Here is a 72,089-nt window from a genome sequence, read left to right as displayed (position 1 = left end):
CACAAAAACAAAGGCCATAAGAAAAAATCCAAAATCCATGTCAGCCTAATACCTTTATTAGGCCAACTCCATGTCACAGAATAGTGTGGAAACTTTCAAGTTCTTCAGAACTCTTCATCAGGCAAGAGGGTAAACAAAGCAAAAAAGGTTGGGTGTGGGGAGGGGAAAAGTTGCGCATGTTGAAGCCATGGGTCTGCATTTAATTATAGTCTTTAAAAAGAGTGTGGGAGGAGACTGTAGACATTCAAATTAGGCTCTACCATGTGCTGAGATGGTTAAGACTCTTCCAATGGCTGCTGGGATGAAGAAACAAACAATGGTTGATCCCCCTTTTTTTAAAATACAACCTGAAACCATCTCAGCATCCAGTAGAGCCAAATCTGAATGTCTGCAGCTTCCTCCCACACCCCATCTTGAGACTATAACTAAATGCAAGGTGCTTCCACATGAGTCTTTTATTGTGCAATCACATTGTCTCATTCATTGAATGTTATGGGGTTCTAGATGTTGTCTTCCATTTGTAGCCCTCCCATGTTTTCTTCCACCTTTTTTCTTACCAGAAAAAAACTGTTAAGGAAGAAAAGATGGAATAGTTGCACAATACTTTTTGACTCTTAGTGCTAGGAGCCCTCCATTGGGAAGCACCCGCAAACTCCATGGCTTGAACACCAGCCATTTTTTTCCATATCCTTCCCATCTTGCTTTGTTTACCATCTTCGCTGATTAAGAGTTCTGAAACCTTGCATACTATTTTGTGACCTTGAGTTGGTCACAAAAGGTATTGTCCTAATATGGACTTATGTATTCAAGGAAATAAGATCCTGGCTTGCTCTTACTAACCATAGTTTAAACAAACAACAGTTCCCTGAGTTTGGACATCACAGGAAACGAGGAAGAAGAGAGGAGCAGGTGATCCTGAGGCTTGCCATGGTTCATTCTCATCACAGGAAAATAAGGGCTGCTGCAATATCTGAACTCAGCCATAAAGAAGCAAGGAAACCCTAAGTTACATTCAGCAAATTATTTACACAGTGCTTAGGACCATGACCCCATCCCAAACATCTCCCCCACTCCACCCTAGCCCCAGTATCCAGCTTGAGGAAGAATACTTTGCAACATTTGAACTTGCATTTTTAACGTTATAAGCATTTTTAACACTAGTCAGTCCACATAAAAAGCATTGTCTCATCTGCTTTATGGGTCTAAGACTATAGTACAAGGTAAGTAGGTCTTGGAAAATATAATAGAAACATGGCTTTTCATAATAATTTTTGCAAGCACTGTTCTATAACGTTGAAGGGAAAATATATAAACAACTATTTAGACTTTATCACAATATTATCAATTTACAGGCATATCAGCTTGGATGAGAGAAGTAAGCCATTGTAATTAAAATATATTTTTGCTGACAGAAAAGGAAATAATTATGTCTTAAACTATAGCTAATATCAGATTTACTGCTCATTTAAAAAGATAACTAATCCATACATTTCTTCTTAAAAGAAAAGACCAACAACTAATGTTGGTCAAGGGACTCAAGGGAGTATATCTCAGTAGACAGCTGGAAAACTCACTGATTAATTAATAGATTCATTAATTAGACAGCTGTACTGTTAAAAGAGAATTTAATTGTATGGATTAATAACCCTTCTAATTAATCCTAAAGAAAATCATCAACCTTATAGCTGAGAAAATGCTGACTTCCTAAATGCCCATCTGTGTAATTAACATCATTATTTGGAAACATACTAGTTAACTAGAGACTGACTTACAACACCATACGCGAAATGGGAACACTGTTGCAGAAACCCTTTTAAAAGTGGTCATGACCTTTGTCTTCTGAACATGCAAAAACAGTCCCACTGCAACTGTGCAATGCTTCTATCTTTGTGCTTAATGATTTTCCAGAATTGCAGCAATATGGGAATCAGGCAGAGGGTGAGGGGAAACAAACAATGAAAATCTTTTGGAGATTATATATATATATATATACACACACACACACAGAGTCTGTGTGCAAACAGCATTAAGACATAAGATCTTACAATAACCTTTTCTAAGGATCTTTTCTACATAACTTTGAGAGCTCTGACTATATACATATACACACATGATATATCAATAAAGGGGTGAGTCGTTGTTGTTATTGTTATTATTATTACTAAAGCACTATCATAGAGATAGAAGATAGGTCCTTGTCCCCAACCAACGACGACAATATTCTAGTAAAGGTACAACACACAGTGGAACTTGATCAAATGAGCTTACCAAATCACCAAATGAGTTTACAAAAATACTGATATTTGTTTGTTTGTTTTTTAAAAAAATTAAGGGTTTAAAAAAATACAAATAGTACCAAACAAGATCCCATGTTCTATGTGAGCTTGATCCTTTGTAACGGAACACACATGGATACTCCCCCCAATTATTTAAAGTAGTTATTTTTCTTGAATGATCCTGTCATACCATCACTCTTTTCTAGTTTCTCACCCATTAATATTTGTTTGTGAAATATCCCTTACTTCTCCCACAGAACTAGAACTCTCTATGGTAGAACCAAAAGAATTATGGAAGAAGCAGCTATTTAGAAGGCTATGCAGGCATCTCTTTCTTCTGAAAGAGTGAACAGTTGTTTCCTCACTAGGGCCTAGATTACACTGGAGTGATGAATCTGTGTCTGAACTACATCTGCTCCAGACTGCCGGTGGGGCCTGCCTAAATTCACTGAATGAAAAATCCTGCATACTGAAAGTGATATGTCAGGGATAACCTTTCTAACAGGGCTGTGTACGGATCCCCTACTTCGCTTTGGATGCTGATTTGGACCTTCCGAATCAGCCCCACTTCACTTCGGACCAATCCGAATCCCATCAACTTCACTTTGGATTCGGATCCGAAGCGAGATTCAGATATCCGTATCATTCTGATATAACGCTTTCCTATTGACTTGCATTGGAAAACAGAAATGGCCATAACATTTTCAGTTTTCATGAAATTTGGAGACCTGTCAGCCCACATGGAGGGGATCCTACCTGCCAAATTTCAGACAGTTTGGCACAGATAAAATTTGATTTTTTCAACAAAAATTCTCAAAACCATAAGTTTTGAGAATTTTCACTAGTTGCACAGAAGTGCATGACATTTGGGGACCTGTCAGCTCCCATTGAGGCGATTTTGCCTGCCAAATTTCCGACAGTTTGGCCCAGTAGTTTTTGTGCTAGGCACAGGTAAAGTGTGTTGTTCTCAAAAACTCTAACCAAAGGTCAGAAGGGATAATCAGAGAAGTAAGGTGTTGAAGCGGTGATTAGGAAGTCACTATTCCTAATCTCTGCTGTAGGTTTCTTTGAAGTGCAAAATAACCCCTTTTCCCTAGTACTATTTTCCTGTTCACAGTCGATGACCTCAGGCTGTCTTTGGCTGAATGGAATACACACATTATGGCAGGGGGGGGGGGGAACGACACTGGCTGGTAGGCAGGCTGGCAGAGTTGTTTCCTATGTGCTTTTTTCAACACAAACTCTCAAAGCAAAGAACTATAACTTTTCTCTGGTTGCACAGAGGTGTATGAAATCTGGGCAACGGGAAGCCATTATGCCAACACCTTGAAGATGCCTCATATTGGGCTTGCTTTGCCACACAGTGTAGTATTATTTAAATAATAGGCATTATGTGTGTAGTGCTTTGCCGACTATATTTTGAAATGTGGACATGTGTAGTGCTTTGCTTGACCACACCAGAAGCACACACACACAGACACACAAGAGCAAAAGAAAAGTAAATACAGAACTACCTACAAGCAAAAAAAAAGGGGGGGGGGTTATTTTATTTTTTATCTTTTTAGGGAAAAGGAGTTCAGAAATGGGAAGGGAAGGAATACAGGAATTGAGAGGAGGGAGGGTGAAGCCAAGAACAAGGAAAGGAAAGGAATATACATATACATACATACATATATGGCTCTAGCCAGAAAACTACAAAGAAAGAGTTACTTGAGAACGGGTGGGGTGAGGAGAGCAAGCCAAAGAACAAGGCAAGGCAAGGCAAGTACTTTTTAAATATTTCTTGTTGTTGTTTTATAAAGAATCTAGAAAGAAAGACAGAAATAACTAGAATCATAGAATCATAGAATAGTAGGGTTGGAAGGGGCCTATAAGACCATCGACTCCAACCCCCTGCTCAATGCAGGAATCCAAGTCAAACCATCCCAGACAGATGGCTGTCCATTCTCATCTTGAATGCCTCCAGTGTGGGAGAGCCCACCACCTTCCTAGGTAATTGGTTCCATTGTTGTATTGCTCTAACAGTCAGGAACTGTTTCCTGATATTCAGCTGAAATCTGGCTTCCTGTAACTTGAGCCCATTATACCGTATCCTGAACTCTGGGATGATTGAGAAGAGATCCTGGCCTTCCTCTCTGTGACAACCTTGCAAGTACTTGAAGGGCGCTATCGTATCCCCCCTCATTTTCTCTTCTCAAAGTGTCAGGAGTGCCCTTGCTGCCTTCTGAAATCCTCAAGTAGCCAGAATCAACACACAGATGATAGGGCTCTTTTCCAAGGCTTTATTTCTATTTAACTTAATGACACTTACAGATGCTAATTGCATGAGCCTAATGAGGGAAACTTAAGAGAGCTGCCTACTTGGGGTTCTAGCCTTAGTGAATCAGTTGATCTCCATTTGGAGGGTAAAGGCGGAAAGCCTATGAACTTAAGGGCTATGAGGCGAAAGTCCACCCCTTTCCCATTGGGCATCGGGGCTGTAGATGTCGCACCAAGCTGTTGATGTCGCACCAAGCGGGCTGAGTGCCTCCTCTTGGTGCCCTCCATTTCCCACTTTTCCCTATGCCGGTGCCTAGCATCCCGAAGCTCCAGTTGTCCCTCCTCCTGCCTGCCAGGGTCGCTACCTCTCTCAGGAATGCAATCAGTGATCCAACCCTGACACAAGGCTAAACATGCCCAGTTCTTTCAGTCTCTCCTCATAGGGCTTTGTTTCCAGTCTCCTGATTATCTTCATTGCCCTCCTCTGAACCCTCTCCAGTTTGTCTGCATCCTTCTTAAAGTGTGGTGCCCAGAACTGGACACAGTACTCAAGAAGAGGCCTAACCAGTGCTGAGTAGAGGGGAAGTAGTACTTCATGTGATTTGGAAGCCATACTTCTATTACTGCAGCCCCAAATAGCACTTCCCTTTTTTGCAGCCACATCACATTGTTGGCTCATATTCAGTTTAAACCAACTAATAAGATGGTTGACTAATTCGGGGGCAGGGAGGGAGAACAAGCCAAGGAAAGGAGGAAACTAAACTACTCAAGTACTAAATGTTTTTGGTTTTTAAATGAATAATCTAGAAAAGAAAGCAAGGTACTAGTTGAATTGAGAAGGGCTGGGTGGGAAAGAAGCAGTGGGAGCTGCAGCACACCACACAGACACAGACACACACACCATAGATCTACCCAACTAACGTTAACAGTTCTGTCCAGTAAGCACCGCCTCTAAGAGCTCTCTCTTTCATAATGAACAAACGCAGGATTTTTTCTCCAATAAATACAGTATTCCCCACCCCTTCCTCCACCACTGTCTCCACCACTGTCACTGATTGGAGTCTGCGAGGTTATGTTCAGCCCTAATTTGGCAACTAGAGTTGCCATTTGCCAAAGCTCATTCCCTTCTGCTTCTCCTCCTCTCCCCCTCCTTGATCTTTCACAAGTTGATACATTTTGGAGACAGGCTGCCTGGGCTTCAGAAGGCATCAGAAGAGCTCCAAATCTCCAAGCTGGACTGAGGTGCTTCGGTGGTAATCCGCTTCGCTTTAGAGCACCTTGGTGCTGTTCTGATCTGCTTCAGATCTCACCGAGGCACCCCCGAAGTGCCCTGATTTGCCTCGGTATTCAGATTCAGCACCGAAGCGATGCACAGCACTACTTTCAACCAAGCCTTCTATCTGACATGCTTGTTTTCTATATGCTGGATTTTTGTGTATGTGGTATTCAGTGGTACAGTTCAGACACAAGATTATCATTTCAGTAAGAGCTAGCCCCAAGTGCTACACTATAAAAGCACACAGAAATACAATAAAACAATTAAGGGCCAAAACAGACATTACTTTAAATCCATATCAAGCAGCTACATCTTGTTTCATTTTTATTCTAGAATAGGTGCAGGGTTCCCTGTTCCACATTGGGACCCTAGTATGGAGGGGGGGGGGGCTTTTAAGATCTGGATCCAGTTCCCTACACCTACTCATGAGTAATTTTTTTTAAAAAAAAGACATAGTATCCAGATATGAATGTAAAGTATTGCCTGTTTTGGCCTTAAGAGTATTAGAACATCAAGCAAAAAGGAGGTCAGATAAACCCACGTATACACCCTAAGGTGTCTGATCCCCATACCCAGGTAATCATCCACAAATATATAAACACAATTGACTGTGTAATATAGGGATCAATGGCTTTAAACATGCCTATTTCTCTGCTAGATTGGAGCCAAGCTGCAAAAAATGTTTTATAAATCAAGTAAATGCAAGGATTAGTACATATATTACTTAATATTATCAGAAGAATGACCATCTCTGAGTGTAGCTGAACAATTCATAATTCTAAACCAATTTCTGATTCTTTCTGCCCTGTTGGTTTTCAGTAAACTTCAGCTATAACAATAATGCACTGGTGCAATGATGGCACAACAGGAGACCAGAGGGTTCATCACACAAGGCTGTTTATTTCGCAATCTACCCAGACTTCTGTTTCTGCATTCTAAGTGAGATAAAGATCAGGTCTTTACACAGGCAAGTTGTCTGCAGCCTCGGGGCAGAGACCAAGCGGTGAATCAGTGAGTCTCCTGAGAGATTCAAGTATCTCTCACTTGCTCTCTCGCTCTCTCCTTACTTTCCAAAGTGATTTTCAAGACACAAACTCTCTTGGCATTTAGAACTAGAGTAGTATCCAATACAACTGCTATGCTCCCCCTCTTTCTCTTCTGCTCATGTAACAGAAAGCTAGTGGTTCAAAAAGCAACCCCAGAAACAAGCAGAAACACTTATTTCCAGAGCAAAACAGGTCAGTGGAGCTTCCTTCTGCAAGCTCCGCTGAACTGCCCCATTCCAGAAACAAACAATTCTGCTTATTTTTGCTAGCTTTTTTAACCACTAGTTCCCTATTGCGCTAGTAGTGGGTTCCAGTGGTGCACAGCCAGACTTGGATACTGCCCCTAGTCGTATAATACTTTGGATCCCAGGCAAAACAAATAAAACTCCTGCAGGACTGGAAGCTCTAGTTTCACCTGGATCAGGTATAAAGGAATATGAACAACCAATCCTGTAGTCAACAATGACAATACTTTAGCAAAGGTACAACACACACTGGAGCTTGACCAAAGAAGAATGTAAGATTTACACTTCTTCTATGCTTACCATTTTAAAGGCAACATTCAGAGATAAGAAGAAATTATGGTTTAAATATAATTCACTGATATTCTTGAATGCAAGAAATAGGGATGGACGAATCAGTCTATCTCTGCTCTGTGTCAGCTTCACATGTATTCAATCATAAGTTTGTTCCATCCAATTTCCGTGTCAGTTTGTGTTGTTTTTTATTTAAAAACCACACAAAGATTTGCATTAGCTTTTGTACACAACTTTCCCTAACGTATGCATTTTTGCATGCAACATTCCCTAATACATGCATTTTTGTACACAATATATAAACTGAGAACCACATAGCAAAATTGAGAGAAATCCCAAAGACTATAATGAAGAGTATGCGAATAAACAACAAAAAAAATGTATACTTCAACAGCAAACTGTAGAAAGATGTTTGTTCATGACATCCCTACACGGCGAAAATAAATGAAATGTCATATATAAAATGTCATCATATGAGGAATGATCTTTGCTGACTTTGCCAATATTCTGAAATTGAAAATTTCAAATTTGGTTTAAGAAAATGGATGCAAGATTTATTTCAAGGATATCTCCCCCAATGTCTTATTATTGTGCTGTTAGGCAAAGACAAACACCTACTTAGAGTCTTGTGACTGCAGTCAATAAATGTATTTCATCACTACTCTTGCAATAACAAATATCCTTCCAGAAATGCCTGTGACAAGCATAAAAAGTATTAAGAGAAAATAGAATGATTTATTGCTTGCATTAGATTGACCACTGAATGAAACTCAGAACGATAGCCCAGCTGGGTAAACTGGTGAAGAATAAATCAATGATATAGCTCCTTTAAAAATAGATTCCCTTAACTCCTGACTTCGAATGCTTGACTCTCTGTTATATTCACACCACATTATCAATCATGTTTATTGCAGATGAGTTGGAGGCCCAAACTGGGTGCTTATTGTGCAAGGCCCTGTACAGAAACAAAACAAGAAATAGTTCTTTCTCCAAATAATTTATTTACAGTTTAACATATATACACAAGATGTATACCAATGAAAAGAGTTAGAAAATACAGGCAGCATGAACAGAGTGATGGCTCACCTAAGCTTCCAGGTATCAACCACTGCAGCGTTATGAGAGGCCAAGGTACATATTTCAAATATCTCCCTTAGGCAAAGGAACTCTTTAGATGTGTGTGGCAGCTCTTTGGTAAGTAAAAAGATATTACATCTATAGGTCTGAGACAGATGCACATGTATGGTTTTGAAGATTTTTAGTACGATTTCTTTGGACATTGAACATTTAGCTAAATTTAATGTAGGCCCATACAATACGACAAGGAAGAGAGAAGACAACAATGGGATACCTTATACCTAGAAGTTAAAAGGAAGAGATTTATTCCAATTTCAAATTGTATCTGTACACAAGTGATCAGATTTGGTTTTTAAATCCAAATCCTCAGATACAGGTATTATACATTCTAAAATGTTATCCAGAGGAACTGTGGCATCAACAGGTATGCTAGATTACAATGAAGGCCAGGTTGAGTAACATTGGGAATGGGCAAAAACACCAAAGAATTTCAGTCCCACCCATCCCAAATCACATTTAGTATGCACAGCTCTAATTTGAATGTACTAGCACATATCAATAAGTAGAGGATATAGGGTATGATACAATGGTGCCCTTCCGCTGGTGGCAAGCAGCACCAGTTCCTGGTGTGCACACGGCCCCTACCCACTGGTAGCGGCAATGTAGTGCTTATGGGGGCAAGCTGCCTAATGACCGGAAATGCAAGTTTCTGGAAGGTGTGACCTGCCCAGGGCTAGCTGCACATGCACTGGGAACAGAGCCCTTATTTTGCCCTTCCCTTCCAGAACTGACATAAGAACTTTGAAACTAAGTATTTATGCCTGAGCTTTGGCATTTTTCCTCCTCACTCCCAATCCTTCTGTGTTATGTCTTTTAGTTTGTAAGCCTGAAGGCAGGGTCTGTCTTATTAATCTATGTAAGCCGCTCTGGAAGTCGGTTTTGGCTGAAGATAAAAATGCTGTAAATAAATAAATAACAATCCAGCGAGATGTGTTTAACAGTGAGGGTAACACTACAAGGCATGCACATGGTTAGGATTCTCCCCTCAAAAGATACTAATGGGTAGGGACTCCAAGTCAGAACAACTTCCTTCCTTCTGTTCTTAAGTGACATATTTGATCACAATTAAAGTACAATTAAATTTCAAGTCAAGACATTTACTTTTAGTCTGGCCTTCTCACAACTCTTGCCACTGGTCAGGAAAACATAGAACTGGTTCTCTTGACACCCTAAGATAAGGTCTGCAATAGCTGTAGGGTGCCCAAGGTGATTAACAGAGCACCCTCTTCCTGCTTTGTAGATCCCCGGCAACCTAGTTTACAAAGGAGCTGGGAAATCTCAAGGTGGCAGTGAGATGACTAGAACACTAATGATGGAGAAGTCACATAGTGTCTGACCAAGCATGGCACAGAGTGCATTTGACTTGGTTATGGGCAGAGATGGCTTTGGTAACTCTGGTGGATGATCTATGCTTTGAGATCAACAGTAGAAATACCTCCCTGTTGGTTCTCTCAGTGGATTTCAATACTATGGATTTCAATACTGTACTATTCTTTTGAATTGTTTAGAACAGCCTTTCCAACCTAGTTCCCTCGAGAAGTGTTGGACTACAACTCCCATAATAAACAAGCTATGCTGGTTTTGGTTTATGGGAGTTGTAGTTCAAGACATCTGGAGGGCACTAGGTTGGGGGAGGCTGATTTAGAACATCTGGAGGTAGTTTCAGGGCTAGCTCTCCAGCATTTTGGCTTTTTTTGTCACATCACACACAGAGGGATGTCACTGGGAATGCCAGCGCAGCCTCTTCTGATGTAATATGTGGGGTTATACAGTGAATGGTATTGTCACTGATATTGTTTCACATCTATATGAAACTGCTGAGTAACATTATCAACTGTTTTGGGACTGGATATGTTGATGATACCCTGCTCTATACTTAATTGTTGAAAACACACAGGACAAGTTATCTATGTTTTGAATCAATATCTGAAAGCTGTGGTTGAATGGATGAGGATTAGCATATTAAGGCTGAATTCAGAGAAGTGAAGGTGATGTTGGTGGAAATATTTTGAGTCTTTGAGGTACCCATTTCTGGTGATGCAGAGTAGCTGTATCCCCATCTGATCAGGGATGCATTAGAACCCTAGAGATTCTCTTTGACCTGGCCTTGCGGTCTGAAAAGAGGGTATTGGCTGTTGCTAGGAGTGCTATTTATCAATGACATCTGTTCAGTAGGTTCAATTCCCTTCTACATAGAAAGTATCTTGTTATGATGACCCTTGGTCTTGTAATGTTCAGGCTTGCTTACTGCAATGCAGTCTACATAGGGCTGATCTTGAAAATTACTCTGAAACTGGTGCAGAACGCTGCTCTCTGTCTTTTGAGAGATGTTGGGAAATGTAAGCATATTCAACCAGTGCAATATCAACTGCACTGACTGGCTGTGCTCTTCTAGGTCCAAATCAAGGCACTTGTCTTTCCCTATCAAGTCCTTCATGACTATATACTTGAAATACTTTCTCTCTGTGTATCAGCCTTTGCCCTAGCTATGATTGTCATCTCTGCAAAACATAAAGATTTCAATAAGGAGTGTGTCTTTTATCTAGGGATGTATGATATTTTCATTTTTGCTTGCAAAATGTGACAGCATGCCCCATTCGAATCTCCAAACATGAGTGCAAGCATGTGTCTGCTGAAAATATTTGCAAATTGCCGAACACATACTTGTGTTTGTCTTGTTCCCAATTCCCAGTTTGATTCGTGGAAATTTCCTCAATAGACTGAACCAGCTCCACTTTAGTCTATCAAGGAAATTTGCACAAAATAGGAGATTTGTGCAAATTTTGGGAGATTTGCGCAAATTTGGGGGCTTTGTGCAAATTTCCCATTCGAAGACTCCTCAATTTGTGCAAGTTTCCCATTCATACAGAGCAAGCAGCAATTGCAAACCCGAATGAGAATTAGGCATGAGATGAGCAGTGAGACGATGTTCAGAAAATTCTGGCGATCTCAGATATCAAATATATCAAAAATTATCTGAACTATGCAGTAGTGTATAATGCTGATGTCATGAGAGCCAACAGTAAGTTGCCCATGAACTGAATGAGGCTTCTGTGTCAATACCACATGAATAGGACAGAAAAACCATTTTTAGCTGCTGATACATACATATATATATATATATATATACATACATACATACATATACATACAGTCTCAAGAAAAAAATAATTCTCACTGAAGATTGAATTCATTAAAGTTTGAGTAATTGTTCAGCTTTAGGAGATTACTGGTCTGTTGAACAAGATCTCAAGGCAATGCCAAGGGCTTTAAATGGCATATGAAAGAAGTTAATTATCATAATAAGGATGGATATGGGAGTACTGCTGCTCTTACTATTAGGTTAGTTGAGAACTGAATAGTTCTAAAAGTTTTATAATGGATATAATTTCAAAAGCTTGAATGTACAAGCAGCAAAACCTTCCACATTTTATAAGGTTAGAAAGACACTTTTTGTAATAAATAATTCTCTACTTTAGAAAATAGGTAGGCATGGTTCGTTCAAGAAACCAATCTGCTTTGTTCTCAAATTACAAACATAAAATGAATTCACAACATATCAGTATGAAGTAATCTCACAGAATCACTTTAAGTGAGTCTTTGGCTTAATCTCACAGAATCAGGAAATGTCTCACATTTAGATTAATGCAAGATTTCCAAGGTTCTGCCAACTGTGAAAGGAACTGGGAAGCATGCAAGGCCAAAGATTCTTATCTTATGATTCAGGTAGAAAAGTAACAGCTGAACAAGTCCTTAGTAAAGAGACTGGGCTTTACACCTAATGATTTTGAAAGCTAGTAATACAATGGTAACAAAATGTATTGGTCCAAAATTATATTTTTATTCAACACTCATGAAATTATGGAACAGCTATTTAACAGAAGAAATTTAAACTGGCTGAACACAGTTGACAAAAGATTTAGCCTGCTATATTTCTCTTCTTGCCAGAGTCCAGAGTCCACTTTTCTGAAAATCACAGTACGTTTACAAGCAATGGGATCTGTATGAGAAAACACGGAAGGAAAGGAAATTGAACGAGACCCAAGAGAAACCTCTTTGTGAGAACTGTTCTTCATGTTCCAAATCTGACTGTTTCTAGCAAATATGAAATTTCTCTTCTGAGAATATAGCTATATATAGTTATATATATGTAAAATGAATTTTAATCAAACTAGCAGCCATTTCATGTTTATAGTTGCTGTCAAAATTTTATTATTTTGACCAATAACTCCATCTATTGGCCTAAGGCAGGGGTGCAGAACTTCAGGTCTGCAGGCCAAATCTGGCCCACATGGGTTCCCATTCTGGCCTTCTGGGGTTCTCCATATGGCCATGCCCTTTCCTCTGGCTCCACCCTCTTTTTCCTGACTGCAGATTGTCTGGTGGTTCCCCGGCTTTTGTGTGGTTTTTCTCCCATTCTAACAGGATGATATGCCTCTCCTAAGGCTTAGTTACTGGCAGTAGGAGTTTTAAGTTAACATATGCTGCTACTTTGGCCCAGTTTTCTATGCCTTTGGTCCCACCCCATTTTTCCTTTAGCCCCACCCATCACTGGAATGCAGCTCCTGAGACCTTCTCAGAAATTGAATGTGTGTTTGGGCTGAAAGAGGTTCAACACCCCTTCCCTATGGGCTGGAACTGCTGCCAGCAGTGTTCCTGCTTGTGTTAGTACTGAAATTGAGTATTTGAAGGGTAGTGCAGAGGTGGCTTTGGATCTAAAGCCCTCCAATCTCCTCAAGGACTCTGAGCTCAGGCCCTCAATTATGGAATCTGGAGCTGGCATACTTAATTCCCCCCCCCCCGTAATTTTAGTAGGGGTTGTTTAAAAACAACAACCCAAAACATGCAGCCCACATGCTGGGAAAAACAGGTGTGTTCCCTCTCCATAACCTCATGCCCTGATGGTGTGGCCCAGCTTCAGCTCTGCAGTGAGCCTTATAGTTTATAACCAGAAGTTCATCAGAAGCAGTCCAGAAATGCTTGGGCCTATTCATCCTGTGGAATGTCAGAATAAGTGGGAGCCTATCTCTGTCAGTGTTCTCAGAGAAAAGAAGATAGGGGTTAAGTTACTCCCATCCAGCTGCTAGCTTTGGCCTTGACAGTGAAGGAAACTGGAAGCCTCTCTGTGAGAAACTAACAGAAGGGGGGTGGGGGCTCAGAAGTGTCACACAGGTTGAAGCATCACCCTGAAGGGCAGGGGCCTCATTGCTGGACTAAAATCCCTTGTCAGTTAGTAATTCAGGAGGAGAGCTATTACAGCCACACCTTTGTTTTTAAGCAGGTGATCAGGCTGGGAGATTTTGCTAGGAACATTCTCATCTTCACTCCCCAAAATCCTCTCTGTTTGAACTTAATACCATCTGAGCCTTTTGAGGCATTCTTCACATGGACTCTCCATCCAATTTGAACTCTTGTCTCTTTGAACTTTGTACTGTTAAGAACCTGCTATAAAAAGTTCTGCCATACTTTTCATAGACCTTGAATTCTTGTTTGCTCAGGATTTGGACCCATGTTTCATGGAGATACCAAAAAGGAAACTGTGGTTGTCAAAATATGTGCATGTGAGGGATTACTATGGACTTACTCTTGAACCTGTGTTGACTCTTGAATTTGATAGGCTTGTAGCGTGGAGGTTCCAATGAAGATTTCAAGGTTAGACTAAACTTCTGCATGTGTGGATTTGATTAGGTCTTTTTCTAGAACCCTTGTCTTGGATTGCCTGGGATGGATTATGTCAGGAATCCTCTGAGCCGCCTGTATTTGGAAACCCTTGTTTTGGATTACCAGGGACGAATTACGCCAGGAATCTCTCAAGCCCCTTGCCCTGTATTCTGAGCTGTAGAGACTGCAACAGTGAAACCGAGTTGTATGGCGCCTATAGATAATTACCATCAGCTATGTGATTTCTGAAGAGTGTGACCATTAAGCTTTTACCATGGGATTTGCTACAATAAAAAAAGTCTCACTGATTTGGGGTGTCCTGTGTCAGAATACCAGGCTGTGTGCTTGAAGGATCAGGCCTATGACACCTGGGCAGGATGAACTTGCATTGGTTTGGAGGTGGCAAAGAATCCTCCATTTTGCTTTTCCCACTACCCCTCTCAGGATTGCCCTGTAAGTCAGTGCTCTTGCTCTTAGGGAACTAAAGGGTAAATGCATTCCAAGGATACAATGCTGTTCTAAATTCTGCCTTCATAAGCACTAGCATACATTTTCTATAGAGCTCTCATTGCAGTTTGCTCTAAAACATTTGCTTGCCATCTCATTGGTATGTTCCTGAGATGAGGGATGTGTTCATCCTGCATCTCTAATCAATTGCATTTAGAATTCTGCAAGAGTCCCAACTTGAAATTTCCATGAAGCAAAAATCGAACAAAATATCTACATGCACCGCTACCCTCTGGAAGTCAGCTAATCCTTCACACAGACACAGCCTTTGGGATGTAAATGCCCTTCTTAAATAGCTGAAAAAGAAGTCTAAAAAGAAGAGCTGGCTGATTAAAAATACACTTTAAAAACAACACAGGAGGGAACAGCTACTGTTGCTTCTTTACAAGCAAATACTGTTGTTTATAAAGAAATTTGAATGAAACAGACATTCAACATTGTTACCAATTTAATAGGTAATACAAATGTAGAACTTCTCTGCCCCATAAGGATTGGGTTAAAATCATCATAATATAAAAAAGTACTCTGATCATTGAATGATGGATATAAAAACACACAAAAATCATTACAAAAGCTACACACTGCTAATGCTATTTATAATTTTGCTCCCATGTTCCCATAACCTTCAGAATTTATGGTAAAACTTTCATATTTTGTCTTTTGTACAGCTCTAACAATACAAGCCAAAAAGCATACCAACACTGTGGATATTTGATAACAGTTTTTTAAATATAGTATTACTTTTTAGCTGAAATTTGTATCAGAAAGTACACATTTTAGTTCCCTCCCACTGCACCTCTGGTTGAGAAGGAAAATGGGCTGGATGCCCAAAATCAAAGAGGCATGTCGGTGTGTCAAGTGCTGCCAACAGAGGTTGTGAAAGCATGCTGGCTGCAATCATATGATCAGTCTGGTAAAACAACCAAAGCATGTACCCTTTCTATTCACAGTTGGCATAGAACCATCCGATTGACAGCTTAGCTGCCTTAATTAATTGGAAAGCTGTATGCTTCCTGCCCCTCTAGAGACTAAGGATTGTCACAGAATACCCACTGCTTACCTTACCTTCAGCCCTATCAACACTTTCTTGTGAAGGAGTTTGTAGCTCAGTTAAAAAGGAGACAGGTCCACAGTCATTAGACAGTTTTTAGCCTAGTATCCCCAACTGTCCATCATTGTATCTTACTTTCAAATAAATATGTTTAAAGACCAGACTGTTAGTTATGCAATATGACTGGAGACATTTACCTGTAAATATATAAATATGTGGCTCACCTGCTACCTACATTAACAATGTTTAAAAAGTTATTTCATTCTTAAACCACCTTTTTCTGTCCATTACCAACTTCAAACACTGATGTAGAACTGGAACAGCTACCTTGGATTTAGACGGAAAGGAGAAACAAAGCTGGGTGTCACCAACATACTGGTGACACTGAACCCCAGCAGTTAAATGTATATGTTAAATAGCTGGGGGATAAGATGGAACCCTAAGGGACAGCACAGGTGAAAGGCCATGGCATCAAACAGGAATCCCCCAAGACCACCTTCTGAAATCACCCCTCTGAGAATGACCGGAACTACCCAGTCCCATCTCAGATGCCCAAGAAGGATGCCATGGTTGATGGTATTGAAAGTTGCTGAGACATCTAGCAGAATCAACAGAGACACACTCCCCCTATCCAGTTCCTGGCACAGAATGTCCACCAAGGTGACCAAAGCAGTCTCTGTCCCATCACCAGGCCTGAAGCCAGACTGAAATGGATTTAGATAATCTAAAGCCCTTATATGTTAAGAAATAGGACCAAGAACATATTAAGGATATAATAAGTCTACAAATTGTGACTGGACTTACCAGCCAAGCTTTATTGTCTAGTAGCCAGTTGTGTCATCCAATCCTATCACAATTCAGTGGGCCTTACTGCTAACTTAGAATTGCTAGTAGTACTTAAGTGCTTAATTAATAAATATTACTGCTTTTTTAAAAAAAACTTACAGTATACATTTTGGAATGAAAATGCAGGAAAAGAAACAGAATAATAAATTTCCCTTTTTGCTTTGATATACTTCTATTTGTGTTTCTCCATTCATAACTTAATTAATGAAATTCATAAGAAGGTAAGAACATAAGAAGAGCCATGCTGGATCAGATCAAGGGTCCATCTTGTCCAGCATTCTGTTCACACAGTGGCCAACCAGCTAGCAGTGGCCAACTTCCTAGCAAAGAGATAGTCAACTCAAAACAGGTGAATTAACTTCTAAAATCTATCAAATAATTTCCATCTTTTAAAACTCAGCATATGCACACACATAACCATCCGAAATCATGTTCATCATTACCATGTCTGCCCTTATTAAATGCATCAGACAGGAGTTAGCAGCTGGGTTATTCCCTTATGACTGCTGACCATAATCAAATCATAGGATTACTATACTAATCAGTTAACACCATTTTCATATTCTTAATTAATATTCTTTATCACCTTCTATGGCACAAACCAAATCATATGTGCTTTTATAAAAACTGAAACTATCTCTTTAGTAACACAAAGCATACATGATAGTGTAATGTGAAGTAAAATACTATACTAATTATAAACTCAACTGAATCATTACATTAATGGAGGAAGCAATCCTACGGCCCTTAGACAGCATCAGAGGGGCCATAGGATATTTTGGATACTCCAGTCCAAGATCAGAGACAGCACTCCAACCTCAGAGGGGGTAATCAGAGCTCTCACCCACTCCATCTCACAGGCAGCATGCCAGCTGCTTTCCAAGGTCAGGAACTCAACCTCAGAGAAGGGGGCATTTCAGTGGGTGGGGAGTGGAAGAGACTGGAGAAGCTGGGATATGAGCTATCCTGAAGCCTCTCCAGCCTCCTTCCCTCCCCCTCCAAAGCCCCCCACTAGATGGGCAAAAAAGCCCTTCTAGTGAAAAATGCTGGGCAGGAGGATGTGGGGAGGCAAAGATCATTTCTGCTGCTCCTCCCACCCTGCATAGGATGATTGTAAGCTTCTGAGTTTGAGGGCTTACAGTCATTGAGGGAACAACCCATAGGATGGTGCCCTTAAAAAACAAAGGTAGCCATGCTAGTCCATGAGGAAAAAAAGCCCCAAATCCACAATTGGTCAATAACTTTATTAGGACCAGTGAAAATCCACAAAATGTTTTATCTTTCAGTTGTGTCTATCTAAACTGCAGCTGCCATGGCTACTGACTACAGCTCTCATGGTCAAATTTTTGGACTTTTCTGTTTCTTCTCCCATCCCCTTCTTTTTGCATCACCTAGAAGTGATACAAAGTGGAAGTGTCCTGGTGAACTCAAAATCTTGCACATTTTTTGGATTTTGGTTGATCCTAATGAAGATATTGCTCAAATGTGGATTTTGTGCTCAAATTTGGATTTTGGATTTTAAATTCAGTTTCAGCAGAAAGCAAAACTAAACTTAGCATAGGTTACCAAGCAATCACATACACATATTTTGAGAAGTGGTAAATTAAAGACCCAAATCATTTTCTCAGGAAAAGTTCCAGTAGTTATGGTAGGATTACTCCAGATGAAACATATTATGGATTGGAGTTTAACAGTACAATCCTACACATCTCTACTCAGACTTACTCTCAGCTAAGTTGGTATAGGAGAAAGAGTTCGCAGTTATTTTAGAAACAGAAATATAAAACCCTATGTACAATATTTATATTGTCAATTTCACACACATTCCCTTGCATTAATTCCTTTCTTATTTAAATCGGGATAGATCCAGAGATCCCATGAGCATTGTTCTACTCACAGAACATCCTGCTCATGGAAGGAGGAGAGGTAATTTCCTTTGATTCCTCCTCCTTTTTGCAGCCCTCTGGGCTCCTCCAAAGATATCCCCAGAGCAGTGGAGGACATTCTGGAACAGGATAGAATGTGGCACAAAATGTTGCAGGGGGAAGAGGAAAATCAGCAAAAATTGCCTTCCTTCCCCAACCCATTCCTGGACTCACAGCCCCTAATATCTGAAATTTTATTCTTGAGGCCACTGCACAGTTTAACAGGCAAAGAAAGAAGAGATTTTTAAAAAACTTTAAAAAAATCTTCCATGCACATTGTTGGATGCATAATACTTTCCCATTGACAAAAAGCAAAATAAACTAAGTAAAGGAAAAGAAAAATAGGATCATTGGCATGTCAACATGGCAATGTAGCTTGGATCTCATGGGCATTTGTGGCCCGATTTCCAAAGTGTGTGGTAGCCAAGTGCACAGCCAATCCTTGGCTTGGCTTTTAAACTTTAAAAGAAAGGGGGAAACTTTAAAAGCCCCCATCTAAATGTCTGCCCCTTCCCTGTTTTTTTCCTTGCCGTTGATGATCAGACAAAATTAAGTGTAGTTCTAAAGACCAGTCAATAAAGACGAGGACCTATAAAAACAGAAGCAATTGCTATTCAGAGGCATGGTGCCTCAGACACTGGAGGTAGCATAGAGCCACTAAGACCCCAACTAGTAGCCATTGCTTGTGGTTTGTAGATAAAATTCAATACTTATATGCAATTCACATTCTGCATTAATCACTGGTTGTCAGGAGTTTCCAACTCTTTAATACTTTGATTCTATTTAAACGGAATTCCTGCACTGAACAGGGAGGGGTTTGAACTTGATGGTCTAAATGGCTCCTTCCAAGACTACAATTCTATGATTCTACCAGGGCTAGCACTGGGAAACTTCAGTTCAGTATCGGCTGTCCCAAATAGTGGTTAACTATCATATCTGCAGCTTAGAATATCTTCCTGTCAGTGAAGTATTCTCAGGCTCTGGACTGGCTCACCCAGCTCAGCCATTGTACCATCCTGAACAGAAAAAGCAACAGAAGGTTGCCTGTTTGGGCTTGGATCTTGCCTGAGCAAAAATGTTTTCCTGGATCTGGTGTGATTATGTGTTCCTTGGCTCTGACTCTTGGCTTTGTTCCTCTGCTCTAACTCTTGGCTTAGCGCTTGACAGCTGCCCATGGCTCAGCCTTGACAATGGCTATACTGCCAGTGATTATAGTGCTCAGGCCAATAAAATAAAAAATCAAATGTATGTGATATTCCAAATTCTCCATTAGCCCAGGTACAGAAACAGATATTTGCAGGCCAATCCTACCCCCCCCCCGCCCCGAAATTAGCAAGACTTTTGTTGCTGTTGTTGCAGGCATGCTTAGTATTGCTGTCTTGATGAAAAATATAAAGGGAAGAGACACAAGTGAAACATGATTAATTTAATATTATTGTTTACCAAATACTGGATTAGCCAATTATGCTTTCTCCTCAAGGAAAAAAAAAAAACATTTTCTCTAGGCAGTTTTGTACAAGGTAGGTGAAAATATGGAACACAGGTTTTTCATTTATATGTTTACAAAACACAGTGCAACTGTATTAAAATTATTTGAAAGTTCAACTAGATGTGATGCAGGAATCCATGGTCAGGATCTCCTGGATTTTTTTTTAAGTTAATAGCAGCTACATGGTGCCTATGTTTTCACACAATTGGTCAAAAGCAGCTTTGGGAACATGCAACTCTTGTGTTATATCTATTTGCACCCTGAGATATGCTGATTTACAGTTAAATCCTATGCATATTTACTTGGATGTAAGTCTCCAATATTATGCCCACTTACCTGGGTATAAGCCCCATTGAAATCAGTGGAACTTACTTCTCAATAGACATGTATAGGATTACAGTGTTTCTGTGCGTCAAATATTCATACATTTCCAAATACACATTGACTCCAGGAACATATATAGGAAAACATATGCCGGTTTGAGTTTAAAATATTCAGAGAATCAGTTTTTCAGTTTAAAATGACATTCTTGTGTAAACAGAATCTTTCTTTCTTTCTATGCTTCAGAACAGTTTCAAAATAATTTATTTGGTATATCGCATAATCCAAAAGTAGCTAATTCCGCCTTATAATAACATTGTTTAAACATTTATATCCTGCCTTTCCAAAAAATTCCAGTTTGGGTGTGGCCACTGAAAAGGCCCTCTCCCAGTCAACACACAGGTGCATACTGGAGAAGGTGGTTCTTCAAGTACCCTGCTCCCAAACTATATATAGGGCTTTAAAGATCATAACCAGGACCTTGGATTGTGCCTGGAAACCAATTAGGAGCAAATCCAGCTGTTTCAGCAATGCTCCTAAAATCTGGCTCCAGTTAATAACCTAGCTGCTCCACTCTCTATGTGGGAAGCCCCACACAGAGTACACGTCAGTAACCCAGATGTGATGTATGGGTCACCAGATCTGCCTTTTCCAGGAATGGGCATATTGGCAGAAGCACCTCTGGCCACAGCTGTTTATTAACTATAGGTCAGGGAAGTTGCATTTTTGTACTGCTGAAATGGTATAAAACTCATTACCACTGATTACAATACAATGTAAATGACAGCTACTATTTTGATTAGGAACAGAAGAATTTGATTTAATGCAAACATTCAGGATTCAACTAGCTAGCAGAGACAAAATCTGCCTAAAATTCTATAAACATGATTGCTACAGACTATTTAACATAATAGTATCCATTCAACATTATGATTTTTCAGGATGGGCACAGAAGGGTGTAAATATGCAAAGTAGATGCATCAAAGTAGACCATCAATCACTCCTTAATTCTACATGTGTTCCAAATGCATTTTCAACTTCGTAAAAATATCATATGTAAAACATGCTGTGTTAAGCTTTAAACATCCTTGATTTCATTCTTATCTCAAAGGAAAATACTGTGAAATGCTTGTAAGCATCCATGGGATATTCAGTTGCTTTTTAAAAAATGTGAGTAAGATGTTTCTGTTATCGATTTTTCAAACTGAGGAAGGATAGGTGTCAATTGCAACATATGAAGATTATAATTTATAAGGCTTTATCAAAACCACTCTTCCCTCTTTCTCAGATGAAGCACTATATGTTTTATTTCTTCATTTCCCAAGCTAAAAGGTAGTAATCTTAATTCAGCAGCAAACTTCATAGGAAGCACCAGACTGAATTAAGCCTCAGCTAATTCAGCCCCTGCCTACACCTACTAGAAATTTATATTATTAAGAAACTCCATTTTATTTCTTATTTATTTATTACAGTTCTATACTGCCCAATAGCCAAAGCAATCTGGGCAGGTCACAGAAATTAGAACACAAGTACAGCATAAAACCATATAAAATATAAAAGCTTAAAGCTACAATATAAAAGTACAACCAGAATAAAACCGAGCAGTGATACAGAGATTTAAAATACTGATTTAAAACAGCAGAGCTAAAAGACTAGAATGCTAAAATATGAAAATGCTGGGAAAATAGACAGGTCTTCACCTGGCGCCGAAAGGAGTACAACATTGGCCCCAGGCAAACCTCTCTAGGGAGCTCATTCCTCAACTGGGGTGCCACAGTAGAAAAGGCCCTCTTCCTGGTAGCCACTGCCCGTTGCAGATAAGGACCCCTGAAGATTATTTTACGGTCCAGGCAGGTATATATGGGAGGAGACCATCCCAAGCCATTTAGGGCTTTAGATGTTAATACCAGCACTTTGAATCGGGCCTGGAAAGGGACTGGCAGCCAGTACAGCTGAGAAAGTACTCTTACAAAATGATCTTGTTAGCCAGTCCCCATTAACAGTCTCGCTGCCCTGTTTTGGACTAGTTTAAGTTTCCAGACCGTTTTCAAAGGCAGCCCCACATATAATGCATTGCAGTAATCCAGATGAGAGGTTTAGGCTATCTCTGTCCAGATAAGGGCATAGTTGGTATATCAGCCTAAGCTGATAAAAGGTGACTCCACCTGTGCCTCAAGTGACAGTTCTAGGTCCAAGAGCACCTCAAAACTATGAACCTGATCATTGGAGTGCAACTCCCACCAGAACAGGTTGAAAATCACCGAGCCAGGCAAACAAACCACCCACTACCAGTACCTCTGTCTTGTCTGGATTGAACCTCAGTTTATTGGCCCTCATCCAGTCCATTACCATGCCTAAGCATTGATTCAGAACATCCACTGCCTCACCTGGATTTGATGAAAAAGAGAGTTAGAGCTGGGCGTTATCCACATATTGATGACATCTCAACCCATGCCTCTGGATAACCTCCCCCAGAGGTTTCATGTAGATATTAAACAGCATAGGGGACAAAATGGGGCCCTATGGAACACCACAGCATAGTTGCCAATGCACAGAGCAATAATCCATAGCACCACCTTCTGGATTCGGCCATCCAAGTAGGAACGGAACCACTGCAGCACAGTCCTCCAACTCCCAACCCAGACAACCTATCCAGAAGGATACCATGGTCGATGGTACTGAAAACTGCTGAGAGTTCCAAGAGAATCAACAGGTCTCACTCCCCTTGTCCCTCTCCTGTCAAAGCTTATTCCACAGGGCAACCAAGGCAGTTTCTGTTCCAAAACCAGGTCTGAAGTCTGATTGAAAGGATCCAGATAATGAATGGGATTTCTTAACTTGGACATTATGGTGCATTATATAATGGATATAAGCCAGAGAGCTCCTTCACATGCAGCCCAAGGGGCCCAACATATACTCAGAAGGACTTGATTTCTCCTTTCATTAATGAGCATCTGTCTCTCTACGTTCCCAAAGTCACTCTTGTACCTTTTGCTCCATTACACATTGCCTCTGACATTCCTGAAATAAAACCCAAATGCAACAGAGCTTCATGCAAGTAATCTCAAGAACTGAGATTTAAAATCTTGTTTAAAATGTAAACTAGAGATGACTTACTGTTCTCCTTGTGGAAAAGGTAGCAATCTTTGTCTCAAGAGGTATAGGTCAGTCCACACATTCACTGATCCAATGATCCTCTCAATGTGGTGGAGCAAGCATGTGCCTTCTCCACACATAAAAGTTAAGGTGCGGCCCAAGTATTAAACATATAGAAATATACTTGCGTATGCTTCATTTGCATGATCATTCATCCTATTTTTGAGGGGGAAGATAGGCACAAAGGAAGCCTTCAGACATACATGTGAATGAGTAGAGTGACCAATTCAGATGGTATCTTATATGTATGGTACAGAAATGTGTGACTGCTTCTCCAACAAGATGACAGGATTGTTAGCTGGATGAGGTTACACTAAGTTCAGGCCACTACTAGCTGAGAAAATCACTGATCTGGGTCTAGCCAAACCAAATTGCAACCTGACAGGCTCTCTAGATTGATGATGGGCAAACATGCCTCACACCCCAAAAGGCCAGATTATTGATCCCAAACAGACCATATACACAATCAACAAAGATCAGCTCTCTCCCCTCATTTACTCGGTTACTTATTCAGCCTAGCAGTAGCCCAAAAGCTGACAGTAAATAATGTAATCAGTATACATTCTGCAAAGCGTCAAGACTATTTTCTGACATATAGCCCTTGCACATGACTGAGCTTCTCAATGGGGTACCCTATTATAAATAAATAGATGTAGAAAAATACAGATAACCTAGCCAAAGTTAAGCAGTTGTGAATCCCCGCATGTGTGCTTAACTTGTAGCCTCTTTATTATTGCTAAAATACAGGAATAGGTCTTGTAATAATAGGATTCATTATCAAATCAAACCATATATATTTGACATGCTTACTGAAAATGTTTAATGATTATAACGAATATAATTTATATTTTTAATTTTTTAAAATAAAAGTCACAGTAAAAAAAAAGGAAACTACAAAGAAACTACATGCAAGATTTTTCCAGTCTCACATTTTGTTTAGAAGTATATTTCCTTCCTAACATTCCATGAAATGGCTTTTGGCAGACTAGCTGGAAAGTAAAAAAATAGACTGAAATGTAGATTTTAACCCATTGTCTCCATTACATATTGTAACACAAATGCACATTACTATAAATACCATCTCTTTTCCAAAGGAGCAGTTTTTAAATCTCTCCTTTTCACCATTTATTAATATTTATATATTCAGCACTGAGCAATTCTTTTATCATTTATGCAGCATTTTATATCTTTTAATGATTTTTGATTTGTAATCAATTATATTGTTCTTTTTTGTTACACTTCTATTGTTTATATATGTTAATAAAATATCTGATAAAACCAACTAAACATTTAAAAATATTTAGGGTGTATATTTGTATAAATATTGAAAAATGTATACACTTATGTTTCAAACAAAATGAAGTAACATATTCAAAATATATTCCATATGATTATTGCCATTTTTATACAGATTACAATCATAATATCAATATCCTTAGAAAAGGTATGATCTTGGTTAGTCTTAGTTGCCCCGATAAAGATGTGCATCTCTACTAACAACCAAAGACACAACTAGCTAGTCTAATTCAGCCTTGATGAGCATCTTACTGCAAATGTAGAATGAGTTGGATCTTTCTCCCTTCTGCGCAGGGATTTTCTTCTGTGTGGGTGCAGCGCTGTGTACATGCCATTCCAAGTACAGGGAATGGACTAAATTGTCCTCTGTGTCAGCTGTAGCAACTCTGTTTCCAAACACAATGGTCAATCACTCGCCCATCTACAGACAACTTCAGTACTTGCAGACTAGATTTGACACCAGTTCACATCCATATTTTGACATTTCCATACAAAGATATAAAACATCCTACAATTTGTCCAGTTATTCCAATAACACTTCCTGGTATGTTTTACTTTTATAGCCTGAACAGTGAAATCCTCCCTTCCAAATTAACTCTCTTCCTATCTCAATCTTTCCAATGCCAGATACAAATTTAACGTCCCCTCTAAGGAATTCCAGGTTACTTACAAGCTAGAGCACTGCTTATCTATACTGAATTTTACAAATGTCCTAGTAGCTATCCAAGGCTGCAATTCTATAAACACTCACCTATGAGTACGTCCTATTGAACTGAATAGGACTTACTCCTTAGTTGACATAATTTTAAAGGGGACATTTGCGTAAACTAAATTACAAACTTCTTATTGCAATTGGAATGCAATATAAAATACAGGTGCACATAAATAATAAAATGACTGTAAGGCTGAAACAGAAGAGGCAGAAATACATACAAACTTGAATATAAGTTTTACTTATAGCAGCACTAAAAAGGTAAAGGTGTCCCCAACCAGTCGTGTCCAACTCTAGGGTGTGGTGCTCATCTCCATTTCTAAGCCGAAGAGCCAGCGCTGTCCGAAGACGCTTCCGTGGTCATGTGGCCGGCATGACTGAACACCGAGGTGCAAGGAACGCTGTTACCTTTTCCCCCGAAGTGGTACCTACTTGCAATTTCTTGCTTTCTAACTGCTAGGTTGGCAGAAGCTGGGACTGAAGACAGGAGCTCACTCCGTCACGCAGCACTCGGGTCTCGAACTGCTGTCCTGCCGACCTTCCGGTCTGCAGTTCAGCGTCTTAACCACTAAGCCACCACGGCCCCATATAGCAGCACTACTGTTTCCAAATAAATGTTTAGGGCTTGGTGTATATAACAGTTTGGATCCAAAGAAACACAAGTGGAACTCTGCTTGCACTATGAGATTTCCCCTCCTCTTCACTGCATCTTCCTGTGCCAAACAAAAAGTCATTCCTGAGCATCAGGGGACCTTCCAGAATGGTGTCGGATGTGGTGAGGGCACTGCAGTGAGAGTGGGGAAATGGCGTAAATCAGGAGGCACCTTGTATAAATGGAAAGGCCCTCCACTCATGCAAGTGCAGGTTTGGATCCAAGCTATTGTCTATTTAGACCATGGGTGGGGGAAAAATTATGGGTGTGGAGTGGAATGACCCCTCCCAACTGGTCCTCCATGGTTATGTCAGGGGGTGTGGCCATACATCCCAATGTCAGGGGCATAGCCACTCCCCTGGTTTCATCCAGTCCTGGCCAAAGCACTGGCTGGAGCACCAGCCAGTGCTTCAGCCAGGACTGGTTTTGCTGCACATAGGCTTTCGCCAGCTGGGGAAAGAATGTGTATAGCGAAGCTGACCTGACCAAAGCGGTAGCTGGAGTGCTCCATTTTCTGCCTTGGCCAGGGATACTATGCTGCTTCCCACACCACATCCTCCCCGATGGGAGAAGGCCCAACACAGGCAAAGCAGCCCCAACCATGGCAGTGCATTGCTGGGAAAGGGGGGGGGGGGAGTGCCATAGCAGGGCCCAGAGTAGTACAGACGGCAGTGATCCTTTTCCACTCCTCAGCAACAGTGGTATGGGATAGAAGCCAGCCTGTGGGAAGACCTCCAGGATCAGAAGCAGCATGCCTTTTAATACCAGTTGCTGGTGAACACAAACACGTTCTGCTTCTAGGCTTTCCATAGGTGTCTGATTGGCCAGTGTGGGAAACATAATGCTAGACTAGATGACCTTTGGGCTGATCTAGTATGGCTCATCTTACAGAACTGAGAGCATGTATTTATCTGATTCAGCATGTTTTTTACACCAAGGATTTAAAAAATGTCACTCACTGTTGTCTGGCACCAATTCTCACAAGTTCCTAAATTCATCTGTAATTACCATTATGTCACATTGACCCAATGCTTTGAAAGTCATACATTTTTTATTATTATTACAATATTTGTATACCACTCCATATCTAGAACACATTTCAGAGCAGTGAACATAAGAGATAAAACAGTAAAAACAGTTTTGCAACAAATGCATGCAATAAAAGGATATTAAGAAATCTGTATGGTGACAACCATATTAAAAGGTAAGGACATGATCCACAAGATAGTTCTCCTGCTGTCCTGAGTCAAATGAACAGGAGTTAAGCAAGAGTGCTCTTGACAGCTCCAATGATTTCAAAGGGCCATGCACATGGCATAGTGTATCTCTTAGTATCTATTTGTTCTCCTAATGTACATAATTTGTGCTTGTACTGTTCAGTCTGACAGCTATTCACCCTATTGCTCTATTGAGGGTAGCTTTTTAGTGTTCCACTTTTACAGTATCAGTCCTTTTGGAACACATGGCACACATTTAACCTACTTGTGCATTTAAATATTAGTGGTGTATTTGAAAGCGGGTGGAAGAGCTTCTTTTGCTCTTCAAAGCAATCTGCAATCACCATTTATATCACTGGAATTTGTGATAAATACATTTAGTTGATATAGGCTGCTAACCTAAACAGTTACTTCAGAAGAATATGCTTAACTTTGTGAATTGAAGAAAAGCTACATGTTTATTTTATAGTTACCATCATTTTAATAAGGGGGAAAGACAGAAGTATTTTGTCGCTACTCTTGACGATCTGAACAGACATGGCATAATAAGACTAACCTCTTCTCTAGTAAAGTCAGAGAAAGACTAATTTTATTAGAGCAGGATTTCATTCCTACAATGTGCAGCGAGAAAAATAATGTGAGCATAAGGAATTCCTAAACCTGCTATATTTATTCTCATCATAATCTCTCCCCCGCCCCCCTCTGTCAAACAAGCAGCTCTTCCTATTGAATCAGCTTTACTAATTATAAATACGCCTTTGGATATTTTTTTTTTAAAGTAGATCTAGAAAGCAGAGTTTGATGCTGTAAGCAATCCATGGGCCAATCTACACTTATGGTTTTTATGCTTCCAATCAGGTTTCGTCCCCCATGTTTCATATTACGCTGTACCTGCTTCGTATTGGATCCGCAATTTTCCACCTCCCTGCTACCACTTTCAGTACCCTGATATTCCGGTATTTCCCATTCATGTGCTCTGCTCTTCTGTGTTCGTTACCTTATAAGGTCATAGTACCCTCCCACGCCTGTCCATATACGGTGGTGTTTGTATTTCCCTCCTGTCCAATCACAGCTCTCGATGCCCCCATCTGGTCTTCCAGCTACTGACAGCATAGCTTTCTCAGCACTGGAAGTTTTCTCAGTAACAACTAAAGGGCTGGAGGTGCCTGTTCTTGTCTGATCTGGGAAGCTCAGCAGGTTCAGCCCTGGTCAGAACTTGAATGGGACTGCCTGGGAATCAGGCTTCCTGCATTGATCAGGGGATTGTTCTCTCCCTTCAAATGACATTAACTTTTACTTCCTTCTATCCCCAAGCATCTCCTGCCTCTGCATTTCTCAATCAGAGCGAGAAGAGGTAGTGGGCTCTCCCACACTAGAGGCATTCAAGACGAGGCTGGACAGCCATCTGTCAAGGATGCTCTGACTTGGATTCCTGCATTGAGGAGGGGGTTGGACTCGATAGCCTTGTGGGGCCCCTTCCAGCCCTACTATTCTATGATTCTGTAAGAGGATAAAATGCCTCCTTGCAATGAAGGGAGACACATCTGATCCCCCACCCCACCAAGCACAGGAGCAACGTCCTCTGTTGTTTCAGAGCGCCCTATTAGGTTCAATGGGGCTTACTGGAGGGATGCAGAGTTACAGGGCGATCTTATGTCTACTCAGAAGTAAGTCCTATTGAGTTCCATGTGGCTTACTCCCAAGTAAGTAAGTGCCCAGGATTGGGGCCACAAGAAAACAGTACAGCAGTAGTTAAGCTACTGGGAGAAGGGGGGGTAAGGGAGCATGTGTAAAGGCAGTCAGCTGTGATCCTGCATTTAAAAGGGAAGCAGAATTTTAAATGCAGGATTTTAGGCTGGTGGAAGAGCCATATTTTTCAACTTCAGCCCATGGAGGCAGGTGTGCTCTGTGATATGAGGATGTTTGGGGGTATGTGTCTCGTTAAAATCATAAGGATCACTGGGGATCCCTGCCTCAGATCCCTGCTTTGGAACTGTGGCTGCACATACAGTGGTTGGGGGGGGGGGGTCTCCCTTTTAAAAATCATATGAAATAATGAGGATCCTTGTTTTACTTTCTTCCCATTGTGTTTACTCAGTGTACTTACAGCCAATGTGTTTACTCAGAACTAAGCATTGCTGTGTTCAGTGGGATCTCGGAGAAACCTTGTGGAATTTACAGCTTAAGCCTGTGCATGTCTGCTCAAAAGTAAGTCCTATTGATTTCAATGAGAGTTACTCTCGGGTAAGTGTGTATTAGATTGAAGGCAAGAATGCTGTCAATGGGTGTTTCTTCTCTCTGCAGGCAACCTTCCAGCAAACAACCTTTCTGGAATGCCCATGAAAGGATATGAAATTCCAGGAACTGCACCTTCTCGGCCACCTCTGCCAGGGTAACCTAGAGCAGAAGCAGTATTGTCCAGTTTCATTCCAGAGAGCCTTCACTGGGTCCCACGTACACAGGCACAGGTGCACACATACACAGGAAGACGCACATGCACACACACACACGCAGAAAATAGGGAAGACTGACAGCTAAAAATACAGCCAGCCATGTACAGATTCTGATCTTCATATCATGCAAAAAAAATATGGCACACGGAAGGAGCAGTCCCTCAGAAGGATTGACGTTTTGGAGAATTAAGCTGGCAGGAAAGAAAAAAAAAATGGGGCCAGGTGCTGAAACAGTTAATGTTGAGGTCCGTAGAATAAAGAAGGAGGGGAAGAGGGCTGGGAATTGGGAGAACCAGTAAAAAGGGCCTGCTCCCCTTCCGCAATCCGCCCACTTCTACCACATTGAAGACTTTCCGATTGAACAGTATGAATCAAGGTTAGGGTTTCAAGGAAGTACTGAAACAGGGAAACAGAGTGAGTGTGAATAATCACGTTTTATTGCGATTGAATTTCTACCGACTTCTTTGCGCTAGCGATCAAAATGTAGATCGGCCCTAACTATCTTGAAACAGCATTCAGTGGGTTTCACCGATAGTGTATTGAAAGTCACTCTTGTCCTGGTCTTTGCAGTTTGGTGGTACATTCATTATTTCCAGAACGATTAGATGTAGATAGATTTAGGCACCTTTTATTGGAATCATGATCCCTACTAAAATGAGATACAAGAAGGAGTATGACATTTACTGCTCATCTGTCAAGCTCTTAGGAAATGTTGAGGGTACCATAACAAACATTTCCTTGATGGAGAGAATAAAAGAAAAAAATCCAAAATATAAAGACCTAGGTAAGCATATTAACACTGGCTTCTTCCAGTACCGATGAGAAGAAACTTACTTCCACTGTGTGGTTTTCATGGTTGTTCGTGAAAAGTGCAACATAAAGCTGTTAGCAAGGGTTATTGCTGTTAATAACAAGAGTTTAAGTGGGCATCATACAGTACAGAGAAAAATCCACAGGAATAACAAGGAATTTCGGAGTAAATATGGTACTGCAGTCCTACCATGGTATCTAGTCAAAAGTTGCATGTACTATTATGTATGTATTTATGTATGTATTTATTATATTTCTATACTGGCCAATATCCAAAGCTTCTGTGTGGTGTGTGTGTGTGTGTGTGTGTGTGAGAGAGAGAGAGAGAGAGAGAGAGAAAGAGCGCGCGAGAGAGAGCGTGCTATACAGTATAATGCATGTCAGCTCCTAGCATTTGGTTCAGAATTTCTTAACAGGAAACACAACATTTTAGAAAATTAGTCTCAGGCATATGATGCAAGCATCTCCTTTTCTAACACTTTAAGGATTACTTTAAACTATTTTAGGCTCTCTTTAAGAGTAGAATCCTTTTGAGGCAGCATAAATTGTAATAAAAATTGCAATATAAAACAAAATTGTAATTTTAATAAAAACAGAATTGCTCTATGAGAAAGGGGGAAATACTAGTTGCTGATGTCAGTATCCTGTCAGGGTGTAATTAATTGGATAGTCCTATTTCTTTGATATAGTTTCAAGGTACTGAAGGATCAGACTGGGTAGTATATTTAATTATATTAAGTTTATGGCTTGGATCCAGCTAGGCTTCAGCAGACAGAAGGGCTCCTTCCATTTACAGAGAGGACCAAGATCCAATTGAGGATGCTATTGATGGAAAGGGGCAATGTTTGCCTATTTCATCCTCCACCTGCACACACACACGCACATCCTATACATACACTGTTTCAGAAGATCCTCCAGCCCTCTGGAGCAGATTTTCAAGGGGCACAAGGGGCTAAAGGGGAAAGGGGGAATCACTGAAACTTGACTGTCTGCCTTTTTTGCTGTCAGGAGCATCCCAGGAGCAGAACCCTGCTCAGGGGATGTTCCCACCAGCAGGAGCCATTCAACTCTAATATAGCCATAGTACACAGGACAGGTTACTGTTTTCCCATATGCATCCTATAATTGATCTTTTTCTTCTATGCAAATGCCATATAAATAGGAAATTCCAGTATGCCTCTGTGTACCAGATGCTGGGGAACATGAGTAGGAGGGTGCTTTTATGCCCATGTCCCATTTGTGGGTTTCCTACAGGCAGCTGGTCACTGTGTGAACAGAATGCTGGATAGGCCTTTGGTCTGATCTACCATACTTTTATTGTTCTTATTAACAATACTCATGTTTGATAAAATTGTAATTTCAGTTCTCCAAAGCACTTCAGTGTTGATGAAGTGGGAGGTTCTCACCCTCTCTTTTTCTTTATCCTCAACTATAATAGAGACCTACAAGTAATATAATATCCATACGAAACTCACCCAGGTTGATTGATTGTACAGATGGCACAGTCAACACAAGAGAATTGGTATTGGGGTTGTCAGGGTTGAATGAAAATGTTCCCCCCCCCACACACACACACACACAAATTTGCTACCCACTCACAGGCAGCAAAGGGGAATTTGGTGCTTTGGGGAAATCTTTTACAAGATGGGGAGTTTAACAGTTGGAGAAACAGTGACATGACCTTCCTTTGCTACTTTATTAGTACCATCTGTGGCAGCATCAGCAGATCTCCCCGCAGCGGTTGCCACTTATGGGGGGGCACCATTTTTCCCAGAATGCCCTTTACATAGCATAGGTATGTGACATTCTGGAGAAAAAATGGGAGCTGCCATTGATAGCAACCATTTTTTTTCCTCAGAATGCTTTGGAACAACAATAGGCACAGTTGTTGTTCAGTCGTTAAGTCGTGTCCGACTCTTCGTGACCCCATGGACCACAGCACGCATTCTGTTAAAAATAAATTGTGGCTGCTGCCAGCCAGCCAGGCCATTCAGAGGACCTCTGCTAAAACCACAGATGACACTAAAATAGTAAAAGGAGAAAAGGATTAGTGTCCTGCTACCACTGCAAATGTTAAACTTCCCCTGAATGTTTTGAAGAATCCCCCATCACGTTCACACAAACACACACGAATTTGAGTTGAAAGTTCTTGCCAGAGAAACTTTAGCTAAGCACTAACTGATGCACAGTTACCTTTTTCCTTACAGTTACGGTTACTGAAACATGCATATCTAATTTAGCACAACAATACTGAGCAGGGAATACAGGATGATTCTCTGTGAACATACCTCAGAAGAACACAGAGTAACAACCATAAAGAGCCATAGTTCTGAATCAGTGCCAGATCAGATATTGAGCCAACAGGGAAAGAGAACAGTCAGCCGCATATATTAAGGGAACAGTGGACCATGGCAAGTATTCCCATTGCTGTATATACAGGATACGACCAAGTCCACATTGTGAAGACAGTCATGACACCATTCTCTCAGCAGCCCCGGACCAAGGTCTCTCACTGCCTGAGGCATCCATTTCTGTTTCTTAAAAAAATAAATCTCATGCCTGCATGCTTCCTACCATCACTACTCTCTTGTCTGTCACAGGTAGGCTGCTGCTGATGGAGAAGATAACAGGTTTGAGTTCACTGACTTCCACTACAGTTTGCCAGGCACTTCTTGTGTCCTAGCTGTAGCCTGGAGTTTTTGTCTCTGCCTATTATTCCTCTGAAAGATTGAAGGCAAAAGGAGAAGGGGACGGCAGAGGATGAGATGGCTAGATAGCATCACCGATGCAATGAATATGAACTTGAGCATACTCCGGGAGAGAGCGGAGGACAGGAAGGCCTGGCGTGCTATGGTCCATGGGGTCACGAAGAGTTGGACATGACTTAACGACTGAACAACAACAACAACAAATTATTCCTCTGCAGTTGGTTATCTTGGGAAGCAATCAGGTTTGCAAGCCACATCCTCCCAGATGTGCAAGCCACATCCTCACCGGTACAGGACTGATGAGAACTGGCCAAGACCAGTAAAAAGACTGGTAAAAAGTAGAAACACAGTTGTGTGCTGGGACAGCATATTTCCTTTGGTAATATTTGCATACTTTTATATATATATTGAGGGCCGCGGTGGCTTAGTGGTTAAGACGCTGAACTGCAGACCAGAAGGTCGGCAGGACAGCAGTTCGAGACCCGAGTGCTGCATGACGGAGTGAGCTCCCGTCTTCAGTCCCAGCTTCTGCCAACCAGCAGTTCGAAAGCAAGAAATTGCAAGTAGATAAATAGGTACCGCCTCGGCGGGAAAGGTAACAGCGTTCCGTGCACCTCGGTGTTCAGTCATACCGGCCACATGACCACGGAAGCATCTTCGGACAGCGCTGGCTCTTCGGCTTAGAAACGGGGATGAGCACTGAACCCTAGAGTTGGACATGACTGGTTGGGGACATCTTTACCTTTTACCTTTTTATATATATTAATTATAATTACTTCAAACTAGAATGGAGAGGTGATGATTTGAGTAATATACTTCAGCACTTTTCTAGCACAGACACAGAGAATTGGTTCTGGATGGAGATGGAGACTTTTTCAATAATATTAGAAGGCTGGCACCACTTCATTCATATTTTAGGGGCAAACAATCAAAATACTCTAATATCTCTCCATAACTGGTTCAGCAACTTCATCCCTGGGATAGAAATAATAAAGAGCACTTTAGGAGCCGGGGAGAATAATTCCAGCTTTAATTATTTTAAAACAAGCTTCCAGTATTAAAAACCTCAAATATAGAAAAATACATTTTCATTGTAAATAGCACCATTTATTTCTAACTCACTTGCAACTTGCCGGAAAAAACAAAAACAAATTAGATGTCTTTTTTTTTTTAATCCAGCCAAATAAAAAAGTAATTGGGGCAATTTGTGTATCTTTCTGTTTTGAGAACATGATTGCAGATAATTTCAAAGCCAAGAAACTAATTAATTCATCACAGCCAGTTTCTCAAATCCCCTGAAACCTGACTAGTGGAACATTAAATACTAACTTAAAGCCATTGGTTCCTCATACTACAATAGCCTAAAAAAGAGTGGTAACTATTTATCAGAACTGAGTACCTAACTCATGATGACCAAACACTCAAGTAGAGCAGTTTGTGTTCTTCAGGATGTTAATCTTTTTTATAACTTTGGGATACATTATTAAAGTATTGCCTGCAACCCACCCTAAAACATATTTATGCTTCTTTATTCTCTCCTCCCACCAAAATCACATTCTCCGTTATTCAAAAACCTGGCTACCTTAACTGGACAATTGTTAAGGTTTTAAATATCAGATCCTCCACTGGGCAAGGAATTGGACTGGATGAACTCTAAGGTTTGTTACAACTCTATGCTTCTATGATTTTATTCACAGGAAAGATTGGAGAGGACACTCAATTGGATTTGGAGAGAACATCACACTCAGCTTATTAGAAAAATTATGTAAAAGATTAATTATGTACAATAAAGGGCAGAAAAATGTTTGTTCAAATACTCTTAATAATGATCTGAGGAAGGATTAGAAACTAAGCAAAAAGCAGGGACACAGATTAGCAGCTGCACATGAATGCAGATTGTTCAAATGAATGACTCATCTAACAAGGAAGGCCAAAGCAAGACATCAATAAATTCTGATTTTTCCAGAAGTGAAAACAATACCAGTCAACAAAGACAAAGGGTTTAATAGCTATTCCATGTAAAGTGCTACCAAGCAGAAAGGGACAATGGCTTGGATTCAGAAGGCACTACCACTCACACAAGATGGCCCACCCCAATTTCCAATTCTCCTTCCAATGCAGTCCTCTGGAGAGTTCCCCAACCCTGAAGAACAGCTTTTTGCACACAAGGAAGCCTTGTTTCGTGAGCAGAGCTTAAGTTGTGGGTCCAAGCCTTCAGGCATGGTATTGGGGCTGTTTGCACACAGGCAGCAAATCGTGGGTTAATTAATCCATGATTTGCCGCAGCATGTGCCGGGCATGTTCCACGACTATTTTGAATATTCAACCCCCAATTGTAGGTTAACTATGCATTGTTTAACCCACGATTAACCTATAGTGTCTGGATTCGGACATCAGGTGGCAACCCCAGATACGCCCAATCGGGGTTGAATATTCAAAATGGCCATGAAATGGCAAATTGTGGGTTAATTAACCCACGATTTGACAGTGTTATGTGCAAACTGGGTAACTGAGTTTGAAAGGAGTTGGGAAGATTATTTATTTTCTTTTCACCTCATATCCCTTTTGTTTTCATTCATTCATAATACCATTATTCTAGCTGTAATTGTTGCAGACGAAACACTGACAGTACAACTGAACATGTACGCTGTGAGGCCTGTCAAACTCTGCAGGGAACTTAAACAATAATTGTGGATGGCATTAACAATCCCTGGGTTTTCCAAGTTTTAGAAACCACAGGCTTTCTGGGGCCATAGCACTTTTGCTATGGAGCTGCAGAGTCCGGAAATGAGAAACAACTGTTATTTCCTACAGAGCCCTGGAATGCTTGGGTATTTTTAGAAAATAAATTTGGGTGGAAAATTCAGTAGAGTTTCATTTGATTTCCCCCTTAAAATGTTTTTCTATCTTTGTGGACACTCCCCACCACCATTGAAAAGAATGAACATATGAAAAGAACAAACAAAAGAAAGAAAGAAAGAAAGAAAGAAAGAGAAAGAAAGAAAGAAAGAAAGGGAACAGAAGATAATGTACTTCCAATGTGTATCATGTTGATAAGTTTTAAGTGTATGACCTCAGTGAATAAGGATACTTCTTTACCCTAAAATTCCTCAACACAATATTGTTCAGACTGTCAGTCAAATCAATATTTCGGTGTTCCAGTAGGGTGGCCATGTGTTCTACTTTACAATACGCTATTTGAAGGGATGTCAGAGGACAGTCCTCCATTTGTAGGCATCCTCTGCTTAGAGGTTGTCCAGTTCAAAGATCAAGCACCATAAGAAGGGAAAGCAAGGACCCTGAAGTTGCTCATCAACATTTAGCACCTGGACAGCAGATTGGGGGCACACATAGATCACCTGGTCACAAGTCTTCCGCACTATGGTGATATGTATTTTATTTCTACTTAAATTATAGTAATTATTTCTATATTTGCATCTCTACATATAAATTAGCATGTGCAAATTTGATGCAAATCTGTCTCTTTGTGCTCTTTTTGGGTGATGCTTTTCATCTTTTTTGGCTACACATAAATGGCAACTCTAGTTTCCAGACAAGGAGATGTCAAACTAAAATTAATGTCTTTCCTTAGCACAGTCCTTCCAAACTCAGAAAAAAGAAAAAGGTCTGCTACTCAATAGGTAAAATATTACCTAAACATGAACACCTCTATGGAGGTAAGCGAACAATCTATTTTATTATATACTAGCTGATATACCCAGCGTGGCGCAGAATGTAATTTCTTCATAGGCACTATTTGTTAGAAACACATTAAGATAGGTTTCCGCTTCTCGGAAAGGCCCCATAAGAAAGGTGAAAAGTTGAATCCACCAGACTTGATTAAAAAAGCACAACAATTATAATAATGAGCAGATTGAATAAAAAACACCACTAAAAATGCAAGAGACTGAATCTGTAAGCACTACTACAATATAATCCACACTGAATCTCATACCACTATTAAAATGTTCAGCAGAGGCTTCCTTGCTGGATATTGCAGGAACAGGGGAGAGAAACTAAATGCTCTCCACAGTCAGAAAAGAAACCATGAGTAAAGGGGAGGGAACAAACGGCAGCCAGCCAATCCAAGGTGAAGGAAGTCAGAGTGAATGGGAGAGAGACCAATAGAATGAAAGATGGCCAATAGGATGACCGGTAGCTGAAATCAGAAACCTGGCCTGTAACATGATTGAGAGGGTATACTTGTTAGTAAGGGAAAGTATAAAGAAAATAATAATGTAACCCAGTGACTCCTGTCATACACTCCGGCAAGTGAGAATGTGAACTAAAAGCGGTAGGAACTCTAGGGTAGGGGTGTCAGAGAATTACTCGCCAAAACTTCGGGGGGCCGAGTGCCAACGTATTCGGCCCCCCGAAGTAGTTTCGGGGAGAAATTCTCCGCACCCCCCCGTGCCCCGCACCCCCCCCCCCCGGGATGGGACTTACCTTTCCCAAATGTCGCTCCCGGTGGCGGGTCGCAGCGGCGGTTCGGCAGGGCTTCGACAGGGGCGGCAGCCGGTCTTTCGACCGGCTGCCGCCGCCGCCATTCCAAGAAAAGTAAAAAAAAAAAAACCGCCCCCGTGATAGGCTACGTGACGATTAACGTAGCCTATCACGGCTAGATTTGCAAAGTCAGCCGTGATAGGCTATGTAAATCGTCACGTAGCCTATCACGGGTGACTTAAAAAAAAAAAAAAGCGCGTACGGATAATGGTGGCCCCCATAGGGAGCCACCATTCGCGTTCCTTATTTGGTCACTGTAGTCTACGTAAAGATTACGTAGACTACGGCGAAAATAAGGGCAACGCTATTTGTGTTGCCCTTATTTTCGCCGTAGTCTACATAAATATTTACGTAGACTACAGCGACCAAATAAGGAACGCGAATGGCGGCTCCCTATGGGGGCCACCATTATCCGTACGCGCTTTTTTTTTTTAAGTCACCCGTGATAGGCTACGTGACGATTTACGTAGCCTATCACGGCTGACTTTGCAAATCTAGCCGTGATAGGCTACGTTAATCGTCACGTAGCCTATCACAGGGCGTTATTTTTTTTTTAACTTTTCTGTTGAAGTTCGCGGCCGGGGAGACGGGGCGCTTCTCCCTGGCCTGAATTTTGGCCGGGCAAGGCGGGAAGCCTCCCCCCCCGGCCTGAACTTCGGGGGGAGAAGTGAAGCACCTCCCCCCCCACCGCGAAGCAAGCTGCGAGACCAGGTAAGTGACTTTCGTACATCCCTACTCTAGGGCCCAAATGGCAGGCTCAGTGGCCCCTGCAGTGTGATTAGGCCCAGGGCAGCTCCCCTTTATGGCCTGTCTTACAGACGGCCGTGCAGCCAGCCACAAACACACAAACCCAAAAATCTTCAATTCAGCTACACATAAAACTCCGCTGTTTTGCCCTTCATTTTGCAACTGCCTTCTCAAGTCACCCCAGTTCACTCTTTTATGAATAAAGCCCTAAGTCTCCACTCCACTGTGTCATCCCAGTCCCTCAGACAGACAAGCACACACTGCACCACATTTCACATTAGTGTTAATCACACACTACTAACAGATACATCTGGCATTAAAAGAGGTAAAGATATTTAACACTAACTTGCTTGCTTGCTGGATACTGCAGGAAGAGGGGAGAGAAACTAAATGCTCTCCACAGTCAGAAAAGAAACCATGAGTAAAGGGGAGGGAACAAACGGCGGCCAGCCAATCCAAGGTGAAGGAAGTCAGAGTGAATGGGAGAGAGATCAATAGAATGAAAGATGGCCAATAGGATGACTCATAGCTGAAATCAGAAGCCTGGCCTGTACCATGATTGAGAGGGTGTACTTGTTAGTAAGGGAAAGTATAAACAAAATAATAATGTAACCCAGTGACTCCTGTCATACCCTCTGGCAAATGAGAATGTAAAGTAAAAGGGCAAATCAACCCTGAGTGCTCATTGGAAGGACAGATAATGAAGCTGAAGCTCCAATATTTTGGCCACCTAATGCGAAGAGAAAACTCCCTGGAAAAGACCCTGATGCTGGGAAAGACTGAAGGCAAAAGGAGAAGGGGACGGCAGAGGATGAGATGGCTAGATAGCATCACAGATGCAATGAATATGAACTTGAGCACGCTCCGGGAGAGAGCGCAGGACAGGAAGGCCTGGCGTGCTATGGTCCATGGGGTCACGAAGAGTCGGACACGACTGAACGACTGAACAACAACAAACTGTAGGGCCTAAATAGCAGGCTCAGTGGGCCCCTACAGTGTGATTACACCCAGGTCAGCTCCCCCTTATTCCCTGCGTTACAGACGGCCCTGCAGCCAGCCACAAACACACAAACCCACACACAATTTTTGACTTTTATATGTACAGAAGAAGATAGAAATTTGTTCTGGAAAGATCGAGAATTTGAATGTTCCCAAATTCCAAAAGAAAGACTTTAAAGGAAATGCCAAATTCCAAAAGAAAGACTTTAATGTCACCAGGCATTATACATGTGAAGGGGGCTCCACATGAAAGGGCAGTGAGGCCATGCTGCTGGGCCCACCTCCAAACATTGTGTGGCTTCCCCAACCCTGACTTCAACATACATGCATTACATGAAAGTATCTGCAGTGGGGAGGAATACATGCATAGATTTTTCATCATGTATGGTTCTAGCTTCCAGGGAGGCTTATCCATGTTGCCTAACACATGGATGGGTAGCAGGGTAGAGGACAAGCTGCATGATCTCACCATAGTGCGGAAGACTGTGACCAGGTGATCTATGCGCACCCTCAACCTGCTGCCCACAGCAGGGCCAGGAGCATCACCACATTTAAATCACATGGAGCCTTCACATGTATAATGTGTGAATGGGAATCTTGTTGTTGATCTCTGTACATTTCAGAAAAGAAAAACTCTTTGGACCAGTATAGATGTTTTTCTATACTGGCAGCTGCCAACAACCTTTCTAAGCATAAATGAATATCATTGTTGTTGTTGTTGTTCAGTCATTAAGTCGTGTCCGACTCTTCGTGACCCCATGGACCATAGCAAGCCAGGCCTTCCTGTCCTCTGCTCTCTCCCGGAGTGTGCTCAATCAGCAGTCTTTAATCTATCATATCATAATTCTTTGGAGTCCTTGAAAATGATTTCCAGGTTTTGTGAACAACCTAACTGTTTGCAGAATTATATAACACACTATATATATCTAAGCATATATAAAAGTTTGAATGCAATTTTTCATTTATTATTTTGTCCTCATTCATGGAATGTCCTTGGCAACTAGTGATTTACTACTAGTGATTTACTACTGTTCTAGGAACCAAAATGAACAATTCTGATTGACTGTAATAAATTACCTCAACATTCAGCTACACTCCTTCACCCATATGGCTCCTGCATGATGCTCATAACTTACCTACAGGATTCTACTCACTGAAGCCAGGCTGATAAAGTCTCATATGCTCATGTGCTCATATCCTAAATGGGCATTCTGACTTATTTTAAGTGGTAACATTTGAAACCATATGAATCTGAAATAATAAATGCAGAAGCTGCCAATGTATGCAGCAAACCTAAGCAAATTTATTTAGAAGTAACTTCCACTGTAGTAAATGAGGCTTATTTTTAAGTAAATTTAAATATAGGGCATTCACCTCAGAGTAGATCATTTGCATATGGCTCTTTATTATTGTTTATTTGTGGTATTCATATCCTGCCTTTCAAATCTTCAAGACTGCCTACCCTAAGAGAATACTTTTCTAGCTTGTTTCATAAGTATTACATCATCTTCTTTAAAACAATAACTATCTCCTGCTTATGATCTAAAACTTTCTAGTACATTTTAACTGCTTTTAGTTTGCTGTGGTACATAGGCCTTCCAAAACTTTGATGTTATATGTAACATATGTAGAAAGTTCTCAGTCTTGTCTAGCCTAAGTTTCAGCTTGTTTGCCCTCATCCATTCTCAAACCGCATCCAAACACTGGTTCAAGAGTTGTGTAGTTTCCTTAGTATCATTAGATACTAGAGATAGAACCAAGGTAGAACCGAGTGTCATCTGTATATTGATGGTACTTCAGCCCAATTCTCTAACTTACTTCTCGTAGTGGTTTCATATAGGTGTGGAAAAGCCTGAGGGACAAGATGGAATCTTGTAGCACCCTGCATTGACCATGGGGTGGAGCAGAAGTCCCCAAGCACCACCTTCTGAGACCATTCATCCAAGAAGGACCAGAACCACCATAACACCATGTCTCCTATGCCCAACCCAGATAAACGATTGAGAAGGATACCATGGGATAACAAAAGGATCAATAAATAGTCTGACTCTGGGGAATTAAAAATACTTAGGGAAGAAGACCTCGCTTCTTGACTGGGTTAAACCTGGGTGACTGAGCATTACAAAAGTCATGTACCAGGGATACATGAAAATGGATATTTATCAAGCCATCTAAGTACAGCTGATCATTGCCTCAGAATTTTCTGAACATGTGTCAGAATTAAACTAATCTCTCTCTTCAAATATTAATTAACTAGTCATGTGTGTGTCTAAAGCCTGAGGCCAGCTGTCTTCAAACAGAACAATAAAGAATAACTTTCACAGCTTAACAGGTTGGCATGATTGTATAATGCTATTGTGAACTAGGGATGTACGAAATGTACTCACCCGTCCGTTCCGGGGCATCAGCGGTGGGGGGGAGGCGCTCTGTTCCTCCCCCCAGAATCCTCCCCAGCCAGCTCCGCTCTGCAGGGACTCTACAGAGCCACCGGCCGGGGCCAGGCTGCTGCGGCTGCCATTTGCGTGGCTGCCAAGCCGTGATGGGCTACGTAAGTATTTACGTAGCCTATCACAGCAAAAGCAAGCCACGCAAATGGCCGCCGCTGCACCATTTGCGTGGCTGCCTTTTTCCGTGATAGGCTACATAAATACTTACATAGCCTATTACGGCAAAGAGCAGGGGCACAAATGGCGTAGTGGCCACCATTTGCACCCCTGCTCTTTCCCGTGATAGGCTACGTAAGTATTTACAGAGCCTATCACGGCAAAAGGAAGCCACGCAAATGGCAGCCACTATGACGGCCGCCATTTGCAGCCGCAGCAACCCGGAAGCAGCCAGGAGACCAGCCGCAGCCGTCACCAGGTAAGCTCCGTCCTGGGGGATTCCGTGGGATGGCAGGTGGGGAGGCCATTCCGCCACGGATTCCGGGGGGCTGGATTCTAAGGAATCCGGCCTCACTGGAGTCCATGGCGGAATTCTCTGACATCCCTATTGTGAACACAGGAAAAATACTGGACTGAAAGGCATTGAGAACAAGTGATTTGAAGGCAAAATTAGTCCAACCTGACACTGTAGTGTAAACATTATCTTAAGCTGCTAGGTGATCTGATGTTAATTATTTCTTTAGAAAGAATCTTTTTCATATTTCATAATAACAACAAAGCACCTTGGCTTAAACATGAACTAAGATTAGATCGTGATGCAGTATTACAACAGCAGGTGTAGTAACTTAAGCAGCCTGCCACAGCACTATTCCTGGTCAGTCATGGTTTGCCAGATGAGGAGATTCAAATTGCATCCATGCACTGGAATCTGTGCTGTGGCCTATACAAGATAGCTCTGATGGATCACTTATACTAATGGCTGCATTCATGGACTATTCTATCCCATCCCATGCATAGAATCATAGAATAGTAGGGTTGAAAGGGGCCTACAAGGCCATTGAGGCCACCTATATAAACAAGGCATGTTTATATAGGTGCAACCCCTAATAGATTCAGTAGCTTTTGCACCTATTTAGGTGTGCATATGATTGGTGCCTTGGTGCTTATTCATGCCTTACAGTGTGTTCCAATGGTGCTGCCTTCTTTTTCCCAGCATATCCACCCCCTACCCCTATACACACTTCACTGTGCATGTGGCTGTTGGTGTGTTTCATTTTCCCAGCTGCTTCAGAGCATGTTGTTCCTATCCCTTTGTAGTCCTAATTTGTTGTTGTTCAGTCGTTCAGTCGTGTCCGACTCTTCGTGACCCCATGGACCATATCACGCCAGGCCTTCCTGTCCTCCGCTGTCTCCCGGAGCGTGCTCAAGTTCATATTCATTGCATCGGTGATGCTATCTAGCCATCTCATCCTCTGCCGTCCCCTTCTCCTTTTGCCTTCAGTCTTTCCCAGCATCAGGGTCTTTTCCAGAGAGTTTTCTCTTCGCATTAGGTGGCCAAAATATTGGAGCTTCAGCTTCAGTATCTGTCCTTCCAATGAGCACTCAGGGTTGATTTCCTTTAGGATGGACTGATTTGACCTCCTTGCAGTCCAGGGGACTCGTAAGAGTCTTCTCCAGCACCACAGTTCGAAAGCATCAATTCTTCGGCGCTCAGCCTTCCTTATAGTCCAGCTCTCACAGCCATACGTTACTACTGGGAAAAACATAGCTTTGATTAGACGGACCTTTGCCGGCAAGTTGATGTCTCTGCTTCTTACTATGCTGTCTAGGTTGGCCATAGCTTTCCTCCCAAGGAGCAAGCGTCTTTTAATTTCATGGCTACAGTCACCGTCTGCGGTGAGCTTGGAGCCCAAGAAAGTAAAATCTGTCACTGCTTCCATTTCTTCCCCTTCTATATGCCAGGAAGTGATGGGGCCAGATGCCATGATCTTAGTTTTTTTAATGTTGAGTTTCAAACCAGCTTTTACACTCTCCTCTTTCACCCTCAACAAGAGGCTCTTGAGATCCTCTTTGCTTTCTGCCATTAGGGTGGTATTGTCTGCATATCGGAGGTTGTTGATAATTCTCCCAGCAATCTTAATTCCGACCTGTGATTCATCCAACCCGGCGTTTCTCATGATGTATTCTGCATATAAGTTAAATAAGCAGGGTGACAATATGCAGCCTTGTCGTACTCCTTTCCCAATTTTGAACCACTCGGTTGTTCCATGTCTGGTTCTTACTGTTGCTTCTTGACCCTCGTACAGGTTTCTCAGGAGACAGGTAAGGTGGTCTGGTACTCCCATCACTTTCAGAATTTGCCACAGTTTGTTGTGATCCACACAATCAAAGGCTTTAGCGTAGTCAATGAAGCAGAAATAGACATTTTTCTGGAATTCTCTTGCTTTCTCCATGATGCAGCGAATGTTGGCAATTTGATCTCTAGTCCTAATGGTGGATGGTTAATTGTAACAGCCATTTGGGGGAAAGGGAAGAAACTAGGCTGCAGTTGGGGCTTGTCTATGGGATTCTAATGACTTGGTGTTATGATTGGCTGTTGGTTGCTCTTTGCCTAATCTCTTCGTGTTCCCTATTGTGAACTGGCTGTACCTACTTATGCATACTTGCCTTTGTCCTTTTTATGAAGGACACTGCTCCTAACATAGATTAAGGGGAGGTTGTTAAGGCAATCACAATTTCTCCATATAACAAGAAGGACTGAGAAACACTGTGTACTCATGAGTGTTTAAGTGCTCCGCACTCCTTTGGATGCTGGAAGAATGGTGGCAGTCAAACTTTGATATATGGTTCCCCTCCCTGATGAGGCCCTCCCTAGCTTACCATGGGCTTGTAGTCCCAATTGCAACAGTGGATTTATGTTCTTGGTGAGTGGGTATGAGTGGAGTAACTACTTGTATTTTGATATGCATCTGCCCTTATTTCCATTTTGCTCCCCTTGGCTGTTGGCTGCTAGCTCCCCACAACCAAGTCCCCATTTCTGAGATCTTGTGAGATATGGGCATCGATAAGGTGGCCCCAAGTTACATACCTTGATATTGTGCTTTGTGCTCCTTTGCTGGATCTTATGTAGTTGCAGAATTAGTCATAAAGAATCCTGGCTAGGGAGCAGAGAGAAAAGAAGTGAGGGACAGTAATCTGGGGTCTCCAGTGGCACTCTTAAGTTATGCATTCATTCATTCATTCATTTATTCATTCTCTTGCTCTCTATTTTGTAGTACCTGCTCAGACGTAGGGATGTACGAAAATCACTTACCTTTCGGGGATTATGCTGATGGTGGGGGGGGAGGCGCTCCGTCCCTCCCCCCGGAATCCTGGACGGGGGGGAGGCGCTCCGTTCCTCCCCCCCCCCCGGAATCCTGGCCGGCCAGCTGTGCTCCGCAGCGATTCTGCAGAGCAGCCGGCCAGCTCTGCCAACAGCCGGACATCCGGCCGCTGGCTAGCAGGGATGCAAATGGCGGCGGCCATAGCTGCCGCCGTTTGCGTCCCTGCAGTCAACCGTGATAGGTTACGTAAATGTTTACGTAGCCTATCACAGCTGACTTTAAAAAACAAACAAACGCGCGTATGCAAATGGCGGCGGCCATGGCCGCCATTTGTGGTCCTTATTTTGGCACGTCTTAGTCTATGTAAACATTTACGTAGACTAAGACAGCGAAAATAAGGGGAACGCAAATAGCGTAGCGTATGCTATTTGCGTTCCCCTTATTTTCGCCGTCTTAGTCTACGTAAATGTTTACGTAGACTAAGATGTGCCAAAATAAGGACCGCAAATGGCGGCGGCCATGGCCGCCACCATTTGCGTAAGCGCGTTTTTTGTTTTTTGTTTTTAAAGTCAGCTGTGATAGGCTACATAAACATTTACGTAGCCTATCACGGTGTTTTTTTAAAACCTAGCCGTGATAGGCTACGTAAATCTTTACGTAGCCTATCACGGTTGTTGTTGTTTTTAACTGGAAATGGCAGCGGCGGCAGCCGGTCAGAAGATCGGCCGCCGCCGGAGCCGCTGCCGCCAGGAAGATCCACCCAAGGTAAGTCTCGTCCCAGGGGGGCGGGGGGGCAGGCCGTTCCGCCACCAATTTCGGGGGGCTGAATGCACTGGCATTCGGCCTCCCCGAGATCCGTGGTGGAACTTTCGTACATCCCTACTCAGACGCAGCAGAAGCTCTCTACCTTTGCCTTGTTGTTTGTTTAGTGGTGGGCTGACTGGTATGATCTGGGCTACCATAGGAGGCTTCAGGGGTGGGTACTCAGGAGCCCTGCCACTCATAAGTTGTAAGGGGGCTGGCGGGGGGGGGGCAGGGAAGAGAAGGAGGCCAACCGGCAAAGAGAAATCTGATTGTCTAGCTGTAGTGGTACACAGCGCAAGCACTGGAGGTGGAGGGGAAATCGAATGTGTGGGTGGGAGAGAGGGAGCAATGTGAACTTCTGCTAGGAGATTTTGCAGCAGTGACTGGAGCACAGGAGTCTGTGATAAGGAAAAGATCCATCCAGTCTAAAGACCAAATGAGTCTGTTTGAATTTGCCTACCTGATGACTTAGTAACTGACTGAGTAAGTTAGAGATCATCCGAGAGACCTTGCTCGGATGATGTGGAGAGAGATAGGGAGGAAAGCCTGAAAAGGCCTCCAGTCAAGTCCAGCACACGGTACTGCCACTGAGGGGGGGGGGGAGAGCAGAGCACAGTCCATGAAAGTCTTCAAGTGGCCTCAGTGGTGGTGCCTAGAACCAAAGTGGCTCCTGCTTGAAAAAATAGTGGAGATTATATTACAGCATCATTAGATGGCAGGACTAACTCCTGATCAAGCATAAATTTCTAACTTCCACTCCTCACCATGCTTAGAAGTTTTCCAGTTGTCCCACTTGCATGGGTTAAGTCCTGCTGGTAAAATTGTTATGTTGGTAGAAGCTTCCCATTGGCACACTATGGTAGTGCAGCATTTTTTTCTGCTCATATAGCATTGTGCTCTACAACAGGAGCTAAAGGGGATTCGGCAGCATTCTTAACTTGCCCAGAATTCATAACTCAAGAAAAGGATTCCACTGAAAAAAGACTCATTCTCACTTATTATTGCAAATCGGGGTTGGACTCGATGGTCTTATAGGCCCCTTCCAACCCTACTATTCTATGATTTTACTATTCTATGAAATCCAACATATAACAAATATGTTTTTAAAAAAATACAGTCCATTAGCAAGGCATTTTATGTAGGCTGCAAAAAGAACATCCAGAATTTGGGGGTATTTTTAGGGGGCAGGAGGGAGCATAACCATGAGCATGAGAATCTACATGTCATGGAAATGACTACTACAGGCAACATTTACGAAGTGGTAACAATTAATAAAAGAATATGATTTATACCATACTGGGTGTTATAATCCTGTCACTTCACTTTAACTTTCAATTAATTTCTCATAACAAAAGGAGATGTAAAAGGATACATATGTATTCTTTAATGTACAAGATTGTAATTAATATAACATTTGTTTCAAATTTATTATTATCTATTAAAGAATAAATAATTTTACAGCTTTCTAATGTATTCCTCTTAAGCTTTAAATCACTTGACCATAACTAATAAGCAGTGTAATATCAGGAGTACTGTAACTACAGCCTTAGACTGCACTTTTTTGGAATGTAAATCATCATCAGTTTTAATGCAGAAGCAACAGCAAATCTCTATAATTACTGGGTGCATTTTGAATCACTTTTATGGCTACTGCTCAAGACCCATTAAAAATCCAAAACACTGCACTGCACAGGGTATAAAGCTGGAATTATGATGCAGTACAAGCTGTAATTGAAATCCATAAATTTCCTTACCAGTATTCAAACTTATTTTGATGCCAGAAATTGCTGTTGTGCAGAAATGACTTTGAAAACATTTACTTTGTCTTGCAAAGTGGTTGTGGCAGCAGAACCTGTATTCCACTTTGGTATTTTGATAAGGTAAAAGTGTACAAATAACTTTTGTGATTTGTTTCTAAACCTATGTTTAACATGAGTGAGTGAATTTGCTGAACCAGAAGCAATGCAGAAATTATACCACTTCAGACGGCCCTATCTATGTTCCAAAGTCTTTTCTATGCTGTGATTCAAAAAAGACATAAAAAGAAAAATCTAATCTAAAATTTGAACCTAATGTGTGAAACTTTCTATACATTATTTAGTAACTACTACAATTTAATAGTTAAGGATGACCCATAGCCTACTTGACAAGATGGTAGATAGCTGCAAACTTGAAAGTCAAATTTCACTCAATTTCACTAGTGTGTTTTTTCTTGAAGCACATTGTGTTAATTTCATCTTGAAACTGTTTCTCTTTACAAATATATTGTTTAAAGTACATGCTCCCCTCCCCATTTTTGCAAGAAGAGTCTTTCTTAAAGAACTACTACTGAGATACATGATATGCTCTTGGGTGTAGAAACCACTTCCTGGAGTGTAGGAGTGCATAAGAGGGCAAGAGTGGGCAAATGCCCAGCAAGAAAACTGCCTTTCCTTTGTCACTGTGCTCCCATACTACACAGTTGGCAAAAGAATATGGCAGAATGCAATTCACAGCCATTCTGACTATCTTAGCTGCTGGCTTGAACACAGGCAGAATATACGTTTTATGAGCAAAACATTAATCCCCTTTGCTGATAACTACTGGGTAAAATGTTCCAGGTACGTTCTCAGTTCTTGTCAGTCAAATTAGCTTCCCCAGGCACTGACCTGGTTTGCACATAATGCTAACCCATGATTTAGTCAACCCATTGTTTGCTGAATTCTGGGTTATCATGTTGTGTGAACCCAGCCATGCTAACAAACCATGGTTCCTTAACCATGAACAAGAAAGAGAATCAATCGTTTGTTGTTGGGTTGTGAACTCTGGGTCATTTAAACCATGGGTTGTTGTTACGTGTGAGTCCAGAACTATGGGATGTTCATGGGTTGTTCTTCCAGGTTACAGAGGCATTGTGCAAGAGAGGTAAAAGAAACCCAGCCAGTCTACATACTGGTACTACAGCACTGCAAAGGCATTTGGGATACAGGGAGGGAGTGGGTAAAGGAGGAGGGAAACAACCCAGGGATGGAGAAAACAAACCACAATTTATTCGATTGTCTACTAGACAAAGCCCAGGTAGCCATGAGTTAGCCATGGGTTAAATAAACCGTAGGTTAGTGTTATGTGTGAACTAAGTCACTGTCTTGATTCAAGAAGGAGGTATAAAGGGGTGTAGCACTTCTCATCAACCTCTTAGTACATCCTGTTCTAAATAGAGGGAGCACCATGAACAGTTGGGATGTTTAATTATAGAAATGTTAAATTACAGAAATTCTATTTTGTCCTGTAGTATTTGGTATGTGAATGGGCCATTTCTAAGGGGCAAGGTTGCATACAGCTGCCCTTTGTTTCATTCCAGACCGTAATGATATATTGGTTAAACAAGACAAGCCCTAATGCCTAATACTACAGAATGACCTCAGGATAAGCTTAGACTTGCTCTGCAAGAAAGTCCCAATGTTTTCAGTGGTGCTTAAAAAAAAGGTAAAGGTAAAGGTATCCCCAACCAGTCGTGTCCGACTTTAGGGTGTGGTGCTCATCTCCATTTCTAAGCCGAAGAGCCAGCGCTGTCCGAAGACGCTTCCGTGGTCATGTGGCCGGCATAACTGAATACCGAGGTGCACGGAACGCTGTTATCTTTCCCGCTGAAGCGGTACCTATTTATCTACTTGCAATTTCTTGCTTTCGAACTGCTAGGTTGGTAAATATTCATAAGATTGTAGCCTCAGTTTATCATGTTCGGCCTGGAGTGCAGGGTAAAAAGTGGGAGAAAGGCTCTCTAGAGGTCCCCAGAGACATCAGAAAGAAACATGGATGAGTTTGAAACAACAGACAAAGGAGGTGGATGGAAAAGCTCCAGCAACCAATAGAGAGCCTGCAGGCCCAAGACTACAGGGGCTGTCTTCTCCAGTGCAGCTGTAGTTCTTGACTCCCTCCTCTCACTTCAGCTAGCAGCTTGACTTCCAGGCTGGGATAGTCTGGAGCCCCTAACTCTCCAAGACAATTCAGGGTCTCCAAAGGTTTGAACACAGAAGGACTAAGGTAAATTACCCTCAAAAACAGGGTAGATTTTTTAAAAATTGAATTAAGGTAGCCAGATACAAAAGAGGACAGAGCTCCCGCACCTTTAATACTTGTATAAAAGAGGGAATTTCAGCAGGTGTAAATTCCATCTTCGACACAACTATTAAAGGTGCAGGAACCCTGTCCTCTTTTGCATTAGGCCACCTAAAGTTGAATACATAGTAAAATAATGTGATTCTGCATGTAAGTGGATTTCCCCCACTCTTTCAGTGCATGTTAAATTTTCATCTCTCTCTCTCTCTCCCCCCCCCTTCCCCTCTTCACCTCAGTACTACCTTTTCTTTCTCTCTGAATAGTATATATAGTTAGGACTGAGCTGAAATCAGGCAGCAGCATGAAACTGCTATGAAACTTTTATCTGGCCCCCAAGTTGTCCTTTTACCCCAAATATTTTCATTAGTGAACATTAAGCATGTGTCCAGTGTTTCCTTATCCTCATTTTCTTAATGCCCTGAGATGTATTGATTGGTTTACTTACTTGAGTCATATGGATTATTTTACTGAACTATTTCTCTATGCACTTCTGATAAGCTGGTATGTATAATTGGAATCATTTTTTCTGCCAGGGCTTCTGCACCTAACAGTTACATAACAGGCAGAAATTCAATAAATGAATGTTCCATTACTGTATCCACGTAATGGGAAAACTGTCTCTGATTTTTGTCATGCAGCTGTTAAAAGCAGACTTTTCGTCTGCACAAGACCTGCTTCTCCAAGATAGATCTGGATATTTCTAGCTATATAGGAAAAAAAAAATACTTGCATTTTAGCAGCAGAGACAACTACATAAAAAAATAAAATCTTAAATTAGTACTTTAAGGAAGCAAATCCTTAACATACATGCAGGATTGAAAGCAGTGTAATTTATCTCTGAATAAGATTAGGAAGATGGCATGTATAGAAAAATTACAGAGATGTTTCTGTTTGAGAAGGTTTAATATGTAAGACAGAACTTGCCACACTAAAATCTGCTTCACACATTTTGCACCACCACAGGCTAGAAGAGGAGGTATGACTGAGTGCAATCTTGATGCGAGTTTCTTATAGAAGTTTTTTTTTAAAGAAAAGTTCTCTTATAAAAGTTTGGAATATAGTTCAACTGAGGCAAGGGCCTTTTAAACAGAGGCATTAAGGTTCTGAAACTGCATTTGTAGCCCAGGACCTACCATAGACCTCCCCCCGCAATAATGTGCAGAGAATGTTGAAGTTCGTAAGTATTTTAGTTCCATATAGGAACACATTTAACTTGGGCAGACATGCCCATTATAGTGCATGAATTCTGTAGCTGCCATGTTCCAAGATGGCTGGCTGACATGTGAATGGGGGTAAGCAATAGCTCATGAACTAATGCATGTAGAAAGCTCATTTTAGTGCCAAAATATAGGGGTTTTTTTTAGTCAAGATGGATAGAAGGACTATTACTGGTCCTTGTTACCACCTGTATGCTCTAGGTAGAATGCTGGACCAGGAACAGGAAGAAGCAGGTTCAAGTCCCTGCTCTTCTTCAAAGCTCACTGATTGCACTTCAGCCAGTAACTATCTCTTAAAGTAACCTACCTCAACAGGATTGTTGTGAGGATAAGAAGAAGGGAAAGGGGACATGTATCTCACCCTGGGGGGGGGGGGGTTGGAGGAAGAGTGGAATAAAAATTAATATTTAATTCGAATCAGAGATGACATTCAAACTATAGCATACATTTTTTTACTGATGACTGCAAGTACATTTTTGTACTTTAGCTTGCTATTTAAGATGCATTGTGACACAGCTTTTCACACTGGGAGGAAGTTTGTTCCACTCCCTTTCCATTGGCTTTTTAGACTAAGCAAATTTCCCCTCTCCCCCCGAGGTTAAATGGATTCTCTTTTCTGGTTGCTCTGCTAATTGGTTGGGGGGGCAGGGTTGCCCTTGTTTTCTGCAACTTACAGTCAGGGCCAGAAATATTGGAACAAGGATAACTGTTTTGACAGTTGGCCTCTGTACACCACCACATTGAAGTTGAAAGGAAACACACCCAGATGGGAGCAATGTCAGGACTTTCAGCTGTATTTCAGGGGGTTTGACAAAAGTGGGGCACTAACCATTCAGGAAGTACAGCCAGTAGCATACACGCACACCCATCGTTGCTGGCTCATAAGTAATGGAACAAACCAACATCATTTCAAACTTAAGGATCGCCTTTAATACCTGGATGAAAATCCTTTGCAGTCAATGACTGCCTGAAGTCTGGAATCCATGGACATGACCAAATGCTGAGTTTCCTCCCTCCAGATGCTTTGCCGAGCCTTTACTGCAACTACCTTCAGCTGCTGCTTGTTTGTGGGTCTTTCTGCCTTCAGTCTTATCTTCAGTAAGTGAAAAGCATGCTCTATTGGGCTGAGATCAGGTGACTGACTTGGCCATTGAAGAACATCCCACTTCTTTGCTTTGAGAAACTCTTGGGTAGTTTTGCTGTATGTTTCAGGTCATTCTCCATCTGCAATATGAAGCGGCGTCCTATCAGTTTGGAGGCATTCGGTTGAATCTGAGCAGAAAGTATAGCCCTATACACTTCAGAATTCATCCTGCTGCTTTTCTCAGCAGTCAGGTCATCAGTAAACACCAGTGACCCAGTTCCATTGGCAGCCATACATGCCCGTGCCATAACACTGCTCCACCATGTTTGACAGATGATGTGGTATGCTTTGGATCATGAGCTGTTCCTTTCCTTCTCCATACTTTTCTCTTCCCATCATTCTGGTACAAGTTAATCTTGGTTTCTTCAGTCCAAAGAATCTTATTCCAGAACTGGGCAGGCTTTTTAGGTGTTTGCTGGCAAAGGCTAATCTGGCCTTTCGGTTCTTGAGCATTACCAGTGGTTTGCACTTTGTTGTGAAGCCTCCGTATTTACATTCATAATATATAAAGCCGTTTCTTGACTGTAGATGTTGACAATGACATGCCTACCTCCACAAGAGCATTCGTGACCTGGCTAGATGTTGTGAAAGGGTTCCTCTTCACCATGAGCAGAATTCTGCGGTCATCCACTTTAGTTGTCTTCCGTGGTCTTCCAGGCCTTTTGCTGTTGCTGAGCTTGCCAGTTAATTCCTTCTTTTTCAGGATGTTCCAAACTGTTGTGTTGGCCACTCCCACTGTTTTTGCTATCTCTCTGATGGGTTTATTTTGTTTCCTCAGCCTAATGATAGCCTCCTTCACTCGCATGGACACATCTTTGGACCTCATGTTGGGAGTTCCAGTTAACAGCTACCAAATGCAAATGTAACACTCAGAACCACCTCCAGGCCTTTTATCTGCTTGATTGGTCATGGGGTGCCCAGGAAACAGGCCACACCTGGCCAAGCAGCTGCTTGTCAGCCATTGATTCCATTACTTATGAGCCACCAACGATGGGTGTGTGTGTATGCCACTGGCTGTCTTTCCTGAATGGTTAGTGCCCCACTTTTGTCAAACCCCTTGAATTACAGCTGAAAGTCCTGACTTCACTCCCATCTGGGTGTGTTTCCTTTCAACTACAATGTGGTGGTGTACAGAGGCCAAGTGCCAAAACAGTTATTCCAATATTTCTGGCCCTGACTGTAGTTAACTGAAATGGTTATTGGTTGGTTTTTTTGCATTGTATATTTTAGTTTTGTGATGGTTTTTTATTATTATTATTAGTATTATTATTATTGACTGCTTGATTTAAAGGCAACTGTAATGGTACTTTGGGAGAATGGTCAAAGGAGATAAACAGAAATAAGGGGAAAGGAAGGGCAAGAGAGTACTGGTAGACAGATGGCAAAATATGAAGAAAATGTTATGTCTCTTGACAGCAATTGACAATGAGCAATAATGGCAGATATCACCAGATCAGTTTTGGAAATAACACAAAACAGTGATGGTGCAGTGCAGATATGTTCTGAGATATGCTAGGCATCACCTTGTATTCTCTGAAGCCACCAGAGCAGTGAAGGGACATGGGAACATAGGACGCTGCCTTATACTGAGTCAGACCATCAATCTACCTAAGCCCAGTATTGTTGATACTGAACTGGTAGCAGCTCTCCAGGGTGTCAGGCAGGAGTTTGTCAAGCCCTAACTGGAGACACCGGGGGCTGAACCTGAGACCTTCTACATGCAAAGCATGGGTTCTACCACTGAGCTACAAAGCCCTTTATTCCTGCTGAAGGTCTCTGAGAATGCAAAGTGGGCATAGTATAATATGTTTCCAGAAATGCTGCATCTATCAGAAACTTAAGTTCCAGCCCAGATTTCAATTGGGGTAAAATTTGATCCCACCCTTATAAGGCATATTCATTGAAGTTTTTTCTTTCTTTCTGCCTTGCCTGCATCCATTCATGTGGTCCGGACTAGATAAATCAGCCTTGTATATACTATATAAGCACTGGCCTAGAAGCCATAGGCAATAAGGAATTACACGATGGTGAGTGCATAGAATTCCATGCAGAAGAGTGAGCAGGCTGGCAGAGAAGGGATGGAGCTTTTAATCTGTCCTCTGTGCCCAGCATAGAAACCAAGTAGGCTGCGAGAGGAAGGAAGCCCCCTCCTTCCCATCTAAAAAAGAACTCAATTTCTCCCCCCCCTTCCTTCTTGCTTGTGTGTTGTGTCATTTTTTATTGTAAGCCTGCAGGAACAGGCCATCTTGTTTAACTGATTAATGTAAGCCACTCTGGGAGCCTTTTTGGCTGAGAATCTGCATAAAAATGCGTCAATAAATAAGTTGCAGTAGGTTGCTGCAAGAGGGAGAGAGCTCTTTCTCCCTCCTCTTCCAGCCCCCCACAGTCTAATAAACATTTTTGCAGCCTTGTGGCTTTGGTGGGCTTACTTACTAGACTGGCATTAACTGATCTGTCGTGGCCTGGCAGGCAGATGTTCTAGCTTTAAAACTTGGTTCTTTATAAATTGACTTTGGTTGCAAGCATAATTCTATGATCTGGGAAGCAACCCTGTCCCAGAACCAATTTCCCTTGCCTGCATTGAAGTTCTTCACATAGATAAAATCTGGCTGGCTGTTACTTCTTATACTGTACCACAGTCTTAACCAGAGATGTGGAAAATAAGCCTCTATGAAGACTAGAGCAGATTTACTGTGCCTCTTTGATACTTTAAATTTCACATGAAGAAATATGTCACCAGCTTCAGGCACAGAAAACTAATAAGCTGAAGCAGGGAAGACAGTCTTCCTTCTGAGCTTAGGATAAGAAGAATAACCAGAGGAAAAGGTTACCCAGTGGCAGCAAGTGATCAGGATAACTATCACGCTTTTATTATATGATTTTTCTTTTACGGTTTATTTATACACATTTCCTCAATTATTTAAGATTTTCATTCTCTTTATCTCTATAATCAAAAACAGAAATACCAGAGCAAATGCTGGGACACAGACTCATAGCCTGAGAATATACAGAATTTGCTGACACACAATTAAAAGATAATTAAAAAGGGAAAGATGTTGGATAAAATTAATTGTCCTTCATCAGCATAAAATCCTTGGTTCTTGCAATATGAAATGAACCAATTCCAAGTGGGAGAATTCTAACTTGTTAAGGGAATAGTTATACAATCAGTTCCTTTGAGATAACTGCATTGACTTCAGAGTGGTGGTTATGTGTATGGTTGTATGTGTGTAGTAGGGGTGACCTGGAAAGTAGCGTTGAGCCCCTCCAAAAAATTCTGAGAAAATTTCTAAGATTTTTGTTTTTCTCACCCTCCTAGAAAAAGGTAACTTCATAGAATTTTCTCTGAATATTCCCCACCAATCTCCTTTGTGGCAGCTGCCATTTTCCTCCCCATCCCCCATGCCCTCGAATGACTCTAGGTCTGGGGCATTGTGGAGGATGCAAAATGGCTGCCAACACAACTGCTGCTGCTACTGTCACTGCCACTTGCAGGGGGCGGGGGAAACCTTAGGGAAAAAAGAAAGAAACCGTGCTATTGTCTTTGCTAATGGTGAGCTCCATCCTCGAGAAACTACTGGAGAATTTCTTCTTCCCCCGGAAAATTTAGGTGAAACATTCCTCCGAATTTCTATGCCCTGAAATAGGGTGGAGAATTTTGAGATACCATTTGTTCACAGCTCTAGAAGTGAAGAAAAGATATCTGGTTAATTTATGGCCTGACTCAGTTCTTTGCCTTCTGAGAAGCAATAGTGTAGACCGGGTGGTGGGGAACCAAGGGTCGGATTCCATTTTGAAGAAGCTCTCATGGGGGCCACATTCCAGTGGTGGGTGGGGTCAAAGTGGGCATGTAGGGGTGAAAAAAACTCATCCCCCTAAAAAAGTTCCATTGTTAGCACTTTATATTAGGAAGCATATCTACTCACAAATAAGCATGAGTAACACATCTACTCACAAGTAAGCAGGACAGGTTCCCCTTTTCTGTGCTAAGCAGGAAAAGCACTTATCTGTCTGCTGCTGATTGGAGATCAGAGTTTTCCCCTGTGAGGCAGAGGGGAGGGGACCATGGGAAGAAGCTGCCAGACTGGATGGGAAACCCCCACAGGCCTTATCAGACAATACTTTGGTCATCATCGTGGGTATCCACAAGTAACTGGAGTTAACATTCACTAGCATTATCTATCACACCTACACTTCTGCAGACTAGTTGAACTGTAATTCCATCCCAAAGTGAATCCCAGGAGCTGTAGTTCTGTGAGGAACTAGGAATCTCTAACAAATTTTTTGCAGCCACAATCCTTTACATTTGTTACATAGATACACTCCCCCAGAAATATGATAGTGAGAAGTGGTGTTTTCTGCAAACATTTTAGGGATTCTTTGCCTTAAGATTCACCACAACAAGTCCAGTATAGACATATCATAAGACCTCACACATCTTATAAAGAAAGCAGCAATAGTCATGCTTTAAAAAAGAACAACAAGCACACACATCCAAAATCAGGGGATACCATTGTCCTTCCAAGTCTCCTCTCACTTCAACTTTACTTATTGTATTCAGCAGCATTTCCCAAACACACATAACATGATGACATATAAATCCACTTATTACTAAATAATAAACTTGAAACGGAACTCCTCTCAGAGATCATAATTTTATAAGAAAATATCAATGCTTTCAGCCTAGTCTATATATGAATAGGTGAAATGCTGTTAATATAAAAAATTGCAGCCTCTCGTGTCAGCAGTAACTTCATCTTTTATATTTAGATACATTTGGAAGCATTAGGAATTCTCCCTGACACACACTTTCTCTCTCTCTCTCTCTCTCTCTCTTTATTAAAAACCCTCTTCCTAGAAAGAAATCAGAATGGCACAAAAGATATAACTGGCAAGTATAATTATTCTTCATGCTGCTGCTTCATCCTCTGATCATTTGCTCTCATGAAAGAAAAACTGACCCCTGAGGATTTTATTATACCCTTTGCTACAAATGTGAGCAGCAATTTGACCTTGGAAACCAGGACACTCTATCTGCTTCTCTCTACAGGGATGTTGTAGAGCTTCCGAATTTGTCTATATAGAAGTCTCCTTTTTAATGGAGGCGATCCAATTCGATTTTACAGCTTCTTTCTTGTGGCATGAAAAGCTGAATTACTATATAATTTGTAGACTGCAAGAAAAATAGTTTAGTTCAACTTCTGCCTTTTCTTCTTTAATTCCTGAGAAGGAGGTCTTTTGGTTTTATATATATTTTAAAAACATTTGAAATTGAATTTTCTTGAATGTTTTTCCTTAATCCTGCCAACAAAATGCTATGTTTGCTTGTTGTGGGGTGAGAAGAAGAGAAAAAAAATAGATGTAGAAGAAATTGTGTTTTTTTGATTAAGCACTGTGTTTTAAAACTTATACATGCATTTATTTGCCTTACAAAGCAACCCTAAGGGCAAGGATCCCTATCAACTGAGCTCTCTAATTCTGGGGGGTTTGTCCTGTGCCATGTTCTACTGGGCAGTTGCCAGCAGGGGAGGAAAAATGGGGGAGCCATTTTTTGCCTCTCCTTTCTCTGGAAAGGGAATTTCCATTAGACTGATGTCAGAGCCCATCTAACTTTTCCTCTGGCCTAGAAACGTGGTTGTAGGAGGGGAGGACTTAGAATCCCTTGGATCCTCTGCCATTCCATTCCCACTCACTGGCATGGCCCCGACACTACCATTTTGTCAGGAGTGCCCTAGCTGCCTCTTACAGTCCCCGCCAATAGCCAACTCAAGACACGGACGAGGATTCTTTCCAAGGCTTTATTCCTTTATTACTTCATGGCTCTTACAGATAATAATCACTAGTGACTAAGCAAGGAACTGCACTGGGGTAGATAGCAGAGTAGCCTAAGCTCCAGGTAAGGCAGTTGATCCCTGTTTGAAGGAGAACTGCAGGAAGAATCTGAACTTATGGGCTATGGAGAGATCCTCCCTCTTTCTCTTGGGTCCTCGAGACGTGACCGTTGTTTTAGCACCAAACGAGCAGAACGCCTCCTTTCAGCGCCCTCCATCTGTCGCCGCTCCCTGCGTCTGTGCCGAGCATCCAACAAGCCCCCCTCCAGTGCTCGCCAGGGTCACTATCTCTCTCAGGAATGCTGGCAGGAGGAATCTCTGCCAGCTGCTGTGCTTGTGCAAGCTCCTCTCCCACGGATTGCTGTTCTTCCTCAGAATCAGAATTGCTCTGGGGCTCTATAGGCTCAGTTTCAACCCTGACACATTTCTTCCCCTCTACAATGTCAGGGTTCCAACCTCATAGAGGAAGCTACCACAGAACCCTCCACAGTGGCTGAAAGGAGGCAGGAGTGGAGCTCTGACTTCAGAAAAAATCCTCCGAGGTCACATCTCTGTCTAAGACCTTGGAGGAGTTTCTAGACAATCCTATAGCTCCTGGGATGCTGTCTGGGGACCATACAATTGCTCTATTAGATTTATAAATATTCAAAGCTAAATGTACACAGTAGAATCATTAACTTAAAAAAAAAAATCCATTGATCAATGCCCTGCAAGCTAGAATAAAACTTGGGCAGACTTCATCAACATAAACGAATAAAATAAAAACCGATGTAAATGTATATCAGTTACAAGTGTTCATACATATTACAGCCAAGGGATGGAAAAGCTCACAATAGGTATAGTGTAGCTCACAAAATTCAAGGAGTTTTAGTGGGAATTTGCTGGTTTTCATTGATGATGTGGCTGAGCCAATTGGCTATGTGTCACTAGCCATGATTAGGAAATGAGGGAGAAAGGAACAAGAGTTTTTCCCCCAAAACAAATTTGTTAAACATTTTTGTAGTCTATGCAATCTTCATATATGTTTGAAACACAACAGTGTGAAATCACTGGTGACTATTACTAATATTGGCAACTCAAACTATCATATTATTTTGCATAACTAGCCAATACATTTATCATTGGTGAAACTGAAATTCTGTGCTATTTTTAAAAAAACTCTGATCAGGAATTTCTACTGCAATATATTGAGTAGATCAAATGCTCTTTCAGTTACTTAGACATGCCTGGAGAATTTGGTTCTTTGGTGGGGATATAGTAGAAAATGGAATGTTCTTCCCATTTTTGTCACCAGCAAAGAAAGAATGGCTGAAACTCCTACAGCAATGGGTGTGCAGGTGCATCTGGAAAGAGTTGTGGTGGGGAAAGCAGAGTGTTCATACATACTACAGCTGGAGTATATTTGAAGGAATGAATTCAAAGTCTGTAACTGCTGGGAAGCACCACAATGACCTTCCACCAGTTTCTAAGCATTTAGTAAATACTGTTTGCATGTTGTCTACTTTTATTTACATAACATGAAGTTTAGGAAATTTGTATCAGCCAGTGTGGTGTTGTGGCTAGTGATAAACTTAATCTGGGGAGACCTCGGTTCAAAATTCCATTTAGCTTCAAGGTTTACTTGGTGACCATGGGCCAGTCATCTTGCCTTCCTCACAGAGTTGTTGTGAGGTTGATAAATTGGTGGATGATACGTAGATTGCCCTGAGGTCCTTCAAGAAAAGATGAGATACAAATAAACATAACAAATATATTTAAACTAAAAATGAGATTCTCTGGATTCTCCTACCAGCAACAAGATTCTGCATTAAGAGCTAAATTCCATGCTTCCTTGCATGATACCGTTGATCATTCTTAAGATTTCGAGGCACGATATTTTATCATCAGTGTCAAAACTGAATGCTGTGGGTTTAAGCTTGATACCTTGTGAATAAAGGGCAAAACACGCTGAGGAATAAAAAAACAAAATGTAACTCTTCTTGATTGCATAGTCTCAGAGATTATTTACCCGATAGACCTATTCTTGGTGTTCACACCCAACTGGCAGTCTATCAGAGAGTGAATTTAAGTGATATGTTAAATGCGTAAATGCATTTCATTCAGCTATAAGAAGGGGAAACCCAATCAGGATCAAGAGGGAAGCAAACTTCTCCCCACCCCCAATGCTGCAATTCCAGTGAAAATTGCCACCAAAGCTGCTGTTTGGCCCAGGAAATTAGCTACAGTTGGGGAAAACAGCAGCTTCGGGTGGGGTGGAATGTAGTGTGAGGAGAAAGCTTTAAGACCCCCTGCCTGCATTCTGCAGTTCAGATCCCGGTCTGCCCTCCCTTCCCCATAGCTGTTATTTTCTTTAAAAGATGTGTTAAATGCATTCACACATTTAACACATCATCTAGTTTGCTTTAAAGGCTGAGATTAATCTCCTTGGTCCATGATACAAAAGACAGACTAGCCAAGTAATATGTCATTCATTAATGTCGTACATTGTATCCCCCCACCCTTCTCTTTCGTCCGTGAATAACTGCAACAATACTGTCTTGGCTTCCAGATATATAGAAGACAATGTACAGAATAGAAGTTTTACTATAAAACATTCTCCACAGAGCCAAGTTAATATATCTCAATGACAGCATTTTGCAGTATTTGCCAACAGTGTCACTACAGTTTTAGTGTATGGGCAGAGTGGCAGAGCTGGAAATGTTTTACACATCCAGTACATTCTGGTGCAAAGTATGTCTTAAAATAGAATGCCTACGCTAAACATAGCACCGCCATGATGTTTTAATAAATGGGAATCTCTACAGAGTACACAATCCCTCACAATTTGTCAAGACAAGTATATCAATGTATGATGACACATTATCCTAGTCAGAAAGACTGACCCAGATACGCTATTTTAAAAATAGCTGCCTTATTTAAACTGACCAAGCAAAGAACATTTCAAACTTGAAATTCATTCTTTACTCTTCATTCTCATTCTCACCAAGCACTTTAGGGAGCATGACAGCACTATTTAGAAATGAACTAAGCTCATAACCCTGTTTGTGGTTATGATATTCCTCACTATGGAAGAACTCTACAAAGATGCACTTTGCATGTTTCAAGAAAGGTAAATGTGTCACAGATTAACATTCTTTGGTTATGGCTAGTTATTCCAATAGAAATATAATATAAATAGCATGCAAGTACTAGGATGACAAGGGAAGAGAAGTTTCTTGCTTTAAATCTTCTGTATATGTCCCAATAATTGATTTAAATCTAGTACAGAATGTGCAGAATGCTATATTTAATAAATTGTGAGAATGAAGAGGAAGGAACCGAGTTATTTAAAGAAGATATCCATTTTTAACTTCATTAAGTTAAAATTAATCCAGGGCTCCATGCCCATGGAGATGCTTCATGATCCGTTTCAGGTTTAATCCAGAGTTTCATCAATTCGAGTTTGCTGCTCCAGGAGCACACAGTAGCCAGTAAGTGATGTAGAACAGCTTGCACTAGGCAAACAGCATCTAAAGCTGCATCAGTTTGGGCTTGGGCGGGTGAGTAGAATGACCTCATGAATTGCGTAGGTGTGGAGCAGCGAATGAATGGAGGCTTGCTCTCTGCCCCTGTTCTCCTTTCCCTGCTCAGTCAAGCGCAACAGACATGCATGACTTACTTCTGAGTAGGCACATTGAAGATAACCCAATAAGGAACCTTAATCCAACATATCAGCTGTGTGCGCAATTCTGCTATAACCACAGCACCATCTAGTGGCTGTAAAATGAAACATATAGAACTTGCAGAGAAAGGAATTCCCCAATTCAGAGCATGTGTCCACCTGTGTAAAGGAGCCAGTCTTAATCCTGCAAAGAATCCAGAAGCAGAAGCCCCGGTAAGGATGTGGGATTTTAGCCTCCTGTGGTAAAGCTCTAACTTACTTGCTCATTAGCATTTGTGGACAGTGCTGTGAATGCATGCAAGTGCAATGTCACATATTCCTGGGTAACTCATATAGTTTTATCTTCAATAAATATTGAAATCTTCATTAATTTATGTTTACTACAGCCAAACAAATTTTAAGTTGACATGGGCTTCTTTAATGTGTGCATCTGTTTTAGCAATTTTATTTTGCATGTTCTCTGTACAATTCTCCATGGAAGAAAAATTGAATAAAATTCCTCAAGAATAGATCAGGTCAGGCAATTTATTTCAATTAGAAGTCATAATGAAATTTCACTAAACCATCATTATTATTATTATTATTATATCCCAGCTTTTCCCCAATACTGCGACTCAAGGCAGCTTTACAACATTAAAACTTGTACAATTAAAACCTATTAGATACTAGGTAGTCCATATATAAAATAAATAGAATGCTTAATTCCTCTTGGCATGTCCCACACTTATGCAACCCTGACTTTCTAATACTGACATTAAAAATCACCGACTTTCATTCAGTTTTAATACTTTGTTAGCCATTTTAGTAATTCTTCATTACCTGTATAATTAATTAGTCATCAGCTGTGCAGATTCCCATCACTTCTACTTTTAAAATACAGTACAGAATGGTATGCTTTGATCTAGAGTGAAACTGAGTACGCCATACCTTGATAGTTGACTGGCACTGTCCACCCCACCCACATCATCTCCTTTATTTAATATCAACCTTTGATTCCTCGCATTCAACACACTATTTCTAAGGAAAGACATATCCCTTTCCAGTTCATCTGAAGTGTCTTGAAGCAGAATCCTTATTGCACTAATTTACTTTTGGAAATCCTTTTATTTCATGTCTTGCTTAAAATAGACCATAGTCAAACCAGTACAATCTGCTAGATACATATGTTTTGAGCCCTTTCTATGCTCCTGTTCATGTTGTTTATGAAATACCTGTTCCTATCACCACAGCCTACTTGCTCTACTGAAATAGACTTCTGACACAGACTGTTTGATAACAGCTGGAGCCCAGTAAAATGGAGGAAAAGGGTTCCTTTAAATGTATGTTCCTATCTCTGAGGCCAATGGAGCCACACTCACAGAATAAAAAAAAAAAAGAAGAAAAAGGCCCACATCCCAATCTTAGGAAATATCTATTTGTTCCCCTAGCAGCTAGCTGATGCTGGTGTTTAGGGTTTTGTTACTTTTAATTTTACATTTTGGAGGATTTTCATCTCATCTTAAACCCCTTATTTTTATATTAGCTATTTTTATATTAGCTTTATCTATATCCTTGTTGTTCTGTACTTATGCTGGCAGTTTGGGGGCACAGGGGTAATTTTAATGAAATAAAACAGCAATTAACCAGATGTTTCTCAGGAGCATCTTATATTAGGCCTTTAATGTTATTTATTTATAGCATTCTTGTAAGCTTCCTCTAGGAAGTCAAGGCAGCATACATAGTCCAAAACAAATATTCTTCTAACACAATTTTTTTTTAGAGTGGGGTTAGCCTTCGCTTTAAATGTGTCTTGCAATTTTTTTTGCCAAAGAAAATATTAAGGTTGCAATCCCATTCAAACTTTCCTGGGAGTAAACCCCATTGAATGCAGTGAGCCTTCTTTCTGAGTAAAGCTGCATAGCTTGCATTGTAAATCAGTATTCCACACTGTAATAATTCCTTACACACACACACTGAAGCATTTTGTTTGTTTTTTATTTGTAACCGTGAATGCAAAATTCTTCACCGAGTTACCATATCTATAAAATGCCACAGCCACTGTGGAGGAGGAGGAAGGAACTAGGAGGGGGTGGGTGGGATAAAAAACTTATTTCGCTTACATAAAAACTCTGTTGGCAAAGAACTCTGCGGGCAACAAGGTATCCCAAGCCTTAAGACCAGCCCCGGTGCAAACTCTCCCACTGCCTGAGGTGGGAGAGCACAGCTCATGTGCTGCCACCACTCTGCTGCTGCCACCCCTATCCCTTTACCACTGCCGTGGCACATCCCCCCACCCCACTGCAATCTCCTGGGACATCCCTCCCACAATGCCTGGCTCCAAGGAAGGATCCCCTCAGATCCCCTCAGGATCCTGAGGATCCCCTCAGACCCAGATATTTTGGCCTGGCCAGCTCTCTGAAGAGCAGCCCCGGCTGCTTCCTTTAGCCAATGCAGTTCTCCAGAAGCCTCTCCTGCCCTCTGGATTGTGCTGAGAGGATTCTCAGTGCAAGCCAGAGAGTGGGTGGCTGATGGCAGCTCAGAGTGAAACAGACAGTGGGCTACTGCTCGAAAGAGCCCCGCTGGCTGCTCTTTCGCTCCGGCATTTGCGACAGTGGGAGAGTGGGATCGGCAGGGCTCTTTAGAGCACCCGCTAGTGTCACCGACTGGGCAACTGGTCTGGATAGCCCTGCTGATCCCGCTCTCCTGCTGTGGCAAATGCCATGGTGAAAGAGCACCTGCTGGAAGCTGTAGCAATGGGCCCTCCTGATGGGGGGGCAGCAGGGGGTGCGTAGTTCACTGCTTTTCCCACTCCGCTGCCTGAGAAGGGGAATTCACTCTGCCTCATGGGAGGGGTGGCCCTGCTTAAGACTACTTGCCATATTAGAAGATCCCATTGCTTATCAATGGGGTCTTCTCAAACTGGGGAGAGGTAACGAGCGGGGTACCGCAGGGCTCAGTCCTGGGCCCAGTGCTCTTCAATGTTTTTATTGATGATTTGGAGGAGGAGGTGCAGGGAATGCTGATCAAATTTGCAGATGACACAAAATTGGGAGGGATAGCTAATACCCTGGAAGACAGAAACAAAATTCAAAGTGATCTTGATAGGCTGGAGTGCTGGGCAGAAAATAACAGAATTAAATTTAATAGGGATAAATGTCATGTTCTGCACCTAGGAAAAAGAAACCAAATGCACAGTTACAAGATGTCTCACAATATACTAGGCTTGACAATACTACAAGCGAGAAGGATCTTGGAATTGCTGTAGATCACAAACTGACTATGAGCCAATGATGTGATGTGGCTGCAAAAAAGGCAAATACTATTTTGGGCTGCATTAATAGAAGTATAGCTTCAAAATCACATGAAGTACTAGTTCCCCTCTACTCAGCACTGGTTAGGTCTCATCTGGAGTACTGTGTTCAGTTCTGGGCACCACACTTGGGATGCATTCAGGGATGCATTGACTTGGATTCCTCAATTCCTGCATTGAGCGGGGGGTTGGACTCAATGGTCTTATAGGCCTCTTCCAACCCTACTATTCTATTATTCTATTCTATGATTCTCAAATACATGCAACATCATATCTTTAGGCAGGGGTAATCAGACTTCAGGCTTGTTGGATCTATTTTGTTTCTTATTAGAACCCTGATGTCCACCAGGTGCAAAATAGTGGCTCAGGTGAGTGGACGTACAGTGAGAATGAAGGAACAGATTGATTGCTTCTGAGCACACTCTCAGCCCAGGAACTTGTGATCACTACTAGAACCAAGCTCACCTGTTCTTTCACACACAAAATCCATTCCTGGTTTTGTTTTTCAGCAACCTAATTTAGAGGAGCAGGGGGTCATTTTGGTTGTTTCTTTGTTGCAGAGCTGGCCTGAGGTGGAACTGGAAATGGCTGTCCCTGCCGCCAACTCAAGGTGCATAGCCATCCAAGGCCAGTCAAGTTATTTTGGCCTCTGAGGCAGAAAATCCCACAACCACCTTGACTTCACAGTAAAGATACAACAATAATAAATTAAATAACCATTTGTTGCCTTTTCATGACACCCAAAATCAGCAGCCTGAGGGGGCTGCATCGCTCTGCCTGATGAAGACTAGTCCATTGGGAGTCAGAACCCATGACAAGCTATTTCACATAACCTAGAGATCTACCAGATCCTGATCTGCCTTCTGCCCACACCTGTCTTAAGGTATAGGCAAATATAATCTAGAAATGTTAACATGTCTATTTCAGAAGGAAGACTGACATCTAAATGATATTTTCATTTATTTTAAGTCATGGAGTCAGACAGCCCTATACACTCATATATCAAAATGCAAAATACAAAGAGGCAGCTGGATCATGCCTGACCCACTCCCTGGGGTCCAAACTGTACTATTACACTAAAATATAATCTAAAACAAACCAAATCCAAAGAAACATGACTACCAAAAGAAGGATCAGTGTGTTCCATAAAACCTTTCAGTTAAAAGCCAGAGGAAACAAATGATTTTTTAAAAAATCCCTCTTAAAAGCAACAACAGATAGTGTCAAGGGCTCCTTGGAGGCCTCTCTCAGTCTAATCCAGTAGCCAAGTCCAGACACAACCAAAGGAATTCCTTTCAAAGCTTTATTCTTCTTTTACAACTTAACAACTATACCGATTGCAACTAGATCTGAGCAGCACAGTAGCTATGCCCTAAGTTGGAACAGTTGGTCCCCGTTTGAAAGGGAATTACTGGCAGACCCCTGAACTTAAGGACTAGGGAGAGTCCCTCCCGTTTTCCCTTGGATCCTCTGGGCGCAGCCGTTGTTTGCGCGCCAACCTGGCACTACGCCTCCTTTCCGCGCCCTCCATCTGGCGCCGCTGTCTGCGTCTGCGTCGCGCATCCACCAAGTCTGCTATCTGTGCTTGGTCACTCCCTGGACTGCTAACTAAACTAGGAATGCTGGTGGGAGGAATCTCCTTCAGCTGTTGGTCCTGGGAAAGAGGAGCGCGCTCCTCTCCCAGGAGTGACTGCTCTTCCTCAGAATCAGAACTACTCTAGGATTCTATGGGCTCAGTGTCCACCCTGACAGATAGGGCCTTCTCAGTGGTGGCCCCTACACTTGGAATTCCCTCCTTATCTGGCTAGCCCTCTCTCTAGTGCATGCCAATCTTAGAGAATGTAATGGCTGGCCAGCAAGTACGGTCTCTGAAGATTAATTTAATGCATGGACTAGTTCATAATGGTGTATGTGGTCCTTCAAATAACTTGGACCCAAACCATTTATGGCTTCAAGCGTTAAAACCAGCACTCTGAATTGGGCTGGGAAACACACTGGCAACCAGTGCAACTAGTACAAAATCAGCTAGCCCCAGCAAGGACTTCAGAGGGCACATCCTGTACCAGCTGAAGTTTCTGAGTTGTCTTCAAGGGCAGCCGCATGTAGAACACATTACAGTAGTCCAGTCTGCATATAACTAGTGCATGCATAACTAAGGCTAGGTTTGCTTTATCTAGATAGTATCACAGCTGACCTACCAAACAAAGTTGGTAAAAAGCACTCCTGGGTACCTCCACCACCTGTGCTTCTACAGACAATGCTTAATCCAGAAGCACCTCCAAGCTATGATCTTGTTTGTCCTCGTTGAGGAGTTCCACAGCCTCCCTGGTATGGTGGAAAACAGTAGGCCAGTGAGTCATCTCCATACTAGTGATATTGCAGTTCAAATCTCTGGATGGCTTCTTCAGCAGTTTCATGTAGATGTTAAATACCATGAGCGACAAGATGGAACCTTGGGGGACCCCAGAGGCCAAAGCCACGGGGCAGAGCAGAAGACCCCCAGCATCAACTTTTGAGTCTCATTGGTGAGGTAGGCTTGGAGGGTATGAAAAGCTGGTGAGAGGTCTAGGAGAGCTAAGAGGTTCACACTCCCCCGTCCATTCCCCAATGTAAATCATCCACCAGGTTAACCAAGGCTGTTTCTATCTCAAAGCCAAGGTTGAACACAGACTGGAGACTGCCTGGATTTGTCCACCACCTCCTCCAGAAACTTGATCAAAAATGGAAGTTTAGACACAGTTATGCTGAGATAATTTAAGTCAACCTTCCTCAACCTGGTACTCTCTAAATGTGTTGGGCTGCAACTCCCATGATTCCCAGCCAGCATGATGGAAGTTCTTGTCCAACACATCTGGGTGGAGAAGGCTGTGGGAAGTGAAGCATACTGAAGTCCTTTGAATAATTGAAATGTGCTGTATAAATACTATGTATATTTTCAATTACTAGAAATAATAAAGCCACAAAAGTAAAATATTGTATCAGTTGATAAAATAACCAGGCACATTTAGGTGATTTATGTTCAGCATGCTGAAACTGTTATAGCCCTGTGTGCTACATTTAAGCTAACTATTCCTTGCTTTATTTACTGGAGTAAGCATAATTGAACATATTGTAGAAATGAAGTGGAGTAGGGCTTGTCTAACAGTGTTAGTTCAGTGTTTTCCATATGAAAAATGTAAGGAATGTTAAAGAAGCAAAAGCAGCAATATTTCTCTAATTTTCTGGATAGTGTCCAAATAAATCATAGTGCTCTATCATTATCATAAGAGGAAATTAGTGGAAGAGACACAAACTTGAAATTGCAAATATCTTTATATTCTCTAGTAATAACAAATAGCAAGATGTCATCCAGAAAATGGATACTTTATATCTCCAGTGACATTTTCCAAGACAACAATAGAAAATTTTGTTTAAGTAGAAGGGCTGTATTTGTTTTAAAATAAACCTGCTGCAGAAGCAGTTTACTTTATGTGGCTTTATGTTGTAAACATACCTATTTAAAAATAAAATAAATTGACTTACATCAGATAACAGATAATTTGTTTCAGAAGGCGATTTATTTGCAGAGGATGCAAGAGTTCACACACTTGTCTTTGCCAGTTAATATGAGACTTCCAGTTCATTGCCTGTGGTTTGCTACTCCTGTCAGTAGCTACTCCCTAACAAAACCAATCTATACAATAGTGTCATGGGATGAAAGCAAATACTTTGTTCCTTGACCACTGCATATTTTTAATGACATGATACACAATAACCTATTCTACTAGATATAGATTTCCATGGTTGAGGTGTGTGGGTGTGTTTTGCTCTTATTTCTGTATTCAATTCTGACATATATTTGGAAACCAGCATGGTTCTTCCTTGACACTTTCTCATTTAATCTACAGCTTTCATAATATGAAACGGCCAGCATTGTCAATAGCACACCTCCATTTAGTGTACAGTTGTTTGATAGGTTGATACTATGATGTTTTTTCTACATGTTTTTACTTCCAGATGCATGCATTCTTCTATTTGCATTTAGAACTGTTTTTGCTGCATGCTGGCCAGTCATCATCCACTGTGATGTCCATGATGACTGTGAAATATCTGTTTTGTGAGCTCAAAGCCTATCTATGAGAAGCTATTATAGAATTACATTACAGACAGCATATTACAGATAACAATTTCACCTGTCATCCACGTAAACCAATTTTGCAGTGAAAATAGACTTAAGTTTCTGCACAGTGCCATTCTGATCATCAGAAAACCCAAACCCATTATCCTGTTGTCTGCTCCTCTTGCAAAAACATGATCTTCAAAAAGCCTATGAATTCAAGGCAATTACCGAGTGTAATGGAAGACCTTGTGCTTGGCATTTCCTTTAAAAATAATTGCAACAGGTATTGACTATCAAGAGTCCCAGTGCCTCCTCTGAGGTATTTAACATTGACCTCTTTGCTCACAAAAAAAGGGAACAAACATGGGACATAACACTTGCCTGAGAACCTACCTATGCATGCTTCCTTGGGAATAAGTTCCACTGAATTTAGTGCCACTTACCTCTGAGTAAGTATGCATAGAACGAGGCTCCAAGTTTCCCTTCATTTTAGGAGCAACTGAAAATCCATACTGTACTACAACTTTTTTCCTCGACTCCACAATTATTTGTCTTTCATGTTATATTTTTAGAGGAGACCTTACAAAAGCTCTTTGAAAATCCAAGATTTCAAGATCATTTTTGTTGATTTCAGGCTTTAGTCACATACATCTCTAGAAATGTTTGTATCTTACATTTTCAGAGTGTCATGGAATTAAGAAGACATTTCTCATGGCTTATTAATAACAGGCATTGTGTCTTCACAGACTATTTCCCTCCACCAAGAATTAAATGGAAATAATAAAAAAATACATCACCACTGTCATCGCCATCATCCTGTCACCTTGTTTCACAAATATTCCAACTGTAAGACCAAGGCACTAAAAAGCCATCTAACTAATATGCTAAGACACACTGACTATCTGTATGACACTGAACAACTCTCCAAAGAGAAAAAGAACTATTTTGAATCCTCTCAAGTTCTGTAGTCAGACTTTAACACCACATGGCAGAAAGGTTCTAGCCTTTTTTTTTTTTTTTTTAACCAACTACTCCCTCTTCAACTTCCCTGCATTTTTCAGCACTTCATGTACGAGAGCAAGCAAGTCCCATTATCAAACTCTAGGCAAACTTAAAGCAAGTAAACTCAAGTCTCAAGGAGGAAGCAGAGAAAGTTCCAGTTCACTCACTCTTTGAAAAACTTGTCCTATGTCAAATGAGGTATTAGAGCAAGGAAAGCAAGAGAGTTCATTTAAAAGGAGAGAAAGACACACAGCAGCATTGCTGTTCCTTACCTTGCTGGAGTAGGGAGGCTTGCTGAGATTGATCCCATCCCGGATGAGTTTATCCCTAATCATGATTTTCAGTTTGAGTTTTGGGTAAGCAATTAGCTCCTTGCTGCAGGGGCTCACTTTCCTGGGGACCCCCCTGTTTCCCGAAAGGAGGGGGAGAGGCTCTTTCCAGGTCTTGGCCTCATATTGCTCCACCAGGTGGCTAGTGTAGATCTCTGGCGAAGGCGAGCCCCGCTGTGGCGGCTGAGGCTCCAAGGTGAAATAGAGCCCGGCGTTGCTCTCGTCTTCCTCCTTCAGCCTCTGCACGGCTTCGAGGAGCCGGCGCCGGTGCTGCGGCATCGTGACCCCGATCGCATCCAGGTCTGGGTCCCCGATTTGCTTGCACACCTCCAGGTCGTCATAGCCATTATCCACAAAGGACTCGGCGTACTGCGAGAGCTTCAGGGTCTTCAGCCACTCGTAGACTATGTTGGCGCACATGATGGAAGGGGACGGGAGAATTAGGACCACACTGCAACTTTTGAAACCCTCGGCAGCTCCTCTTGCGGAAAAAGAAACCCCCGGAAACAAAATCTAGATGCAAGAGGCATCAAGGGAGGGAAACGCTGAAACCCGCGGGCAGCAAAACCCTGGGGAGAAGCGAACATTACATCCCAAAGCAGCGGCAGCAAATCTCAGGCGATGCTAAACGAATCCTCTGTCTTAGTCCCTCTTCTCTTCAGCCATCAAATCTGGAAGCCTTTGGGTCTCAAGAAGGGTTCCCTGAGCGGCCATCCATCCCGCGGAGCTCCCTACCCGGTCCCATGATCTCCCCGGGCCAAGAGACTGGCTCCCTTTGCCAAGCACTTGCGCTCACTGCTTCCCTTCCCGGGGGCTCCCGCTGTCCTCCGGCAACGATGCTTGGCTCCGAGATACTTGCCTAGTCGGGCTCTCACCGTCTGTTTACTGTATGCTGTGCTGTGCGCGCGCCTACATTTTAGTCTAGTAGCACCACATTAAGGTGGGGAGGGAGGACCTCAGCACGCTCTCCCGGCACTCGCCTGCTTGTGCAACAGCCTCGCTGCCAGCTGTCCCTCCTCATCAGTCTGCGCAAGGAACGAGAGCTTCAGACCTCCTCTCAGGTCCACCCCACAAGCCCGCCACAATTTCCCAACCTTCTTTTATGAGTCTTCTCCCTGAGGTCGGGGCGGGGAGCAACGGGCGTTCGCTACGCACCAAGCAAAGGCCAGCAATTCAACAGTTTCCCAGGCTCCCGCCTTCCCCACGTTTCATACTCCCACCTTACTCCTCGCGGCTCACGGAGAAGGCGCGTCGCCATGCCGCTCTCCTCAGTCAGGCTTAACCTTCGGGGCGGGGGGAGCCACCAAAAGGTGGCTGCTCAGTGT

At 41.8% G+C, this 72,089-nt stretch overlaps 1 protein-coding gene across 1 annotated transcript; it reads right to left on the bottom strand.

The window, feature by feature from the left end:
* Window positions 1-12,353: 12,353 nt before the first annotated feature.
* SAMD5 (sterile alpha motif domain containing 5) lies at window positions 12,354-71,227 on the bottom strand. The gene is made up of 3 exons (XM_084827800.1): window positions 70,708-71,227; window positions 45,056-45,125; window positions 12,354-12,530 (listed from the first exon to the last, which is right to left on the bottom strand). Exons 1-2 carry the CDS (start codon window positions 71,182-71,184, stop codon window positions 45,090-45,092), a joined length of 513 nt encoding a protein of 170 aa, XP_084683926.1. The 5' UTR covers window positions 71,185-71,227; the 3' UTR covers window positions 12,354-12,530; window positions 45,056-45,089.
* Window positions 71,228-72,089: the final 862 nt, after the last annotated feature.

The sequence above is a fragment of the Heloderma suspectum genome, chromosome 1, assembly GCF_057233095.1.
Source record: "Heloderma suspectum isolate Gila_16-S chromosome 1, 16-S_ref, whole genome shotgun sequence".
Taxonomy (NCBI): domain Eukaryota; kingdom Metazoa; phylum Chordata; class Lepidosauria; order Squamata; family Helodermatidae; genus Heloderma; species Heloderma suspectum.
This window is presented reverse-complemented; position numbering and strand designations above follow the sequence as displayed.

Bases quoted from the DNA above. Each gene is read 5' to 3' on its own strand.
- SAMD5 (XM_084827800.1), bottom strand. From the start codon at position 71,184: ATGTGCGCCAACATAGTCTACGAGTGGCTGAAGACCCTGAAGCTCTCG. The intron at 45,126-70,707 runs GTAAGGAACAGC...TCTGCTCCCTAG, and splicing joins AGCCTCCCTACTCCAGCAAG to CCAGGATTCTTTATGACTAA.